This window comes from Coffea arabica, chromosome 11e, assembly GCF_036785885.1.
Source record: "Coffea arabica cultivar ET-39 chromosome 11e, Coffea Arabica ET-39 HiFi, whole genome shotgun sequence".
Lineage (NCBI taxonomy): Eukaryota > Viridiplantae > Streptophyta > Magnoliopsida > Gentianales > Rubiaceae > Coffea > Coffea arabica.
In genome coordinates this window covers 30,841,945-30,914,033 of record NC_092331.1, presented here as the reverse complement: position 1 = coordinate 30,914,033, position 72,089 = coordinate 30,841,945, and the positions used below count along the sequence as shown (strand labels likewise).

At 40.0% G+C, this 72,089-nt stretch overlaps 1 protein-coding gene and 2 long non-coding RNA genes across 3 annotated transcripts; all 3 read left to right on the top strand.

Annotated features, from left to right (window-relative positions):
- The first annotated feature begins 13,347 nt into the window (after positions 1-13,347).
- LOC140021264 (uncharacterized) lies at positions 13,348-23,866 on the top strand. The gene is made up of 8 exons (XM_072072028.1): positions 13,348-13,483; positions 20,328-20,599; positions 20,653-21,079; positions 21,176-21,443; positions 21,637-21,765; positions 21,875-21,936; positions 22,062-23,305; positions 23,540-23,866. Exons 1-8 carry the CDS (start codon positions 13,348-13,350, stop codon positions 23,864-23,866), a joined length of 2,865 nt encoding a protein of 954 aa, XP_071928129.1.
- Positions 23,867-35,907: 12,041 nt separating this feature from the next.
- LOC140020941 (uncharacterized) lies at positions 35,908-38,417 on the top strand. The gene is made up of 3 exons (XR_011824901.1): positions 35,908-36,303; positions 37,417-37,479; positions 38,119-38,417. It is a non-coding gene; the product is annotated as an uncharacterized lncRNA (long non-coding RNA).
- A 2,357-nt stretch (positions 38,418-40,774) lies between these two features.
- Positions 40,775-43,507, top strand: LOC140021765 (uncharacterized). Its single transcript, XR_011825741.1, has 2 exons — positions 40,775-41,169; positions 42,985-43,507. It is a non-coding gene; the product is annotated as an uncharacterized lncRNA (long non-coding RNA).
- Positions 43,508-72,089: the final 28,582 nt, after the last annotated feature.

The following is a 72,089-nucleotide window of genomic DNA, read 5'->3' as shown; positions in this document are numbered from 1 at the left end:
AATAAAAGTTGTAGCCCTTCCTTGTAGCTTCGAAACGGTATCTCATCTACCTTGATCCGATATTCCTAGCCTAACTTTTGATCAAAACGGTTTGAGATGGCAGATTTGGCCATTTCCGTTTGCCGTTCCGCGCGCGCGCGCGTGTCCATTTTGCCGTTTCCGCACTTGCATGTGCCGCTTTTGCCGTTTTGCTTGTTTTGGGCATGTTAGTGGCTGTTTGTGATATAATGTGATGCAATCTTCCATTTCAGACCGTGGTGAGCTAGGCGGAGTTGGTGGGACCTACTAGCTAACACGCACGAAGTGATTTCTGCTTTTGTACTACTTTTGTGTTTTGAGTAAATATTCAGGCCATTCGTATGCGTTAGTTGCTTATGTGTTTTGATATGTATGAAAAGGGTACGATAGGCGAGGGTGTACTTTATCGCACTCGACCTAAACCCTAATTTACATGCATATTTGTACATGACTTGTTTACATGAATTATTTTGGGTTTGAGCCCCTCGAACTGGTAGCTTGGGGTGATTTTTGGGTAATTTTGTGAAGTTTGTGAGTTTGAGGTCGATCTCAAGACCTAGATGGACTATTAGAGTCGGTTAGGGCTTGGTCGAAGTCAGTCCAACCTAGTTTGAGGTCACCAAGTTTGTGAATCCGGTTCACCGACTATGTGAACCAAGTTTGTGACCCGAACTTGTGAACCAAGCTCAATTTCGTTCGCTCGAACAAGTTTGTGAGGTGACTAGCCAGTGAGGGTGATAAGGTGTGACAGGCCCACCTTCCCCTAAGGCGAACCAAAGGGGTTAGCGGACTGCCTGCCCAGCTCTCGCCAGGACTAACGGTGCAGTTTAGAGCGATCTATTTCGTTCCGGAACTTATAACGCGCGTAAACAAGGAAAAAGGGCAAAATAACCCAAAATTAAAAAAAAATGAAATTCGGAGTCGGCCATGAATAGTAACCGACCCGTCAGAACGCAACCAAATATCAAACAAACATTCACATCTTGAACTTTAGCAATTACAATCCAAAGTGACATACAAAAGTTTTCAAAAGTTAATATATACACGGTTTGCCAAATTGAAAGTGAAAACGGCCCTAAAGATACATTTAGGGTTTCACTTCATATACAATACAAAAGCGATATACATCTAGTTCATTCGGCAACCATCTATCAAGATTCATTCCAAAAAGAGTCATATTCCTGTAAGGAAAACAAAAGGAGCGGTGTGAGCTAATTGCCCAGTGAGATACTGTCACTTACGCACCCAAGTGCATATAAGCATCAAGCTTTCATTCAATATAGTAAAAATAAGCAAAGGCACACGTCAAATATAGTGATAAAAGGATACAGATGGCTCTCAAGAGCCCTTTCCTCATTTGCATTTCTTGATCGGACGTCATTGACTCTCCGTCAATGTTCAAAAGTACCAACCGTAGACTCCACTTTACTTCCACTCCTTCCACCTAACATACCCCTACGGGGCCCGAAATCCAAACATTTGCACTTTGGTTTTACTCGAGTAAACCGGAATCGAGAGTCTCGCATACTACAAGATTCCATATAACACTTCCCCAAGGCATATCAATTAGCACGACCAAGCCCTCGCCGGCTCGATTCAATCAACTACCAATGGGGTTGAGCTCATTGATAACAATTGTAGTCGTTGGATACTCGTCCAAACGACACCAAGCCATGTACTTTCATTTCAAGTAACACTTCGTGTAACATTTCAATCACATGATAACAATGATATAAAACACATAGTGAGAGTGATAAAGTACACTTTCACTTCAAGCAATTAACATTCAAAGCACCAAGTTCAAGTATCAAAGCCATATATTAACATACAAGTGAGTAGTACACTCACCAAGCTCGCAAATGTGGTTTCATGCACTTCCGTCAAAAGAACGTTGTGCACCACCGTCACGCCCTAAAACATGCAAACAAGTACAATGAGACTCGATAACGAGTCATAAACCAAGGCCAAACATGACCCCAATAGGGTTCCATAAGCATATACAAACATTAGAGGAAACCAGAAAATTCGGAAATGCAATTAGCTTTGGCCCTGAAAAAAACAGTTTTTGACCTCATTTTGCGGTAATGGCACCAATTTCACTACGATTATTGGATGAAGGTGTACGATACACCGATTCGAAGCTAAAAGACAGGGCTACAACATCACAGAAGGTCACTCAACCCAGTTTTGAGTTTAAACAGGTCAAAAATGCAAGATACTACATCAAAACCGTAAAAACAGATTCACAAAACGCATTCTAGCGGAAACATCATAACTCAGGTTCTCCAAGTCCAAATCCAAAAATTCCAAAACCATATGAAAGCTAAGAAACAGGGATACATTTCATCAGAAAGTCTCAACAACCAATTCGGAAGCAATTCCAGCCAAAACAACCAATTACAGGCGCAATTCTTCCATTCGGGTAAAACCAGAACAGCAATAGTAATTTCGACTTTTCTCATTCTACACTACTCCGATTGACCTGAAATTTTGTAGGCACCTCTAAAATGTCATTCCCTACAACTTTCATGTTTTAATCCAAGGACAATTTGGCCTCTAACTAGGAACTAAAAATTCGGGCAGAATGCTCCCACTAGAACCCTAATTTTCTGAAATTTCTTCCAAACGAGAAATTAGTTACAATTAATCACTTTTTCCACCTCCTAAAGTCATTATATACCATTTCTAATCATTAAAGATAGCCACACAATCATGCTTATATTAAAACAGAAAAATCCTGAAAAATAATAAAACTTCATCACTTCAACCACAAATCAAGAAATAATCCATAAACTTGCATCTCATACTACCACTAAGCATGATTTAAGCATCAATTAAGGGAGGAGGGTGGTTCTTCACAACTCACCTTAAAACAAGAGAGAGAGAGTAATTGGTCACCTTAACTTTCCAAATAACTTCACACAACAACTCACAAACACTAATTGAAGAGGTTTTATGGAGAAATTGCAAGTTTCAATGGTTGGTTTTGATGATTTGGAGCAAGCTTGAAGAGTTTTCTTCCTTGTGCTTAGAGTAAGAGAGAGAGAAAGAGAGAAAGAGAGGGCCGGCCACTTATGGAGGATTTTTGATGATATTTGGTCATTTTTGGTTTATTTAAGGCAAATGGTAAGACCATGAATAATGGTCTTAAAGGTAAACCACTCAAATGGTGACACTTGTCACCTTTTATTAAATACTTACCTAACTTGTCTCTCTTATACCAATCCACTTAGCCTCCTCTAATTATCTCTTAACACCCGGTAAATTAATTCCAGTATCCAAAACTTAACCTAGTTGACCGAATTTTTCCGAACTTTTCGCACTAGTGGGTCCCACGTCCGGTATACGTTCTTAATTTCTCAAAACCTATTCGATACTAGAAAAATCATCTAAAAATTATATCTGCTCCTTAAAATTATCTAGAAATTTTCCTAAGCACGAAAATGCAGAAAACAAGCCATGAAAGATTCTAAAACCTAGAAAATGGAAAATTACGGGTTCTCACACTCTCTCCCCCTTAAAAGAATTTCGCCCTCGAAATTTCTCACCTTAACTCACGAAAAGGTTAGGGTATTTTGTTCGCATTTCTTCTTCCACTTCCCAGGTAGCTTCCTCTACCCCATGGTTTCTCCACAGTATCTTCACCAATGGAATCTGCTTGTTTCTTAGCTCTTTGACTTTCCGGTCAAGCACTTGGACAGGTTTTTCTTCGTAAGCAAGCGATTCGTCCACGTCGATCTCCTCTGGTTGTAAGACATGGGAGGGGTCGGGATAGTACTTCTTGAGCATTAAAACGTGGAAAACGTCGTGAATTCGAGAGAGACTGGACGGCAACTCTAATCGATACGCTACCGCTCCTATTCTTTGGAGAATCTTGTAAGGTCCGACGAACCTCGGTTGCAATTTCTTTCCTCTACCCGCCGTGACACTCCGTAATGGTGTAACCTTGAGGAAAACACGGTCTCCAACTTCGAACTCCAAATCTTTTCTTCGATTGTCGGCGTAACTCTTTTGTCGGCTTTGAGCAGTTTGGAGTCGTTGCCGTATCAACTTGACCTTTTCTCGAGCTTCCTCCATCCAAGGAATAGTTGTTGGATCCAGTGCCTTTCTCTCGCCAACTTCATCGCAGTAAATTGGTGATCGGCATTTTCGTCCATATAGTGCTTCATATGGAGCCATTGGAATCGACGAATGGTAGCTGTTGTTGTATGCAAACTCTACTAAGGTCATGTGTTGACCCCAGTTGCCTCCAAAATCCAGAATGCAAGTTCGTAGCATGTCCTCAAGAGTTTGAATGGTTCGTTCAGATTGTCCATCCGTCTGAGGGTGATAGGTTGTGCTCAAGTTGAGTTTCGTCCCTAGAGTCTCCTGAAACTTTTGCCAAAACCGAGATACGAAACGTGGATCTCGATCGGAGACGATGCTCACCGGAACACCGTGCAGCTTTACAATCTCGTCCATGTACAGTTGAGCCAACTTATCCATGGAATACTTCATGTTCATCGGCAAGAAATGGGCCGACTTGGTTAATCGATCGACGATCACCCAAACGGCATCGTGTCCTCGCTGCGTTCGCGGCAAACCTGAAACGAAGTCCATGGTGATGTTTTCCCACTTCCATTCAGGTATCTCAAGGGGTTGTAACAAACCCGATGGTTTTTGATGCTCTGCTTTAACTTGTTGGCAAACGAGACATTTTTGCACATACAGAGCAATTTCCTTCTTCATATTGTCCCACCAATAGGTTCCTTTCAGGTCTTGATACATCTTGCTACTACCTGGATGGATTGTATACTTAGATCGATGGGCTTCCTCTAGAATCTCCATTTTCAATGATTCATCCTTCGGCACCACTATTCGGTTTCGGTATTTTAAAATACCCTCAGGACCAAAATTGAAATCAGTGGTTTCTCCTTTTTCCACTTTCTCTCCCCACTTCCGTACCATCTGATCCTCCTTTTGAGCTTCTTTAATTCTCTCCAAGAGAGTGGAAGTCACTTTAATATTGCCAAAAATCACCTTATGGCTCCCAGAGCAGGGTTTCCACTCGCAAACCGACTCGAGTAAATTCCACTCTTAAATCATTAAGCTTGCTACCTGAGCTTTGCGACTTAGGGCATCGGCCACCACGTTTGCTTTTCCCGGGTGGTAGTTGATGGTACAGTCGTAATCCTCCAGAAATTCCATCCACCGTCGCTGCCTCATGTTTAATTCCTTCTGTGAGAAAAGATACCTCAGGCTTTTATGATCGGAGTAAACCTCGAAAGTTACTCCATATAAGTAGTGCCTCCACTTCTTCAGAGCAAAAACAACTGCAGCTAGCTCCAGATCGTGGGTCGGGTAATTTTGCTCGTGGGGTTTTAACTTCCTCGAGGCAAAAGAGATCACATTTCGGTTTTGCATTAATACACAACCCAGGCCTTCTCGGGATGCATCAGTGTACACAGCATATCCGTCCACCCCGTTTGGTAAGACTAGAACTGGAGCCATGGTCAATCTTTTCTTTAATTCTTGAAAACTTGTCTCACTTCGGGCGTTCCATAAGAACCGACCATGTTTCTTCGTCAAATCGGTTAGAGGACCGGCTAGTTTGGAGAAGTCCTTGATAAAACGCCGGTAATATCCAGCCAGTCCTAGAAAGCTGCGGACCTCTGTGGGAGTTTCTGGCCTCTTCCAATTAGTCACAACCTCTACTTTCGTCGGGTCGACTGAAATACCCTCTTGAGAAATTACGTGCCCCAGAAAAGCAATTTTCTCCAGCCAAAATTCGCACTTGCTGAACTTGGCATACAGTTGATGGTCTCTCAGGGTTTGCAAGACAGTCTTCAAGTGTTGCTCATGCTCTTTACGGGTCTTGGAATAGACCAGGATGTCATCGATGAAGACCACTACAAATCGATCCAGGTAGGGCTTAAAAACCCTATGCATGAGGTCCATGAAGGCGGCAGGAGCATTGGTTAGTCCAAAGGGCATAACTGCGAACTCGTAATGCCCGTATCTCGAGTTGAAGGCGGTCTTTGGAATATCCTCCTTTCTGATTAATAGCTGGTAATACCCTTGGCGGAGGTCTAGTTTCGAGAAGACCACCGCTCCTTGCAACTGGTCAAACAACTTATCTATGTGGGGTAGTGGATACTTATTTTTAATTGTAATATTATTCAGGCCCCGATAATCAATACACATCCACAAACCACCATCTTTTTTCTTCACAAACAGTATAGGAGCTCCCCAAGGAGACCCACTCTCTTGAATGAATCCCCGCTCCAGAAGGTCCTGTAATTGCAACTTTAGCTCCTTGAGCTCGGCAGGAGCCATTCGGTATGGTGTTTTTGAGATGGGTGAGGATCCCAGTAGCAGGTCTATTTTGAATTGAATTTCTCTTTCCGGAGGTAAGGCTACTAATTCATCAGGAAACACGTCCGGAAATTCCTTCACTATGGCCACATCATCCACTTTCAACTTATCCGTGGGGGTGTTAATCAAAAAGGCCAAAAATCCTTGCGCCCATCGACTTAGCAATTTCCTAGCCCGAATGCCCGAAATCAAAGCAGATGAGGCTAAACTACCCCTTATATCCAACCTTATGGTTGCCTCACCAGGGATGCGGAACTCTACCACTTTCGTTTTACAGTCCAGTTGGGCATTGTACTTGGCTAGCCAATCCATACCCAAAATCACGTCATACCCCTTAATGACCAAGCTGATCAAGTCCCCTAACAATCTCTTCTCTCCTACCCACACTTCACAATCCCTATAAACCATACTAGTAACCAAACGTTGATTTCCCGTAGGTGTACTAACTTCTAGGTCATATGCTAAACTAGCAGGTTTTATATCGATGCCACACATGAAATCAGGGTTAACAAAGGAATGGGTGGCACCAGGATCAATTAAAACTTTGGCAAAACGGTGGAAAATAGGGATCGTACCTTCTACGACCTCTGAGGAATCTGGGACCTGTCGAGGTTCTAAGGAATAGACTCGAGCTGGCACTTTAGGTTTCGCCTCATTCCCCTTATTCGGTCCCGTATTGGTCTTTGACGTGGCTTGAGTTCCCCTTCCTTCTTGCGTTAGGAGTGGGCAGGTAGCAAGCTGGTGGTCTGCGCTTCCGGAACGCAGACATTTACCTCTCTTCTTCCAGCAATTGTCTTCAGAGTGATTCGGCTTTCCGCAGTACCCGCAAGGTCCACGACACGCCGAACCTGAGCCCTTCTGGAAGTTTCCACCTTGGCCTCTCCCGGCTGGGCCGCCCCTAGACTGAGCCCCTCTGCCGGAACCTGACTGTCGCCCACCTCCAGCTCCGCGTCCAAACTTGGAGGGAGTACCTTTGTCCCCTTGTCCGGAGCTGCTTCCGGGAAAGCCCCGCTTTTTCGCCTGGAAGTTCCGGACCTGCAATCGAGCACTCTCTACCCTTTGGGCCTTTTCTACGACCTCGCTAAAAGCATTGATTTGAGCTACTGCGAGGTCCTTTTGGATTTCGACGTTCAAGCCCTGGATGAAACGCCTGATTCGCCGTTGCTCTGTCATGATCAGCTCAGGCGCAAATTTAGACAGGCGGGTGAACTGACTCTCGTATTCCGCCACCGATTGAGTTCCTTGGCGGAGTCGGATGAACTCGTCTTCCTTCCTCTCCTGAACTAGAGGAGGGAAGAATTTTGCATTAAATTCCCTGATAAAATTCACCCAAGTCCTGGGCGTTTGTTCCCGTTCCCATTTTTGGCGTATCTCGTTCCACCAGGAACGGGCCGCCCCTTCTAACTGGAATACGGCAAAAGTCACCTGCCGTTCATCGGTGTAATGCAAGGTCGCAAAAATATCAACCATTTTCTCGAGCCATCTCTCGGCAACATCCGGATCTGGCCCCCCAATGAACTTGGGTGGAGTAAACTTTTGAAAGCGTTCGAGAGCTCTGTCTTCGCTCTCGACATGATTGCCAGGGTTTCCAGGGTTTCTAGGATTAGGGTTTGGATTCTGGCCTTGTTGCTGCACCACTTGTGCCAGCAAGTTGGTCATTTGCTGCATAGCGGCAGTGATTTGCACATTGGGGTCAGGGTTAGGTCCAGTAGAGGTTTCCCCAGTACCCCTATCCGGTGTGGGTTGTCTATTACCGCCTACGTCCCCGTCCACTACGTGTTCCTTCCATAAACTTTACTTGGTCTAGGCAAGGGTACTAAACCAATATAAAACAATGCATGTAAGTAAACTCAAAACTTTCCAAACAAATATATACATTCCAAACAAGGCAAACAACACACATATATACAATCAGTCAAGTCAAGTTCAGTCAAGTCAAGTACAAGCATGGACAATCCCCAAGGGAATGGCCTCATCAAAAGAAATATACACGTAGCTAATCTAGCCGCACAAAAATGATTAGCTAAGGCCCTTCTCCCTATCCACCTTATATACAAAACCAAAACTATCCAAAACAACTCTAGGAGTCATAACCTAGACCGACGACGAGCTATGAGACCCACCCGACGGAGTGGATCCAAACCCAGCCTCAGGCCCCGCGCAAGAGTCCTCGTCACTCACGCCCTCGACCACATCCGCGCAAAGGTTCAGGATCGAGGCAGCTTGAGCCTTAACCTTGCGAGCTCGCTTACTCTCGCGCTCTTGGACCTCCTTCAGCTGAGCGCAGAGGTCATCAACCCTATCCTCGGCCTCAAGTACATCGTCCTTCAAACCCTCAATGCGCTCGGCCTGTCTCTCATTGGCCGCCCTAAGTTGGGTCACCTCGGCCTCCAGTCGAGCATTCTCTTCGGCCAACTCCTTACGCTCCTTGTCCACTGCAAACACGAGAGCGTTCGGATAGGCATACTTATGTTTACACTTACACCGTCGGAGACGGTTAGACGGGCTCCAGCGCACGACGGCCCCTCCTGGCCGTATCTGGTACGGGATCACTGGGAGCGCTACACGAGGTCGCTCGCCTGCAGGGTCACCACTCGGTCCACTAGATCCGTCCATCCTACACCAAAAGCAATTAACCATAAATAATCTAAAAGGCCATAAACAATAAACCCTCAAATCAAGCATTCCTATAACACCCAGGCTAATTCAAACCTAGGCTCTGATACCACCTGTGACAGCCCCACCTTCCCCTAAGGTGAACCAAAGGGGTTAGCGGACTGCCTGCCCAACTCTCGCCAGGACTAACGGTGCAGTTTAGAGCGATCTATTTCGTTCCGAAACTTATAACGCGCGTAAACAAGGAAAAAGGGCAAAATAACCAAAATTAAAAAAAATGAAATTCGGAGTCGGCCATAAATAGTAACCGACCCATCAGAACGCAACCAAATATCAAACAAACATTCACATCTTGAACTTTAGCAATTACAATCCAAAGTGACATACAAAAGTTTTCAAAAGTTCATTCGGCAACCATCTATCAAGATTCATTCCAAAAAGAGTCATATTCCTGTAAGGAAAACAAAAGGAACGGTGTGAGCTAATTGCCCAGTGAGATACTATCACTTACGCACCCAAGTGCATATAAGCATCAAGCTTTCATTCAATATAGTAAAAATAAGCAAAGGCACACGTCAAATATAGTGATAAAAGGATACAGATGACTCTCAAGAGCCCTTTCCTCGTTTGCATTTCTTGATCGGACGTCATTGACTCTCCGTCAATGTTCAAAAGTACCAACCGTAGACTCCACTTTACTTCCACTCCTTCCACCTAACATACCCCTACCGGGCCCGAAATCCAAACACTTGCACTTTGGTTTTACTCGAGTAAACCGGAATCGAGAGTCTCGCATACTACAAGATTCCATATAACACTTCCCCAAGGCATATCAATTGGCACGACCAAGCCCTCGCCGGCTCGATTCAATCAACTACCAATGGGGTTGAGCTCATTGATAACAATTGTAGTCGTTGGATACTCGTCCAAACGACACCAAGCCATGTACTTTCATTTCAAGTAACACTTCGTGTAACATTTCAATCACATGATAACAATGATATAAAACACATAGTGAGAGTGATAAAGTACACTTTCACTTCAAGCAATTAACATTCAAAGCACCAAGTTCAAGTATCAAAGCCATATATTAACATACAAGTGAGTAGTACACTCACCAAGCTCGCAAATGTGGTTTCATGCACTTCCGTCAAAAGAACGTTGTGCACCACCGTCACGCCCTAAAACATGCAAACAAGTACAATGAGACTCGATAACGAGTCATAAACCAAGGCCAAACATGACCCCAATAGGGTTCCATAAGCATATACAAACATTAGAGGAAACCAGAAAATTCGGAAATGCAATTAGCTTTGGCCCTGAAAAAAACAGTTTTTGACCTCATTTTGCGGTAATGGCACCAATTTCACTACGATTATCGGATGAAGGTGTACGATATACCGATTCGAAGCTAAAAGACAGGGCTACAACATCACAGAAGGTCACTCAACCCAGTTTTGAGTGCAAACAGGTCAAAAATGCAAGATACTACATCAAAACCGTAAAAACAGATTCACAAAACGCATTCTAGCGGAAACATCATAACTCATGTTCTCCAAGTCCAAATCCAAAAATTCCAAAACCATATGAAAGCTAAGAAACAGGGATACATTTCATCAGAAAGCATCAACAACCAATTCGGAAGCAATTCCGGCCAAAACAACCAATTACAGGAGCAATTCTTCCATTCGGGTAAAACCAGAACAACAATAGTAATTTTGACTTTTCTCATTCTACACTACTCCGATTGACCTGAAATTTTGTAGAAACCTCTAAAATGTCATTCCCTACAACTTTCATGTTTTAATCCAATGACAATTCGGCCTCTAACTAGGAACTAAAAATTCGGGCAGAATGCTCCCACTAGAACCCTAATTTTCTGAAATTTCTTCCAAACGAGAAATTGGTTGCAATTAATCAGTTTTTCCACCTCCTAAAGTCATTATATACCATTTCTAATCATCATAGATAGCCACACAATCATGCTTATATTAAAACAGAAAAATCCCCAAAAATAATAAAACTTCATCACTTCAACCACAAATCAAGAAATAATCCATAAACTTGCATCTCATACTACCACTAAGCATGATTTAAGCATCAATTAAGGGAGGAGGGTGGTTCTTCACAACTCACCTTAAAACAAGAGAGAGAGAGCAATTGGTCACCTTAACTTTTCAAATAACTTCACACAACAACTCACAAACACTAATTGAAGAGGTTTTATGGAGAAATTGCAAGTTTCAATGGTTGGTTTTGATGATTTGGAGCAAGCTTGAAGAGTTTTCTTCCTTGTGCTTAGAGTAAGAGAGAGAGAAAGAGAGAAAGAGAGGGCCGGCCACTTATGGAGGATTTTTGATGATTTTTGGTCATTTTTGGTTTATTTAAGTTAAATGGTAAGACCATGAAAAATGGTCTTAAAGGTAAACCACTCAAATGGTGACACTTGTCACCTTTTATTAAATACTTACCTAACTTGTCTCTCTTATACCAATCCACTTAGCCTCCTCTAATTATCTCTTAACACCCGGTAAATTAATTCCAGTATCCAAAACTTAACCTAGTTGGCCGAATTTTTCCGAACTTTTCGCACTAGTGGGTCCCACGTCCGGTATACGCTCTTAATTTCTCAAAACCTATTCGATACTAGAAAAATCATCTAAAAATTATATCTGCTCCTTAAAATTATCTAGAAATTTTCCTAAGCACGAAAATGCAGAAAACAAGCCATGAAAGATTCTAAAACCTAGAAAATGGAAAATTACGGGTTCTCACATAAGGTGTTAGGTGGGAGTACAAGTGGAGTTCTACGGACCTTATTTATGGTCGACGGAGTGTCGACAGGTGGTCACGCATGGCAAACGACTTGGCTTTGGAGCCAACCCGTATCCTGCCATTGTGATGTTACATTCCTGTATTGATGTGAAATATTTGAATTTTATATGCTTAGTTGAATGTGAACTTTACCGTTTTACCCCTGTTTACTTACTAAGCATATAGCTTACCTCGTTTCCTTTGTTTTCCTTAGCGGGGGACGACACGGGGAACGCCTGGGCACCTTCACTAGTATAGTTAGATCTGTTTGTAATACTTGGACAATTAAGATGTATGTTTGTGTTTTGGTGGTTTGTATAAGGACCCTCCTTATGGTCTACTTCCTGCTGGTTGTTATCACACTGTAGTATAGTTGTTTGACCAGATACTTTTGAAAATGTAAATAGAACTTTTGGCGGTTGTATATATTATAAATAGTACTCTCTGGTTTATTATAGTTTTATTAGATTTGTGTTTCGAGTCCTGGCGCGAGCTAGGCAGGCGTCCCGCCGATACCCTAGGGTTCGCCCTTGGGAGAAACGGAGGCGTCACAGGTGGTATCAGAGCGCCTAGGTTAGAGGACTTGGGCAATTGTGGGACATACATGATAGGCACTAGGCATATTTGATTCTTTTAAGATGAATGATATATTTAAGCTGAAATGCCGGTTAACTAACGAATTAATGTTTGTAGGTATGGATCCGGACAGTTCTAGTGGTGTTGGACCTAGCGGCGTGGGACCGGGACCGAGACCTCTGAGTGCGAGGGGCCCGGAGGACCGGGTATTGCGTAAGCGGGTGATCCGCTATCGGAGGAGGCTTGGGGAGCCCTACATTTTATATTCCCCCTTTGGTCAGGTGTCGGCCGACCCTGTGGGTGTTGGTATACATATGGCTATCCCGACGAGGTCGTCTTAGCGGTAGATAACGAGCGTCATCACCTATGCCGGACGGTCGAAACTTTGAGGGCACAGCTGGAGGAGGCTAGAGAGTTTAGCCATGGGCAGGCGTTGCGCATTAGGGACTTGGAGCGGGACCTCCGAGACACACACCAGCACCTCTTCGCCTTGAAGAGGCAGCTTAGGAAGAGGGCCCGGAGTATTCCGTTTGACTGTGAGGTCTTACTAGATATGGCCGTGGAGGCACCACCACGAGCTGCTGGCCTAGAGCAGATAGGCGAGGTAGATACCCTAGGTTACGTCGGGGATTGGGGCCCTAGGGGAGGCGCGTAGGGCCGTTCTTTGAATTCTCTTTTGCCCTCTGACATGTTTATGTTTATGTTGTTATAACCAGTATGCCTGGTTTCTTTTGTTACCTGGTGGTTGACTGACTAGGGTTTTGGAGCCGGAGTGCTCGTGTGTATACAGGATTTTGTACCGACCGGATGTCGGCTAAATTGTATAGCTTTTGGTGTGGGTTGTAAATAAATGTGTATATTTGAGTATTATCATTTTGCACTTATCTTTTGCGTGCCTTTCGTGCATTTGTTTTGTGTTTTTATTTAGTTTCATACGTTATGTTTGGATTTATAGACTCTTGCACCTAAATGGCATCTGGTACTCGAGGTAGAGGTGGAGGGCTAGGACGAAGCCTTGAAAGGGAGCAGGAACATGAGCCAGACCAAGTAGCTACAGCCATCCAGCGAATGGCTGATTTGTTAGAACGTATGGCGGACCAACAGGGTCAGGGCCATGGGAATACTACCGGAAACCCTGGAAATAATCCAGGCAATCACGAAGGAGAGGACCGTGCTTTAGAACGGTTCCACAAATTTGCACCTCCAAAGTTTATAGGTGGGGCTGACCCTGACTTAACGGAAGGTTGGCTGGACCGTATGTTAGATATATTTGCCGCACTTAGGTACTCGAAGGAGCGGCAGATATCTTTTGCCATTTTCCAGTTTGAGGGGGCCGCCCGAGCTTGGTGGAATGTGATTAGAGCCAAGTGGGAGCGGGAACAGACCCCCTGGACATGGGTTAATTTTACGCGAGAATTTAATGAAAAATATTTACCTCCCATCGTACAAGAGAAACGGGAAGATGATTTTATCCGCCTGCGTCGAGGGACATCTAATGTAGCAGAGTACGAGACCCAGTTTACAAAGCTCTCCCGTTTTGCTCCGGAACTGGTGCTAACGGAGCGAAAACGGACCCGCCGCTTCGTTCAAGGTTTAAATGTGAAAATCCAAGAAGCACTAGCGGCCGTACAACTGGACACATTTAGTCAGGCACTAGAAAAGGCACAAAGGATTGAGACAGCTAGGGGACAGGTAAAAGCCTTTCATGATCGGAAAAAAAGACAACCCGACTCGAGTAATTTGGTGACCGGACAGAATTGGCAAAATAAGCCACCATCGAAGAGGGGTCGAGGAACAGATGGTCCCCGACCCGCAGGAACCCTAAACCAGGGTAATTTTGGAAGAGGTCGAGAAGGGCAAGGGCCCGAGAGGGGTGCTCAGCGTGGAGTGACTGCAGGAACGAGGCCAACCTGTGGTTTTGGCGAGGCAAATCACACTGACGAAAACTGTTGGAAGAACAGTTCGATCCGAAAGTGCTATAAATGTGGTAGTACAGAGCATCTGATTGCTCAATGCCCTAAGATACAAAAGGAAAGACCTAAGCCACCGACTGAAGGGACCACCGCTAAGCCGTCAAATGCAGGGGAAAATCGACCCAAGGGAATAGCTAGAGTATATGCAATGGGTCAACAAGAGGTGTTAGACCCTTCGGCGAGCATCGAAGGTATTTTTTTTTTATCGGCGCACCGAAAGTGTTTAATAGACCCTAACGATACGTATTTTGTAAACCCTGCATTCATGGTTCCCGAACAAAGGTATCAATTTCGAGAACGAAATTATTCTAAGTGGGGGAGGTTGTGAGGCCCTAGTCAGTTCTTAAGTTTGATATTAGGTTAGATTCCTTATTTGTGCGGTAACATTAGGTTTTGGGACTAATTCGAAAACCCTAAGTTGGGGCTAGTATTGAAACCTTAGTTTTTGTATTAATTATAAGTTCGAGTGGTGATTAAAGTGAGTTTAAAAGTTAGGAAAACCCTTAATACTACCCAATCATTCCACAATAAGTGCAAATGAACCTAGCAAGTCGGAGTGACGCCCCGAAAGAATGAGTGTGAGAACCCGAAAATTTTTATATATTTTCTAGACATTATTTTGTTTCCTCGTCTATAATTTTGTACCTTTCTTCAATATTTTGATTTTCTATACATTTTTATAAGTAAATATAGTTTTCAAATCATTTTCTTGATACAAGTTAGTCCACGTTAATTTTGAAGAATATTATGAACGTGGGACCCGCTGGTGCGGTAAATGCAATATATTTTTGACAACTTGATGGAGTTTTGTATTAAGTGATATTATTTTACAAGGTGCTAAGAGATAATTAGATGTTACCTATATGGATTAGTGTTGGAGAGACAAAAGATAAGTTTTAAACCAAAAGGTGACATGTGTCACCTTCTTATTCAAAGTTGGACTTTTGACCATCTTACCTTAACTTTACTAAAACCAAAATTTGACTAAAAATCAAGCCATTTCTTTCTTCTCATGGCTGAAACTTGGAGAGCAAGAGAGAGAGAAAAACCTTCATCTTTCACTCCAATTTCTTACTTCAATCTTGAGTTTTAACCGATGGAATTGCAAATCACTCCATAAAACTTGGTTACTAAGGAGATTCCAAGGTCTTGGTGGAGTTATTTTGGAGAAGGAACCACTAAGCTACTACCTTTTGTGAGTTATCAAGGTACGGTGTGTAAAGATTCATTGTTTGTTTCCAATAATGGTGAATTCATGACTTGTGGTGGCTAGATATGTGATTTTATGGAAGATTTTATGGATTAGAGTGAAGTTAGCTAAATTTCTGATTTTATGGAGATTTTTCTGATTTTATATGATGATCATGGTTTAATCATGGTATGATGGTTGGTAATGGTGTAAAATGAAGCTTGTATATGTTAGTTGAAGTTGTTTACGGAAAATTTCGATTTTATGCAGAAATTCCAGGTTAGGGTTTTGAATCTGCCCTTTTCTGACCAGATTTATTTGAGCATGTTATAGGCCGAATCAAGCTTAGATTAAAACATAAAAGTTGTAGAAAATGGCGTTAACTAGCTGTCTACAAAATTTCACCTCGATACGAGCACTGTAGCATGTGAAATGACCGAAATACCCTTGACTGCCCATGAACCCTGTTCCGCGCCCAGATTTATGTTTTCGTGGAGTTTTCCATTTTTGACCATGAAATTGCATGATTTGGCTTTGGAGGTCTTCACAAGAAATGTAGGTATTTGTCTTGGCTTCGAAACTCCATAAGATTTGTTTCAATCCGATAAGGGTAGCTTTAGTTATGGATGTTGTGCCGAAAGGTGTATTTGATGGTTTATAATGTGTATGTGGTTAATTTGAGATGAATTGGTGTTGCTTGTAGGTTGGAAATGAAGCATTTAAGGGGAAATGATGTCCGAACTTATAGAGTGTGTGATTGCTTTGAGGTTGTGAATTAGGGCTTGGATTTGGACAAGGTAATGATATATAATGGATGGTTCCTGAGCCGTGGAGGTGAGTGACCCTAAACCGTTTCCAAAGTTACTTTTGAACCGTTTCTTGCATTATTTACTTGTTTGCATATCTTGTGTGCCGGCATGCGAGTTCATGACATGATTTGGCTTAACTGAGTTCTTGGGAAGTCTGTGCTGAACACCAACGTCTCCACTATCTGTTTACTAGATATTTGGAGCATGATGGCTCCTCATTCCCTGTTTATCTGTTATCTGAGCTATTTGAGCGTTGGGTGTTTAAGTGCAATGATTTCACTAGCTCACGACAGTAAAAATACGTACATATGATCTTGGAATCATGACATCATCGAAATGCATTATTGTGAAATAGATTTGATTACTGATTTTATTGGTTACTCATTGAGCTTCTAGCTCACCCCAAAAATATTTTATTTCCCTCCACAGGGTTCGTGGCGAAGGAAGGCTTGTAGTACTTATTCACGTGACTGGATGGCATATATCTTGTACAGTTTGGATTTGGAATCATTTTATGTATAGTTTGGGGAATTGTTTCCGCTTCGTGTAACAGCCCCACTTTCCCCTAAGGTGAACCAAAGGGGTTAGCGGGCTGCCTACCCAACTCTCGCCAGGACTACGGATCAGTTCACGTCGATCTAATACGTTCCGGAACATATCCACGCGCGTAAACAAGTCAAAATCACAAAATGAAAAAACAAAAAAACAAAAACGAAGCCGATGATGAACAGTACCGGCCACGTCAGAATCCAGTTACTAGGCCGAGAGTAGCCAAAATTTTCTTTTGCCGCTTGAAATACGAGTTGATCCGAAATTCAACCAAATATCAACCAAACATACATACATTGAACTGTAACATTTACAAGCCAAAGCGGCATATCAAAAACCATTCATTACGAATATTCATGTTCGGTTTGTCAATCAAAAGAAAGTGAACCTAATACACATTAGGGTTTCATTCAAAGAGCTATTCAAAAGACATTTACATGAGCTCAACTTGACAACCAACTAACACAACCTTTTCCAAAAGTGGTCATTTCCTGTAAGGAAAACAAATGGAACAGAAAGGGGTGAGCTTGCGCTCAATGAGGTACCAAACAGATAGCATTAAAATCATGGCATTTCACATTTAACGAATCAGATACACATGTCAGATGTAAAATAAAGTAACCAATGATTCAAATCAGAAGGATACAGGTGGCTCTCAGGAGCCAAATTTCCAGCGCAATACTTGATCCAAACCGGTTGACTCTCCGTCAACGTATATAGAACCAACGCGTCCGTAGACCTCACTTCGCACCGAATTCCGTCCACCAAACACCCCTTTACCAGGCCCGCTCACCGTATTCGAACATAAATGGTAATACTCGAGTATACCCGGAATCAAGGGTCTCAATACCCAAAATCCCCGAACAGACTACCGTGGTTCGTTATCTAATCGTCCAGGCCCTTGCCGGCCCGACTCGAATAACTTAGCCACAGGATTGAGCTCATAGGTCATAGAAATCCGAACAGATGCAGACACAGATAATAGATTCAAATTTTTTTGCATAGAAATTGGCACATGAACAGACTAGAGAACGAGTGTGATAAAGTACACCCTCGTCTCGAACAAATAAACAGATTGCAGAGCAGAAATCAAGTTAAACAGCAATGGAGGGGAGTGGTACACTCACCGGCTCAACTTCAAAAGTTTTCACTTCAGATTGGCCTTAATCGCCAAGAAAGCCTAAAATAATCAAAATAAACCAATTGAAGGTTTCATATCCAAAATCGAGTGAACAAAATACACATGAGGCTCGACTAGTAGTCGTATGCCCCGCCAAATAAATACTAATGCAAGGGTGGAAAACATGATTTTCTTGGAAACGAAAAGGTAACATGAAAACCTAGGCACAACCAACCCAAAAGTCCTTTGCTCAAATCACAAGTAAATCCAACTAGCCTTCAAGAAAAATTTCGGCAGCATATCCCTTGTTTACCTAGTTTCCAGCCATCATGGCTTCATTATTTCCTCAAATCAGTCTCAACATCTCACACAAAATTCATCTCATTTCCCCAAAAGCCGTTCACTAGGCTCAAAGTAGTACAAGTACAAAAGTTAGCTAGGAAATGACCGGAATGAAAACAATCCCTAAAACTATTCAAATAAACACAATAATATTTGTTTACAAGTCAAAAACCAAGGCCAAGTATTACCAAAATAAGGTTCCATAGGAATATATAAGCATTAAAGGAAACCAGAAAAATCAGGAAATGTAACTATATTAGCCCTAACAACAAAAACAGTTTTGGCCTCCTTATGCGGTAATGGCACAAAATGCGCTACGCTTATCGGATGAGGGTGTAAGACCCACCATCTCGAAGCTAAAAGACAGGGCTACAACAATGTAGAAGGCCACTCAGTCCAAATCCTAGCACAACTAAGTCAAATATGCAGAATACCAAACCAGAACCGTAATTGCAGGTTTACAAATCACACTATGCTGTAATCAGTACAACTCAGTCTATACAGGTCCAAATGCAGAAATTCCAAAGGCATATGGTAGCTAGGACATCAAGATACATTTCATCAGAAGACCTCAACAATCAAATCCAAAGCAATTCCAGTCAAAACAGCCAATGACAAGCGCAGTTCGGCCATCCTGAAGAACCCAGAACAGCAATAGTAAATTCGGCTTATCTCATTCTACACTACTCCAATTGACCTGAAATTTTACAGGAACCCTTAAAATATCAATACCTACAACTTTCATGTTTTGAGCCAAGGCCAATTCGGCCTATATATATGACCTAAAAATTCGGACAGAATGTTCATCACAAAACCCTCACTTTTCAATTTTTGGTCCAAAACAGAAATTGATTGCAATTACCTATCATTCACACCTACTAGAGTCATTATAGGCCATTGCCAATCATCATATAAGGCCACAACATCATGATCACATTAAACCAGAAAAATCACCATTAAATTGAAAACTTCATCAAATCATCCAAAAACAAGAAATAAACCACAAATTTCAACACTTTAGCCACTACTAAGCATAACTTAAGCTTCATTAAGTGTAAGAGGGAATTCACACACCACTCACCTAGTAAACAAGAGAGGGAGAGTTATAGGGCACCTTAACTTCTCCAAACACTTCACCAAATCACTTACTAGCACCAACTAGAGGGATTTTATGGAGTAGAAACAAAATCAAGCAAGTGTTTTGGAGGATTTGAGCTAGATAGTTGCCAAACTTTGAAGAGTTCTTCTTCCTTCCTTGCTCAAGGTGGCCGGCCACTATAGAGGTAAGAAATGGTGATTTTTGTGGTAATTTTAAGATATTTAACCAATTGGTCAAAAGGTCAAAAAAAATGAATAGTAAGTCATAAGTTACCACCAACCTCATAGTGACACATGTCACCTCTTTAAATGCAATCCTATCCTTCTTTTTCACTCTCACATCAATCACTTCACATCCTCTACTTATCTCTTAACACCCGATAAATTTCCACCAGTATCCGGAATTTACCCTAATAGGCCGAATTTTTCCGAACTTTTCGCACTAGTGGGTCCCATATCCGATATACGCTCATAATTTCTCAAAAACTAACCGATACTAGAAAAAATCATTTTAAAACTATTTTTGCTCATAAACTTTATTTGCACAATTTTTCGAATAAAGAAAAGGTGGAAAAACGTATAATTAAAAGAAATTAAAACCTAGAAATTAAGAAAATTACGGGTCCTCACACTTCGCTTATGACATGTAATTATTGGAGAATTTGATGTAATATTTGAGATTTATATTATAATTTATTGGAGGACTATAGTGACTGACTGAGTCCCGGCGAGAGTTGGGCAGGCGGTCCGCCGAACCCTTTGGTTCGCCTTAGGGAGAGGTTGGGCTGTCACACATAGAGGTGAGCCAGCCGTATCCTTTGCACGAGATGTCATCGAAACAGTCGCACAGCCTTTCTGTTTTACTCTAGTCGAAAAATTCACTCGCAACAGACCTCGCATAGAGGACATCAGGAAGTTCTTCCTTTCGCTTGATTTGAAGGATTCTTTTTCTGTTGGATTGCTGGACAGCAGACATGTGTTGATTAGGCTCCACACTGAAGAGGATTTCTTGCGGGTTTGGACCAGAGCTGTATGGTATGTTGCCGGCAACACCATGCGTGTCGTCAAGTGGACGCCTGCCTTTCTTGTTGATAAGGAGTCTGCATTAGCTCCTGTGTGGTTCAGCCTTCCAAAGTTGCCGGTGCATCTCTTTGACAAGCAATGCTTGTTCCAGATTGTGTCCTGTGTGGGAAGACGTTGTTCATTGACGCTGCGATGGCCGCGCTTTGTTGTCCGAGTGTGGCTCGGGTTTGTGAGGAGGTTGACCTCCTGAAGGAACTTCTGTCTCGTGTGTGGCTTCAGCTGGACGAAGATCACGGTTTTTGGCAGCTGCTACAGCCGGAGTTCATGCCAAAATATTGCGCCCACTGCTATCACCAGGGGCATACGCAATCAGAATGTCATGTTAAACATCCTGAGCTGCGTTCGAATGGGATGCGTGGGGAGAAGACGACATTGTCGAGTGCCAATAACAGTCCCCCAAGAGACGGCAACTTGGTGGAGCTTCGCGGGAGTGCGGCTGCCCAAGTATCGCACGGTGATGAATTGCGGAAGACAGATGGGTATCATGTTGACGAGGAGCAGGATGTGAGCATGCAAGATGAGGTTACTAGGGACGCAGGTTAGGTGCTGGAGGAAGGGGAGGTGGACAGACATGGGCAGGATGTCTTGGAGGCAGCTGCCGAATTGGTGGAGCATGTGGTTGGTGAGGTCGCAGGCAGGATTATTATGGACCTTGCGGAGCAAGTGGTGAGCGAAGCGGTTGACAGGGAGGGGGAAGATAGGGACGTGCCACCGGGGTTTGGCGATCACGTTGCTCTGGATGAGGAGGAGGTTGGTGGGGTGTTGGCGAGAGCCGCGTCGGAGCCCATCGTGTGTGCCAGCGGCCTATCACCGCAGGTTGTCGAAGAGCAGCTTGGTGAGGGGGAGGAAGGGCGTAGTGTGGCTTTGACTTTGAATCTAGACCAGATTGCCGTCCTTGAACAGTGCGCGAGAAAGGTGAAAGGGAGGGGGATACGGGCCATGGTCCCGTCGGACAGAGAGCTAAGGTCGGTGTCAAAGAAAACTTAAAATTCTTTCCATATTTTATCCCATGATTAATGCGTGTTTCTGGAATATTCGGGAGATTTCAAAGCCCCCAAATCTTGGATGACTTAAGACTCTTGTTCGTATGCATAGGCTAGCAGTTGTAGGAGTTTGTGAGCCCAAATTATGTAGGCATGATGCTGACTCGATTCGCCTTCTTTTGAACTTTGATTCCGTTATTTGTAATTCGACTGGGGAGTTGTGGGTGTTTTTCAATTCTCCGTTTGTTGGCTAGGTAGTTGGGGATTCAGACCAGTATTTATCTATTTGTTGGTGGCATCCCCAGTTTCCTGTTCCTATACTAGTTTCTTTTGTTCATGCCAAGTGTCAGATGGATGAGCGATAGTGCCTCTGGGATGGACTGTTACAGGATAAGCCCGGGCAGGGCCCATGGTATGTGGTGGAGGATTTTAACCTTGTTCTCTCGAGTAGTGAAAAGAAAGGGGGGAGGCAGTATCAGCCAGTGGAGGGTCTAGAACTTTTCTGGTTTATGAGTAATGGAGGGTTGTTCGATGCAGGATTTTCGGGCAGTAGTTTCACTTGGTGTAATAATCGATTAGGACGGGCGCGTATCTGGAAGCAGTTGGATAGAGTGCTGCTTAATATGGAGTGCCTGAATTTCTCCTTCTCAGTCTCTGTGTCTCACTTAGTGCGAGCTCCGTCTGACCATGCTCCGGTTCTCCTTTCGTTCGTGTCTAAAGTTGATTGTAGGAGTCGATCGTTCCGGTTTTTAAACGTATGGCCGTCCAAAGAGGGGTTTTTGGATGTGGTACGGACAACTTGGCAGGTAGAGGTGTCTAGGTCCTCGTTCTCTGTGGTGTGGGGAAAGTTGAGGAGTGTTTCCCGAGCTCTTCACCTTTGGAACAAACAGGTATTTGGGGATGTGTTTGAGAATGTTAAGAAGAGGAAAGCGGTGGTGGCGGCGGCTAAGGTGCGTGCACAGAGTGATCTATCTGATGAGGCTCACTTGGAGCTCCAGCGTGCTCAGGCTAACTTGAAGAGGTTGTTAGCAGTGGAGGAGCAGTTTTGGAGTCAAAAGGCCAGGGTCAAGTGGCTCCAACACGGTGATCGTAATTCAAGATATTTTCATTCGGTGGTAAAGCAATGCCGGTTTCAGTCCAAAATTCACAAGATTCAGGATTCGGCGAGAGATTGGGTGATGGACGATGAAGGGATCGGAAGGGAGGAGGTCCGGTATTTTAGTAACTTATTCACGGCTGACCCTATGTCCGAGTTTCAGCTTCTGCATGTTATCCCTAACCTCGGTGACGATATCGAGAACATGAGACTGGAAGAGGTCCCCTCTTTGGAGGAGGTGAAGGCGGTGATCTTCGATATGGATGGGGACAGTGCAGCTGGGCCAGACGGGTTTACAGGAAAATTCTTTATGACGGCTTGGGAGATGGTGGCTCACGATGTTTACAAGGCGATTGTGAGTTTCTTCTGTGGTGCTGAGTTACCAAGATTCATTACGGCTACGTCTATTGTTCTCCTCCCCAAGGTCATGAATCCTAAGGATTTTACTCAATTTCGTCCTATTAGTATGAGTAATTTTTTGAACAAAGTTATTTCTCGACTCTTGGTGGGAAGGTTGTCTGGTGTGTTACCTCGAATCATTTATTCTCAGCAGAGTGGCTTTGTTAAAGGGCGATCGATTGCAGATAATTATTTGTTGGCTCAAGAGCTGATATCGGAGATGGGAAGGAAGTGCAAAAGGGGGAATCTGGCTCTGAAGTTAGACATGGCTAAGGCGTATGATAGGGTTTCCTAGCCATTCCTTATTGCTGTTCTGCGTCAGTTTGGCTTTGGCGAGAGATTTATTGACATGGTGTAAAGGTTGATCTCAAATGTTTGGTTCTTGGTGCTTGTGAATGGGGTGCCTTATGGATTTTTCAAATCGTCTCGAGGGTTGCGTCAAGGGGATCCGCTATCACCTGCTTTATTTATCCTTAGCTCAGAGGTGTTTTCCCGGGCCTTAAATGCCCTTATGTCCTAGACACGGGTCGTGGGGTATAAGGTTCCACGACACTGCCCATCTGTGTCTCATTTGGCGTTTGCTGACGACGTTATTATATTTGCCAATGGGGGTGCAGATTCGTTAAGGAGGGTCATGCGGATTTTGGACTGGTATCAGAGTGACTTTGGTCAGTTGGTAAATGTGCAAAAGAGTAGATACTTAGTACACCCGCAGATCATGGTAGCCCGTAAAATGCTAATTGAGCTGGTTACTCAGTTCTACAAAAGGGAGTTTCCGGTTCGGTACTTGGGTGCTCCGTTGTTTATTGGCAGAGCGAAGGAGGAGTATTACTCGGAGTTGTGCTAGAAGGTTCTTGATAAGGTACTATCTTGGAAATCCCGACTGCTTTCCTTTGGGGTGAAGCTTGTGTTGATTAGGCATGTATTGTTGTGACAACCCCACCTTCCCCTAAGGCGAACCAAAGGGGTTAGCGGACTGCCTGCCCAGCTCTCGCCAGGAGTAACGAGCAGATACACGCGATCTAAAACGTTTCAGGAAAGTAAAAACGCACTCGGACAAACCACAAGTACCAAAATAAAAAAAAACGAAACGATGAATAGTGGCCTGGCACAGCAGAATCCGGCCGGAATCTGGCCGGATTACCGGCCGGATTCTTGGCCGGATACTGTCCAGTAGATAACAGCCCGGATTCAAATTTTCCCGAGGCAATCCGGCCGACAATCCGGCCAGTTTCTGGCCGGATTCCTGGCCGGATTCAGGCCAGGCAGTCCTCGCCAAAATTTTTTTTCTTTTCCGTTTGGAAGCCGAACCTGTTCGTAATCCAACCAAACATCAAAAATACATTTACAACTTGTCATTTAGCATATACAAGTCAAAATGGCATCACAAAAGTGATCCTACAAGATTATCCATATAAGGTTTGCAAATTACAATTCAAACAAAAGGTTGGATCACAATGCACTTAGGGGACCACTCGGCAACCCCTTATCAAAAGCCATTCCAAAAGAGTTTATATTCCTGTAAGGAAAACAAAAGGAACGGTGTGAGCTAATTGCCCAGTGAGATACTATCACTTACGCAACCAAGTGCATATAAGCATCAAGCTTTCAACCAATATAATAACATAAGCAAAGGCACACGTCAAATATGGTGATAAAAGGATACAGATGGCTCTCAAGAGCCCTTTTCCTCGTTTGCATTTCTTGATCGAACGTCATTGACTCTCCGTCAATGTTCAACAATAACCAACCGTAGACTCCACTTTACTTCCATTCCTTCCACCTAACATTCCCCAACCGGGCCCGAAATCCAAACACGTGTATTGTGGTATTACTCGAGTAAACCGGAATCGAGAGTCTATCATACTACAAGATTCCATATAACATTGCCCCAAGGTACATTAATTGGCACGACCAAGCCCTCGCCGGCTCGATTCAATCAATTACCAATGGGGTTGAGCTCATTGATAACATTTGTAGTCGTTGGGGACTCGTCCAAACGACACCAAGTCATGTATTTCATTTCATATAACATTTCATATAACATTCCAATAACCTTTCACTAACATGCGAAACAATAAGTGAGAATGATAAAGTACACTCTCACTTCAATCAATTAACATTCAACATCTCAAGTTCAAATATCAAAACCATATAATAGCACACAGGTGAGTAGTACACTCACCAAGCTAGCAAATGTGGTTTCATGCACTTCCGTCAAAAGAACGTTGTGCACCACCGTCACGCCCTAAAAACATGCAAACAAATACAATGAGACTCGATAACGAGTCATAAACCAAGGCCAAACATGACCCCAATAGGGTTCCATAAGCATATACAAACATTAAAGGAAACCAGAAATTTCGGAAATGTAACTAGCTTTGGCCCTGAAAAAAACAGTTTTTGTCCTCATTTTGCGGTAATGGCACAAATTTCACTACGCTTATCGGATGAGGGTGAAAGACCCACCATCTCGAAGCTAAAATACAGGGCTACAACATCACAGAAGGTCACTCAACCCAGTTTTGAGTGAAAACAGGTCAAAAATGCAAGATACTTCATCAGCAACGTAAAACAGATTCACCAAAATGCATTCTAGCGGAAACATCATAACTCAGGCTCTGCAAGTCCAAATCCAGAAATTCCAAAACCAGATGAAAGCTAAGAAATAGGGATAAATTTAATCAGAAGGCCTCAACAACCAATTCGGAAGCAATTACAGCCAAAACAACCAATTACAGGCGCAGTTCTCAATTTCGGGTAAAACCAGAACAGCAATAGTAATTTCGACCTATCTCATTCTACACTACTCCGATTGATCTGAAATTTTGTAGGCACCTCTAAAATGTCATTCCCTACAACTTTCATGTTTTAATCTAAGGCCAATTAGGCCTCTAACTAGGACCTAAAAATTCGGGCAGAATGCTCCCTCAAGAACCCTAATTTTCTGAAATTTCTTCCAAACCAGAAATTGGTTGCAATTAATCACCTTTCCCACCTCCAAGAGTCAATATAGACCATTTCTAATCATTATAGATAGCCACACAATCATGCTTATATTAAAACAGAAAAATCCCCAAAAAATATAAAACTTCATCATTTCAACCACAAATCAAGAAATAACCCATAAATTTGCATCTCAGACAACCACTAAGCATGATTTAATCATCAATTAAAGGAGGAGGGTGGTTCTTCACAAATTACCTTTAAAACAAGAGAGAGAGAGCTATTGGTCACCTTAACCTTCCAAAAAACTTCACACAACAACTCACCAACACTTCCTTAAGTGGTTTTATGGAGCAAAATCAAGGTTGGATGGTTGGTTTTGGTGATTTGGAACAAGATTGAAGTGTTTTCTTCCTTGTGCTTGGAGTAAGAGAGAGAGAAAAAGAGCAAGAGAGGGCCGGCTTCAAGGAGGATTTTTTTGAGGATTTTTGGGTCATTTTTTTTGGTTATTTAAGTCAATGGTAAGAAAGGTCTTAAGGTAAGCCCAATCAAATGGTGACACTTGTCACCTTTTTATTAACTCTCTACCTAACTTGTCTCTCTCATATCAATCCAAATTGCACCCTCCACTTATCTCTTAGCACCCGGTAAATTAATTCCAGTATTCAAAACTTAATCTAGTTGGCCGAATTTTTCCGAACTTTTCGCACTAGTGGGTCCCACGTCCGGTATACGCTCTTAATTCCTCAAAATCCATTCGATACTAGAAAAATCATCTAAAAATTATATCTGCCCCTTAAAATCATTTCTAATCACGAAAATGCAGAAAACAAGCCATGAAAAATACGAGAAACCTAGAAAATGAAAATTACGGGTTCTCACAATTGTCCAGTATCTCGATTCATTTAATGGTGGTGGGGTTCATTCCAAAAAGCACTTTTCGGATGATTGAGAGGGTGTGTGCTGATTTTCTTTGGGAGGAGGGGGATGAGAAGAAGAAATGCCACTGGATCCGTTGGCAGGACTTATGTTATCCCCCGGATGAAGGTGGGGCTGGGTTTCGATCGCTCATTGACATGTATAAGGCCTTTTCATGTAAATTATGGTGGAATTTTCTGTGTGGGCTCTCCTTGTGGGCGAGATTCTTGAGCGCTAAGTATTGCAAGGGGCTTCACCCGTGCCAAATTTCCATGTCTACCTTAGGCTCGGCAACCTGGAAGAGAATGTTAGATGTTCGGAGATTGGTAGAGTTGTTTATTGGGTGGAGCATGCATGAGGGCCGATGTAGTTTCTGGTATGCTAATTGAACTGGCCACGGGGCTTTATAACTGAGGATGGGGGTACGGGAGGACGTCTCATGTCTAGCCTTTATGGAGGATAGGGCATGGGTCGCATGGAGGATTGCGGAGGTCCTGCCTGGCGACATGGTGTAGCAGGTATTGGCGGTGGCTGGGCCGGATGGGGCCTCTTCTGATAGAATGATATGGTTAGTGTCAAACTCGGGTTAGTTTTCGTTATCGTCTGCCTATAGAGAGGTTCGTGAGATGAGGCCATCGTCCTTCCTCTTTCGCCAGATATGGCATGCGAGTGTGCCCCTGAAGGTGTCTTTCTTTATACTTTGGTTGCTGTCCAATCGACTTCCCATGGATGACGTGTTGGCGGCACGTGGGATTCATCTTCCATCTAAGTGCTCATGTTGTCTGGTATCGAATAATGAATCCCTTTGTCACTTGTTCGTGGAGGGGGAGCTGGCAACGGCGGTGTAGCAGTTTTTTGGTTCGGTAGCTGGGTTGGATCTGAATATCAGTCATATCCGGGTGTGGTTGTTTGGTTGGTGGCTCAAGCCGGTGAGTTCGGAGAAGCTTCGGTTTGTCTTCCGAATCTAACCTAATCTCATTTGTTAGCATATTTGGAAGGCTAGGAACACAGGGCTCAAGTTCGGTGAGATACATAGGGCGGTAGATTGGCCTACGTTCTTGGAGTTGGTCGAGGGCAGGCCAGATGCATTTCTCGTGCGTACGATTCGGTGGTTTCCTCCAGGGCTGGGCGGCGTCAAGCTCAATATGATGGGTGTTCAATGGGTAACCCAGGGGTGAGGTGAGGTGGGGCAATCCTTAGGAGTTCTACGGGATCTTTGGTTTTTGCATTTTTCGGTTATTTTGGAAGCTGTACCAGTTTGCGAGCAGAGGGCAAGGCATTATTACTCGGGCTGCAGCTGTGTGCGCAACGGGGCCTCGGTGGTAATTTGGTAGTAGAGACAGATTCGTTGATGTTGTAACACATTCTTCTAAAGAGGTACCAGTGTCCATGGTCCATCAGTGCAGAGGTGGGGCAGATTGAGCTAGTGGCCAGGAGGGGCTGTCAAATCTTACACTGTTACAGGGAAGCAAATAAGGTCGCGGATGTATTGGCGAATGTTGGGTCGACACATCCTCAACATGGGTTTTATGTGTATGAATGGATTGCGGATTTGCCTAGAATGGCTAGGGGTGAATACTGATTGGATAAGCTTGGTTTTTCGTCCTTTCGCAGGTTTAGGGTCACAGGTGCTACTGCCAAAATGTAATGCTCCACACGGTTGTCTTTCCTATTTGATCTAATAAAATAAAAAAAAATTTAACTTAAAAAAAAAGTGCTAATAGTGAATTAGTGAAGCATAAGTTAAAAATGCAAGAGAGACAAAGAAATAGGTTTGAACCAACTCGCGCCACTTGTCATCGGTTCAAGACACCCCTTGACTAAGACTTTTCTTTCCTTAATCTTCTTATTTTTTTTTTATTTTCCCTTCCCTATTTTTTAGGGTGTTGGCCGAAATTTTGGAGGAAAAAAAGAGAGGAAAAGAAGAAAAAAAAAGAGAAAAAATAGTTGGGTGCCAAGTGTTGGCAATCAAGGTCATCTTTGACCAAGACCTTTCTTCCATCTTTATCTTTCATTTCACCAAAATTTCCTTCACTTTCTTACCTTCTTGGCTGACCAAAAGAGAAAAAAAGAGAGGGAGAAACTTCAAATTTCACATTGCTTTTGGCTTCATTAAGTGAGGAAACCAACAAGAAAGCTAAATCTAAATCGAAGGAAGTTGTGATAAGGGAACAAGAAGACTTGTAGTGGAGTGATTTGGAACTACTTTTTTTCTTTAACCTTGCAATTGAATGAGATTATGGCTTGTTTGTAGTAGGTTTTATGGAAGATTTTGTAGTTTTCTGTGGTAGTTTGTTATTTTCTAGCTTTGCTAGACAATTTGCAGCTTTGGGATGTTATTTTTAGCTTTGATATACCTTTTTAGTTTTAACATGGGAATTTCTAACTTTAGTATGAATTTTTAGCTTCAAAATAGAATTTTTCAGATTTAGTTTGTAAATTTCCAACCTAGGGTTTAATATTCCAACTTGAGTATATGATAGATATATGCTATGCTATGTATATGCTTAATTTAGTTAGTTTGGTGGCCTAGTTTAAGACTTTTACCTTATAACTTGTGGATTTGATTTGGGTTGTTCTGCCATGAAACTTAGCTTTGGAAGTTGGAGCAAAATTGAAGGAAAAATAGGGGAGAAACCCCCCGTTTCTTTTCTTGTAGTATAACTGAGTGAAAGTGAGAGTAGAAGGATGATTTTTGGTTGATTCGGACTTGGTTTGCTTAGGGTTGCTTGAGTTTCCCTTGGTAGTGATACATAAGCTGAAAGTTTGCTAAAAACTATATATTTTACAAGGAGAATGTAATGGCCATTTTAAGCATGATTTCTAGTTGCATAAGTCAAGTTTTAAACTTAAAGATTTTAATCGTTTTCTTTCTAAAAACAAAGAGGAGCATGCATGTATCTTGCATATGGTTTGGTAAACATTATAAGGTTCATTTACATGATCTTCCTTTGATATTAACAAGCGAGGGTTGTATATTTTGAAATCCTATTTGATTACATTTTGTTATACTACATTTGATCGCAGATTTTGAATCCGGCCAGGGAGTTAGGCCTGAACTTGATTTTGATAAACAATAATCATTGGTGAGTGTTTCACTTGCATGACTTGGACTATGTGACTTGTTACTAGATATCTTGCCTTGTTATTTAAAAGATGAGTATGTACTTTATCGCACTCGACCTAATTTGCTCGAATTCTTGTCGACCTGTTTATTTTTAAATTGACTTGTTTATTTGTGAACTGATATATCTGTGCATGACTTGAAAGCCGGTTGGAGTTGTCATCTCACCATCTATACTTGCTTTAGGATCCCATCCCCATCAGCCAGTTGGTCAAATCGGGCAAGCAAGGGCTTGGTTGAGGTGACTAATGAACCATGGGACTTGTAACTTGTTATTGGCCTTGGAATACTTGAGTATTACCCTACTTGTACTTGATTGGCGTGCGGGCCCGGGTAAGAGGGATGATCGGTGGTTGAAGATGGGTGAAGTGGTGATCTACTAGACTTGATAGTGTATTCCACGGTTGACGGAGTGTCAACGGTTACAAGTTAAGCGGCCAATGTGAGGAAAATTTATCCTTTTACTTGAATGTGCTACTTGTTCTTGATTACATGTTATTGATTTGCTTAGTTACCTCCTTCTTACTTGCTTTGAGATTGATTCTTTGTTTGCATGAATTGTTTTGGAACCTCACTGAGCTATGGCTCATCTCATTAGTGTGAGGACCCGCAAAATTCTCCTTGTTTTATTTTATTTTATTCTATTTTATTTTTTTCGAGTGTATTTTCCTTGCTTTCAATCAATTAATCATTTAATTTTCAAAGATTTTATAAGTGAGTATCGTTTTTAAATCATTTGTTTTAGTATAAGTACGTGCATGTTAAATTTGAGGTGCATTATGGATGTGAGATCCTGGATTCCAAATTGTCTCAAATAAATTAAATATGGATATTTATAGTAGCTATTGTGTGAAAAATGTATTTTACCATGTGTTTTAATTTTCAAAGAGTATTTTACATACCAAAAGTGAAAAATTTAATTGAATCATTAAAATCCTACTTTCAAAACTAAACTGTTAAGTTTAAATTAAATTCAACCAATTAATATTTTCGTGATTGTATGTGCATCCATGCATGTTTAGTACGGGGGTTTGAGTGATTAGTACCTTGGGTTGGTGGGCTTAAGTTAGTTTTAATTAAACTAAGTAAACCAATGGGTTAATTACATTAGATCAAGTAGAGTTTTAGTGTTGGGCCTTTAACCCATTAATTACCCAAGCCCATGACCCATCTCTTGTTTTGCTTTACTATTAATAGACTTAGCTATTAAGTTAGGAGGACATAAGACAAAACAAACAAAGCCAACACCAAGAACAAGCTACCGTGAGCTTGGAGAAGAAGAAAGGCAGCATCGGGTGAGCTAGGAGAAGAGAGAAAAAAAAAAAAAAAGAAAAAAAAAAAAGAAAGGAAACTTTGTTGGAGAGTTAGAGCTCAAGGATACATCTCCTCAAAGAATCGGCCAGCTAGGGGGTATGATTAAGGATTTGAGGTAAACCAATTTCCTAACTCTTGATTCTTGTGGTAAAACATATGATTGATGATTGGAAGTTGAATCTAACTAGCTAGGAACTGATTTGAACGGCTGGAAATTCGTTTGATTGGGTAGAATTTAAATGAACTTCAAGTGTTCCTTTTCTGTCAAGATTTCTGTCCGAAATTAGTCTGAAAATTCGAACATGTTGGGAGCTGATTTGGCCTTAGTACAAAATATGAAAGTTGTAGGGAATGATGTTTTATAGTTGCCTGTAAAATTTCAGCTCAATCGGAGCAACGTAGGATGTGAAAAGTCCAAAATACCCTTACTGTTTTAAGTATTTCCCAAGCAGTCCGTGTGATCAGTTAAGTCCAGTTTATCACATTTTTCGACTAGGATCCATTCTGATTTAGCTTTTTGCCAAAACATGAAAGTTGTAGTATTCTGAATTAGCTTTCAAATGCCTCTAATAACACCTGATTCGGACTTGTGTACTCTGAGATATGTCCATTACAGTGTTCTGCGTTTAAACAGCCGACGAATTGGTTTCTGGTTTAGTAATTTGAGAATTTGACTAAGTTACATTAGGAACTGGACTAAGTGACCTTCATGAATGTTGTAGCTCTGTGTCTTAGCTTCGAAACGGCATAGGTTTCGTCTCAATCCAATAAGCGTAGCTTCAGATATGTTATTTCCGCATTCGTACGTCAAATCTGTCTTGTGCTAAGTTGAATTTCTGCACTTGTGATTGTTGTAATTCTTATTCTTATGATATTGTGAGCCTATGGAACGGCTCTTGACTTGAATTGCTTATGTGTGATGTTGGGTTGTGGTTGAGGAAAAATAATGAAGCCAAAATGGCTGAAAAATTAGGTAAACACAAAGGGCGTGCTGCCCAAATTTTCGCTTGAGGGCTAGATTTCTATTTGAACTTGTATACTTTTGTTTGGCCAATACCATGACCGGTTTTCCATTTTAAAACATGATTTTTCATCCTTGGGGTTCAAACAACCCTCTTCTTACTTGAAAGTCATCTTTACACGTTTTACTTCTAATTAGTCGGGTTTCTTTGTTTCCCTTAAATGTTTTACTCGATAAACTGTAATATGTTCTCTTGTTCAACCTTAGGTTTCATTGGTGACTAAGGGTAATATCCGGAAGGATATTTTGCACGTTATTTTGCATAACTAGGTGAGTGTTCCTTATTTGACTTCATGGCTTGTTGTTATCATTTGCTAATGTGTTAATTGCTTTTAATGATTTCCAAAACGAGCTTTCTAGGCGAGTGTGTACTTTATCGCACTCGACCTAAATAACTGTGCAATTTTCAAGGATTTAATGATTGAAATGTTACTTGCGCATGAATGTAAGTCTTTTGGGCTGAACTGGCCATTGCCCCTTGTTACCGGTCGTCTCGAGCCAGAAGCGGACTCGGTCGGGCGATTAGGGACTTGGGTGAACGTTTGGTATACTCGAGTATTACCCTGTAGGTTGGTGGAGACTGGCCAACGGCCAGGACGGGGGTGAATGAACGAACGAACGAACGAACGAACGAACGAACGAGGGTTTATTGATAAACGAAAAATGCATTTTCAAATGATTGGAGGAATAAGGGGAAATGTCAGGAGAACGAATGAACGAATGAACGAATTGCTCCTTGTGAGCCGTATCCTTTTAATGAATGTTACTATTGCTTTCCATTGTAAATGTTTCTTGAATTATTGATATTCCATGTTTAATGTATTGAATTGATTGTTTGATTGTTTGATTATCTGTTTGGAACCTCACTGAGCTTTTAGCTCACCCCTTTAGTTTTGTTTTCCTTAACAGGGGACGGCGAGCAGGATGAGAGCATAGACTAGCCTAGTCTAGGTCTTTTGTTTCTTTTGTAATGGTTCTCGCCCTAGTGCTTGGCACGGGCTAGTTGTATGGTGAAGTGAGAACCTTTGTACATTTGATGGTTATACTTCCTTTTGAGATAGCAATGTATATAAGTTCCACTCTAAGTTTGGATTGCTGCCCTATTTATTCTTGTGATTTGTTCTGGATTTGATTAAAGAACGACTGAGTCCCGGTGAGAGCTGGGCAGGCGGCCCGCCGAACCCTCTGGTACGCCTTAGGGGGAGGTGGGGTCGTCACAGGTGGTATCAGAGCCTGCTTCGCGTGGTTTCTGCGCAGAGTGAGCCTGGACTGAGTGGTGAATAGGCATGAAGGATTATGAACTGTGAACGTTATAGGCCTTAAATTTCCTGTAGTATCTAAGGATCATAGATAGGTACGTCGGGCAAGAATTTCGATTGTAGATAGTTTACTCTTGGGACTGGCCAGCTCGAGATGTGAACTGTTTTATTTCGGATTCTCGTGCCCGAGTACTCTGGAGTTGAGGTGATGCTAGCTACTAGGTACTTGAGAATTGCATTTTGGGAACATGAACAGGCTTTGTCTGGCTAGAATGAGCACAAGAGGTCAATGGATATTTAGTTTGGATAGTAAGTGACGTAAGAGACCGGACGGGGTTATTCAACTGAAACTAGGACGATATCGCCTTTTCTTTTGATTTGTCCTTATATTATTATTACATGACGTTAGTTGGTGTATTTGTGCATATGATTATCTGTCTAATTTAATGTGTCTTTGTGTATTTGATCATCTGTCTTCTTGATCTATGGTGTGTTATGTGCGTATATGTTTATTTGTGTATTTGGTATGCTGGAATTTGTTCCTTTAGTCAATTTACTGTGTTTATTCACTTAATTACCTTTTTGGGGGGAAAAGAAAAGGAAAGAGAGAGAGAAAAGATATATATGGACGGGAGACGTAATCGTGGACGTGGACGTGGCCGTGGGAATAAACGAGCTCAAGAGCCAAGAGAGGAAAGGGAAACAACAGCTGCACAAGAGCAAGGACCGAGGGTTGAAGCCGGGGACCAAATGGCGACGGCAATTCAACAAATGACAAACATCTTAACAAGGTTGGTGGACCAACAAGGTCAAATACTTGTGAATCAACCTCCGAACCCTGAAATAGGTGAAGATCGGGCTCTTGAGAGGTTTCAGAAGTTTGCTCCTCCGAAATTCCTTGGAGGGTCTGATCCGGATGTAGCCGAACAGTGGCTGGAGGCCATGATCAATATCTTCGCAGCTTTGAACTATACCGAACAAAGGCAAGTGAACTTTGCGGTATTTCAATTTGAAGGACCGGCTCGAGCATGGTGGAACGTAATTAGAGCAAAATGGGAAAGGGAACAGACTGTATGGACCTGGGCGAACTTTATAAGAGAATTTAACGAGAAGTACCTCCCACCTTTAGTCCAAGAAAGGAGGGAGGACGAATTTATTGGACTACGCCAGGGGACCTTAAGTGTGGCTGAATACGAAACGAAATTCACCAAACTATCCAAGTTTGCTTCCGAATTAGTAGCCACGGAACCGAGAAGAGTGAGACAGTTTATACAGGGACTAAATTTGGACATCCAAGAGGCGTTAGCAGCAGCGCAAGTGAATACGTTTACGGAGGCCCTTGAGAAGGCTCAACGAATTGAGAATGCAAAGGCACAAGTAAAAGCCTCCCAAACTCGGAAAAGAGGTGCAGCTGGTAGTATGAGTGAGGAACCAAGTGAATCGATAGCCCCTTCCAAAGTGCAGAAAGTGAATTTTTTGTCCCACCCACCATGGACAAGAGGGGCGTCAGATGAACGATCTACAAAAGGAAGTCAAGTAGGCCATGGGGAGATTTTTCAAAAAAGCCAACAAGTGGCTTCTTCCTTGACTTGTGGCTACTGTGGTAAGGCCAATCACACTGAGAGTGATTGTTGGAGGAGAGGGCGGAAGTGTTTGATTTGCGGAAGTGGTGACCACCAGGTTAGCAACTGTCCGAGGAAACAGTCACGTGAAAATAGTACCCAGCAACTGGAGGGCACTAAATCAAAACAAGCGAATGAAAGAGGGAACCGAACAAAAGTACCGGCAAGGGTATATGCTTTAGACAACCAACAAACTCCTGAGCCATCTGAAGGTAAAAATTTCGAGGACGAAATTTCTTAAGGGGGAGAGATTGTGAGGACCCGCAAAATTCTCCTTGTTTTATTTTATTTTATTCTATTTTATTTTTTTCGAGTGTATTTTCCTTGCTTTCAATCAATTAATCATTTAATTTTCAAAGATTTTATAAGTGAGTATCGTTTTTAAATCATTTGTTTTAGTATAAGTACGTGCATGTTAAATTTGAGGTGCATTATGGATGTGAGATCCTGGATTCCAAATTGTCTCAAATAAATTAAATATGGATATTTATAGTAGCTATTGTGTGAAAAATGTATTTTACCATGTGTTTTAATTTTCAAAGAGTATTTTACATACCAAAAGTGAAAAATTTAATTGAATCATTAAAATCCTACTTTCAAAACTAAACTGTTAAGTTTAAATTAAATTCAACCAATTAATATTTTCGTGATTGTATGTGCATCCATGCATGTTTAGTACGGGGGTTTGAGTGATTAGTACCTTGGGTTGGTGGGCTTAAGTTAGTTTTAATTAAACTAAGTAAACCAATGGGTTAATTACATTGGATCAAGTAGAGTTTTAGTGTTGGGCCTTTAACCCATTAATTACCCAAGCCCATGACCCATCTCTTGTTTTGCTTTACTATTAATAGACTTAGCTATTAAGTTAGGAGGACATAAGACAAAACAAACAAAGCCAACACCAAGAACAAGCTACCGTGAGCTTGGAGAAGAAGAAAGGCAGCATCGGGTGAGCTAGGAGAAGAGAGAAAAAAAAAAAAGAAAAAAAAAAAAGAAAGGAAACTTTGTTGGAGAGTTAGAGCTCAAGGATACATCTCCTCAAAGAATCGGCCAGCTAGGGGGTATGATTAAGGATTTGAGGTAAACCAATTTCCTAACTCTTGATTCTTGTGGTAAAACATATGATTGATGATTGGAAGTTGAATCTAACTAGCTAGGAACTGATTTGAACGGCTGGAAATTCGTTTGATTGGGTAGAATTTAAATGAACTTCAAGTGTTCCTTTTCTGTCAAGATTTCTGTCCGAAATTAGTCTGAAAATTCGAACATGTTGGGAGCTGATTTGGCCTTAGTACAAAATATGAAAGTTGTAGGGAATGATGTTTTATAGTTGCCTGTAAAATTTCAGCTCAATCGGAGCAACGTAGGATGTGAAAAGTCCAAAATACCCTTACTGTTTTAAGTATTTCCCAAGCAGTCCGTGTGATCAGTTAAGTCCAGTTTATCACATTTTTCGACTAGGATCCATTCTGATTTAGCTTTTTGCCAAAACATGAAAGTTGTAGTATTCTGAATTAGCTTTCAAATTCCTCTAATAACACCTGATTCGGACTTGTGTACTCTGAGATATGTCCATTACAGTGTTCTGCGTTTAAACAGCCGACGAATTGGTTTCTGGTTTAGTAATTTGAGAATTTGACTAAGTTACATTAGGAACTGGACTAAGTGACCTTCATGAATGTTGTAGCTCTGTGTCTTAGCTTCGAAACGGCATAGGTTTCGTCTCAATCCAATAAGCGTAGCTTCAGATATGTTATTTCCGCATTCGTACGTCAAATCTGTCTTGTGCTAAGTTGAATTTCTGCACTTGTGATTGTTGTAATTCTTATTCTTATGATATTGTGAGCCTATGGAACGGCTCTTGACTTGAATTGCTTATGTGTGATGTTGGGTTGTGGTTGAGGAAAAATAATGAAGCCAAAATGGCTGAAAAATTAGGTAAACACAAAGGGCGTGCTGCCCAAATTTTCGCTTGAGGGCTAGATTTCTATTTGAACTTGTATACTTTTGTTTGGCCAATACCATGACCGGTTTTCCATTTTAAAACATGATTTTTCATCCTTGGGGTTCAAACAACCCTCTTCTTACTTGAAAGTCATCTTTACACGTTTTACTTCTAATTAGTCGGGTTTCTTTGTTTCCCTTAAATGTTTTACTCGATAAACTGTAATATGTTCTCTTGTTCAACCTTAGGTTTCATTGGTGACTAAGGGTAATATCCGGAAGGATATTTTGCACGTTATTTTGCATAACTAGGTGAGTGTTCCTTATTTGACTTCATGGCTTGTTGTTATCATTTGCTAATGTGTTAATTGCTTTTAATGATTTCCAAAACGAGCTTTCTAGGCGAGTGTGTACTTTATCGCACTCGACCTAAATAACTGTGCAATTTTCAAGGATTTAATGATTGAAATGTTACTTGCGCATGAATGTAAGTCTTTTGGGCTGAACTGGCCATTGCCCCTTGTTACCGGTCGTCTCGAGCCAGAAGCGGACTCGGTCGGGCGATTAGGGACTTGGGTGAACGTTTGGTATACTCGAGTATTACCCTGTAGGTTGGTGGAGACTGGCCAACGGCCAGGACGGGGGTGAATGAACGAACGAACGAACGAACGAACGAACGAACGAGGGTTTATTGATAAACGAAAAATGCATTTTCAAATGATTGGAGGAATAAGGGGAAATGTCAGGAGAACGAATGAACGAATGAACGAATTGCTCCTTGTGAGCCGTATCCTTTTAATGAATGTTACTATTGCTTTCCATTGTAAATGTTTCTTGAATTATTGATATTCCATGTTTAATGTATTGAATTGATTGTTTGATTGTTTGATTATCTGTTTGGAACCTCACTGAGCTTTTAGCTCACCCCTTTAGTTTTGTTTTCCTTAACAGGGGACGGCGAGCAGGATGAGAGCATAGACTAGCCTAGTCTAGGTCTTTTGTTTCTTTTGTAATGGTTCTCGCCCTAGTGCTTGGCACGGGCTAGTTGTATGGTGAAGTGAGAACCTTTGTACATTTGATGGTTATACTTCCTTTTGAGATAGCAATGTATATAAGTTCCACTCTAAGTTTGGATTGCTGCCCTATTTATTCTTGTGATTTGTTCTGGATTTGATTAAAGAACGACTGAGTCCCGGTGAGAGCTGGGCAGGCGGCCCGCCGAACCCTCTGGTACGCCTTAGGGGGAGGTGGGGTCGTCACAGGTGGTATCAGAGCCTGCTTCGCGTGGTTTCTGCGCAGAGTGAGCCTGGACTGAGTGGTGAATAGGCATGAAGGATTATGAACTGTGAACGTTATAGGCCTTAAATTTCCTGTAGTATCTAAGGATCATAGATAGGTACGTCGGGCAAGAATTTCGATTGTAGATAGTTTACTCTTGGGACTGGCCAGCTCGAGATGTGAACTGTTTTATTTCGGATTCTCGTGCCCGAGTACTCTGGAGTTGAGGTGATGCTAGCTACTAGGTACTTGAGAATTGCATTTTGGGAACATGAACAGGCTTTGTCTGGCTAGAATGAGCACAAGAGGTCAATGGATATTTAGTTTGGATAGTAAGTGACGTAAGAGACCGGACGGGGTTATTCAACTGAAACTAGGACGATATCGCCTTTTCTTTTGATTTGTCCTTATATTATTATTACATGACGTTAGTTGGTGTATTTGTGCATATGATTATCTGTCTAATTTAATGTGTCTTTGTGTATTTGATCATCTGTCTTCTTGATCTATGGTGTGTTATGTGCGTATATGTTTATTTGTGTATTTGGTATGCTGGAATTTGTTCCTTTAGTCAATTTACTGTGTTTATTCACTTAATTACCTTTTTGGGGGGAAAAGAAAAGGAAAGAGAGAGAGAAAAGATATATATGGACGGGAGACGTAATCGTGGACGTGGACGTGGCCGTGGGAATAAACGAGCTCAAGAGCCAAGAGAGGAAAGGGAAACAACAGCTGCACAAGAGCAAGGACCGAGGGTTGAAGCCGGGGACCAAATGGCGACGGCAATTCAACAAATGACAAACATCTTAACAAGGTTGGTGGACCAACAAGGTCAAATACTTGTGAATCAACCTCCGAACCCTGAAATAGGTGAAGATCGGGCTCTTGAGAGGTTTCAGAAGTTTGCTCCTCCGAAATTCCTTGGAGGGTCTGATCCGGATGTAGCCGAACAGTGGCTGGAGGCCATGATCAATATCTTCGCAGCTTTGAACTATACCGAACAAAGGCAAGTGAACTTTGCGGTATTTCAATTTGAAGGACCGGCTCGAGCATGGTGGAACGTAATTAGAGCAAAATGGGAAAGGGAACAGACTGTATGGACCTGGGCGAACTTTATAAGAGAATTTAACGAGAAGTACCTCCCACCTTTAGTCCAAGAAAGGAGGGAGGACGAATTTATTGGACTACGCCAGGGGACCTTAAGTGTGGCTGAATACGAAACGAAATTCACCAAACTATCCAAGTTTGCTTCCGAATTAGTAGCCACGGAACCGAGAAGAGTGAGACAGTTTATACAGGGACTAAATTTGGACATCCAAGAGGCGTTAGCAGCAGCGCAAGTGAATACGTTTACGGAGGCCCTTGAGAAGGCTCAACGAATTGAGAATGCAAAGGCACAAGTAAAAGCCTCCCAAACTCGGAAAAGAGGTGCAGCTGGTAGTATGAGTGAGGAACCAAGTGAATCGATAGCCCCTTCCAAAGTGCAGAAAGTGAATTTTTTGTCCCACCCACCATGGACAAGAGGGGCGTCAGATGAACGATCTACAAAAGGAAGTCAAGTAGGCCATGGGGAGATTTTTCAAAAAAGCCAACAAGTGGCTTCTTCCTTGACTTGTGGCTACTGTGGTAAGGCCAATCACACTGAGAGTGATTGTTGGAGGAGAGGGCGGAAGTGTTTGATTTGCGGAAGTGGTGACCACCAGGTTAGCAACTGTCCGAGGAAACAGTCACGTGAAAATAGTACCCAGCAACTGGAGGGCACTAAATCAAAACAAGCGAATGAAAGAGGGAACCGAACAAAAGTACCGGCAAGGGTATATGCTTTAGACAACCAACAAACTCCTGAGCCATCTGAAGGTAAAAATTTCGAGGACGAAATTTCTTAAGGGGGAGAGATTGTGAGGACCCGCAAAATTCTCCTTGTTTTATTTTATTTTATTCTATTTTATTTTTTTCGAGTGTATTTTCCTTGCTTTCAATCAATTAATCATTTAATTTTCAAAGATTTTATAAGTGAGTATCGTTTTTAAATCATTTGTTTTAGTATAAGTACGTGCATGTTAAATTTGAGGTGCATTATGGATGTGAGATCCTGGATTCCAAATTGTCTCAAATAAATTAAATATGGATATTTATAGTAGCTATTGTGTGAAAAATGTATTTTACCATGTGTTTTAATTTTCAAAGAGTATTTTACATACCAAAAGTGAAAAATTTAATTGAATCATTAAAATCCTACTTTCAAAACTAAACTGTTAAGTTTAAATTAAATTCAACCAATTAATATTTTCGTGATTGTATGTGCATCCATGCATGTTTAGTACGGGGGTTTGAGTGATTAGTACCTTGGGTTGGTGGGCTTAAGTTAGTTTTAATTAAACTAAGTAAACCAATGGGTTAATTACATTGGATCAAGTAGAGTTTTAGTGTTGGGCCTTTAACCCATTAATTACCCAAGCCCATGACCCATCTCTTGTTTTGCTTTACTATTAATAGACTTAGCTATTAAGTTAGGAGGACATAAGACAAAACAAACAAAGCCAACACCAAGAACAAGCTACCGTGAGCTTGGAGAAGAAGAAAGGCAGCATCGGGTGAGCTAGGAGAAGAGAGAAAAAAAAAAAAGAAAAAAAAAAAGAAAGGAAACTTTGTTGGAGAGTTAGAGCTCAAGGATACATCTCCTCAAAGAATCGGCCAGCTAGGGGGTATGATTAAGGATTTGAGGTAAACCAATTTCCTAACTCTTGATTCTTGTGGTAAAACATATGATTGATGATTGGAAGTTGAATCTAACTAGCTAGGAACTGATTTGAACGGCTGGAAATTCGTTTGATTGGGTAGAATTTAAATGAACTTCAAGTGTTCCTTTTCTGTCAAGATTTCTGTCCGAAATTAGTCTGAAAATTCGAACATGTTGGGAGCTGATTTGGCCTTAGTACAAAATATGAAAGTTGTAGGGAATGATGTTTTATAGTTGCCTGTAAAATTTCAGCTCAATCGGAGCAACGTAGGATGTGAAAAGTCCAAAATACCCTTACTGTTTTAAGTATTTCCCAAGCAGTCCGTGTGATCAGTTAAGTCCAGTTTATCACATTTTTCGACTAGGATCCATTCTGATTTAGCTTTTTGCCAAAACATGAAAGTTGTAGTATTCTGAATTAGCTTTCAAATGCCTCTAATAACACCTGATTCGGACTTGTGTACTCTGAGATATGTCCATTACAGTGTTCTGCATTTAAACAGCCGACGAATTGGTTTCTGGTTTAGTAATTTGAGAATTTGACTAAGTTACATTATGAACTGGACTAAGTGACCTTCATGAATGTTGTAGCTCTGTGTCTTAGCTTCGAAACGGCATAGGTTTCGTCTCAATCCAATAAGCGTAGCTTCAGATATGTTATTTCCGCATTCGTACGTCAAATCTGTCTTGTGCTAAGTTGAATTTCTGCACTTGTGATTGTTGTAATTCTTATTCTTATGATATTGTGAGCCTATGGAACGGCTCTTGACTTGAATTGCTTATGTGTGATGTTGGGTTGTGGTTGAGGAAAAATAATGAAGCCAAAATGGCTGAAAAATTAGGTAAACACAAAGGGCGTGCTGCCCAAATTTTCGCTTGAGGGCTAGATTTCTATTTGAACTTGTATACTTTTGTTTGGCCAATACCATGACCGGTTTTCCATTTTAAAACATGATTTTTCATCCTTGGGGTTCAAACAACCCTCTTCTTACTTGAAAGTCATCTTTACACGTTTTACTTCTAATTAGTCGGGTTTCTTTGTTTCCCTTAAATGTTTTACTCGATAAACTGTAATATGTTCTCTTGTTCAACCTTAGGTTTCATTGGTGACTAAGGGTAATATCCGGAAGGATATTTTGCACGTTATTTTGCATAACTAGGTGAGTGTTCCTTATTTGACTTCATGGCTTGTTGTTATCATTTGCTAATGTGTTAATTGCTTTTAATGATTTCCAAAACGAGCTTTCTAGGCGAGTGTGTACTTTATCGCACTCGACCTAAATAACTGTGCAATTTTCAAGGATTTAATGATTGAAATGTTACTTGCGCATGAATGTAAGTCTTTTGGGCTGAACTGGCCATTGCCCCTTGTTACCGGTCGTCTCGAGCCAGAAGCGGACTCGGTCGGGCGATTAGGGACTTGGGTGAACGTTTGGTATACTCGAGTATTACCCTGTAGGTTGGTGGAGACTGGCCAACGGCCAGGACGGGGGTGAATGAACGAACGAACGAACGAACGAACGAACGAACGAGGGTTTATTGATAAACGAAAAATGCATTTTCAAATGATTGGAGGAATAAGGGGAAATGTCAGGAGAACGAATGAACGAATGAACGAATTGCTCCTTGTGAGCCGTATCCTTTTAATGAATGTTACTATTGCTTTCCATTGTAAATGTTTCTTGAATTATTGATATTCCATGTTTAATGTATTGAATTGATTGTTTGATTGTTTGATTATCTGTTTGGAACCTCACTGAGCTTTTAGCTCACCCCTTTAGTTTTGTTTTCCTTAACAGGGGACGGCGAGCAGGATGAGAGCATAGACTAGCCTAGTCTAGGTCTTTTGTTTCTTTTGTAATGGTTCTCGCCCTAGTGCTTGGCACGGGCTAGTTGTATGGTGAAGTGAGAACCTTTGTACATTTGATGGTTATACTTCCTTTTGAGATAGCAATGTATATAAGTTCCACTCTAAGTTTGGATTGCTGCCCTATTTATTCTTGTGATTTGTTCTGGATTTGATTAAAGAACGACTGAGTCCCGGCGAGAGCTGGGCAGGCGGCCCGCCGAACCCTCTGGTACGCCTTAGGGGGAGGTGGGGTCGTCACAATTAGTTTTGTTTTCCCCATAGGGGATGCGAGCATGGGCGTGTAACTGGGACATGCTAGCTTTTGGCTAGACTTTTTGGCTTTTGTAATTGTAATAGCGCTAGTGCTTGTCTAGGGTTAAGTTTTCAACTAGAACTTGAATCTTTTGCTACATGTTGGGTATGTATGGTTTTGAGAGAACCAAGTGTGTATATATATTTTTTAAGTTTGAAAACTATTGCAACTCTTACTTTTGAAGTTATAATTCGTCTTTTAACTTATGTGAACGAGTCCTGACGAGAGTTAGGCAAGCAGTCCGCTAAACCCTAGGGTACGCCTAGGGAGAGGTGGGGTCGTCACACACACACAGACTCTCTCTCTCTTTCTCTGTGCCTTCCCTGTGCTGCTGTTACTTAACCATTGGCTAGAGCCAATGTAGCTGGATAGGAAACTACCTTTGAAACGTATTATCCTGGGAAACATTTAGCACGTAATCTTTATCGTTCACCTAGTAGCATTGTCTGGAGGATGTAAAACTCAACCTTTTTTGTCTCAGAAAAAGGTTCCCGATGTTAGGAGTCCTAGGAAATTGATCAATCAGAAAAATAGGGCCCGTAGCAACCCAATAAAGACAATAAATAAGCAAATAAATAAAAAAGATGGATACCAAAATTTACGTGATTCATTTGAATTGACCTACATCTATGAGTGAAGGAGGAACATAATATCACTATGAACAGGAGACTACAAAACCCTAGGAAATAATTTCAAAACCCAAAAGTATCTAAAATTAAGAGTACAAAAGAGTTTAAATAGCACAAAATAATTAACGATCCAAAACCCCACTAACTTGCTCTTTTGCCTTGATACCCAACTAAAGCATCTCTTAGACCGAGATATGGATGCCCCAAAACTCTTTTTGAGCTGATGCCTATGGCACATAGGCTGCTATCCTTGGTACACTAAAATTCACTATATTTATAATTACCAAATGGAGAGATTTTTTTTTTGGTAAAATTTTTGATATGGGATATAAAAATAAAATCAGCAAATGTCTACCTTAGAGTGTATTCAATATTGACAAATGGAAGACAAATAGTAAACATGTTCTATCTTCTTCATAAAAATCCTAACAGATTCTAACAAGCCACAAAGGTCGCTACAGACCCCAACGAACCAAGTTATAGAAGGTTCAACGGGTCCCAATAGGCCAAAATTCGCAAAAGTTTCAACATATCCCAATGGGTTACAATTACAAACATAATAATCTTGATCCACCTTCTCTACAAAACACTCAATGAGTTTCAATGGACCAAATAGTTCTTCTTCACAAAAACCCAACTAAGCTCCGATGGGCTTTTTATCTACTCTCTATAGCATTAATTCAACATCTCAGAATTAATACTGATAATCTATTTTTATCATCATTATCGCAGAACCCAAAGTCTAAAACTCTAATACCAATTTGTTCAGTTTGGTCCCAAGAAATTGATCAACGAGAACAATATAACTCTTGACAACTCAATAAAGGTTATAATTAAGCAAATAAATCAAACATAGAGACATCAAACTTACATGGTTCAGTTGAATTGGCCTATGTCCATGCGTGGATGAGAAACATAATATTACTATAAGCAAGAGAATACAAAACACGAAAACACGAAAGAGTCTAAATAGGAAAAAATGCTTAATGGCCAAAAGCCCATTAATTTGCTCTTCTGGTTTGATACCTAACAAAAATCTCTTGGATTGGAATGTGGACACCTCACAACTTTCTTGGACTGGTGCCTACAGCACATGAGTTAGTACACTTGATATGTTGAAACTCACTTAAACCTACTGTATTTGTAATTATCAAGAGGAGAGATTTCTTCATAAATTCCTAATATGGAATATAAAGACAAACTCAACACCCTATTTTATTAATGTTTGCACCAATAAGAATAATCTTGACAAGGAAATTGAACAATAAAATTGGGATCTGTTTCATGCTTGTGAGAACATATTCTTTAGTCCATTGTACTGAAGCAATTGTTTTAAAACCAGAAATTAATGTGATCTCTATTAGTTTTCTGTTTATTATGTTTTTGCATATACAAAAGATGGTTTTAGTCAATAGCACCAAAAGATCAGTTTTTGAGTTCTTCTCTTTTATTGTCCTTTCCTTTCCTCTCCTCTTTGCCTCTCATTTAGGAGGAGGGTAGGAAACTAGTTTGGATAAAATTTGGTGAATAATTATTATCAATTTGAATTGAAATAGATACTTTGGTGGACATGTGAGAACCTCACTTAAAAATATAATTTCTCCTAAGCTACTTGCATTACTCTAAGACTAAATTGCTTATAACATGTCCTTGCATTGCAATCTACATGCATTATAACATATCCCTTACATTGCATTTCATTATCTTTTACTTGAATTAAAACATTTCCTTGACTTGGTATTATTTTATTTCACCACACATACAATGATCAAATATCCTTTTTACTGTGGTTGGGACTTTATATGATAGTTTGGGGGTGTTAGTTAGACATTGGAATCATTTGGAGGATAGAAACATGATTTGGCAAAGATTAGAGAGAGAATGACCAAGATTGAGACAAGTGGCAAAACCCTAGGCATTCAACCTTTTTGACCAAAGAAGTTAGAGGATTTTAAACCAATTTTGGCTCCATTATTTCCCTAGCTTGGCCGAACTCCTTAAAGCTTCCAAGGGAAGAGAGAAAACTCCATTCTTCTTGCTTTCTAACCCTAGCTTGATCTTGAGCAAAAATCAAAAGTGAAGGACTTGAGCTAGTGGAGCGAACAACCTTCAACTCTAGTGTGTGATTTCAAGCTTGGAGCTTTTGGTTTGGTGGTTGTTTTGGGTGATTCGAGCTTCATATAAGAGAGGTATATGATCCTTAACTCTTGGTTTTATGGTGTTATATCAAGTATTTAAAGTTTTGATGGCAAACTAGGAGTTGTATGGATGATGCTTGTGGTTAAATTTCTTGAACTAAACAAGTGGTAGTAGGGTTGGTTGGTTAGCATGCCATGTGTTTGATTGATTGTTTAAGCTTTGTTTATGGTTTTCTTGATGTATTAGCATGATTTGGATCCTTTTAAAGTTAAGGATATGTCTTGGAATGATTGTTTAAGTTAGCTAATTAAAGGATGGAAGTTGGTGATGCATGTGAACTTGTGGACTGTTTTCCTTTCTCTTGGTTGACCGGCTTTGAAGTGGGAGGTTTCTCCTTGATTTTATGACTCAATTGCACCTTAATTAAGCCTAGAAATCTTGGCTAAACATTGGTTAAGTTTATGTGTGAGTTGAGATGGAAATGAAGCAAGTAAAGTGGTGGTTTTTGGGCAAGTAGTGGACTGTTTTGGTTTTTTTTGTTGGTTAGACTGTTTTGGTTCACTTGATTATTATGTGTGTTGCATTTTGAGCTCCAATGGTGCTAGATAACTTGATCCCCTGTATATGAACACTAGGAGATTGAATTGGGTGAATTTCAGCCAAAACAAGTGAAGTTGGCAAGAGGAAATAGAGTAATTTTTGTTAGGGTTTTGAGCTGATCAAAATAAAAAAATCAGCCAACTTGCCCAAACTACTGGTATTGATAGGAGAGGAACTAGAAGTCATATTTGGTACCGTTAGAAAGCCCTTTGAGTTTAGTTTCTAGAGCCACTAACAGCACATGATTCTGACTTTCCTACAGTGAAATATGGCCATTTTCTCGAGACTGCGAGGGCGCGACTGTTTTACCCGCGAAGACCACTTTGAACTTGAATGAAAATTTTCTTTTGCTCAACTTTCTTGCACTTGTCAAACTTGTTTTCTTATGACCTTTTACTGCATTTTGGGCCTAACTTGCATGGTGAATTGAGTAAATTTAACTACTCACTTGGTCACCTAATGAGCTCACATTTGGGTTGGAAATGAACCTAGATTGTTAACGATTTCACTCGTTGCCCTAGGATTGGGAAACGGAGGTGAACGTAACCAAGGAACTTGACGTTTGAACTCTGCTTTGCTTGACAGGTGAGTGTTCCATTGCCTGTTAATTGTCTATGTGAAATATCTGAATACTTGATATGTGACTGGTTGAACTAAACAATTATTTTGACAAAGTTGAGGCAAGCGTGTACTTTATCACACTCGTCCTCCCTTTCTTGAATGATCTTGTACTTGATTGACCTGTACTTGTGTTTGTGTTTGTACTTGACTTGTAAGTGTTGAGCGGCAGCATGTACCACACTCAATTCAAGTAGGAGGTACCTCTCATTCCCGTCTCAATACTTTTATCTTGATTATGTCAATTTGAGAGTTATCTCATCGACGCTAGTGCTGAGTGGCAGCATGTACCACACTCAATTCAAGTGGGAGGTACCTCTCATTCCCGTCTCAATACTTTTATCTTGATTATGTCAATTGGAGAGTTATCTCATCGACGCTAGTGCTGAGCGGCAGCATGTACCACACTCAATTCGAGTGAGAGGTACTTCTCATTCCCGTCTCAGTACCTCTATCTTGATTCAGTCGATTGGAGAGTTATCTCATCGACCATACTTGTTCTTGTTTGGGTGTACTCGAGTATTACCTAATTACTAGTTGTGGTGTTCGGGCCTAGTAAGGGGGTTGACTGGTGGACGAAAATTTGAGTAAGTGGTGTTCTACAGACATTATATTCTTTAAACACAAACGTTGATGGAGAGTCAATGGATTCTTGTTATGATCAAACTCAAGTGGATTTGGCTTTTGAAAGCCACTCGTATCCTTGATTTGAACTATGATTAAATTGTTATAGTAGAATACGATGTTTACTTGTCTATATTACATCTTTATTTGGCTGTGTGCTTACATGTTTATTTGGAACCTCACTGAGTTTTAGCTCACCCACTCCTTTTGTTTTCCTTAACAGATCGGGGATGGAACTGTGGTCGAGAACTTTTATAGCTTTACTTTTGTCTTGAACTTGTACTTTGGATTGTAACCTTTTGTTTAGAAGACATTACTTTTGACTCTTGTAAGCGTGAATTGTATGTTCGACGCATATTATGTAAATTAAGTGTGGAGTTGGGAGTTTGATACTTAGCTCTATATTCTAAGTTTTGGAAAGTGGTGTTGTGACGACCCCATCTCCCCTTGGGGCGTACCCTAGGGTTTAACGGACCGCCTACCCAGCTCTCGCCAGGACTCACTCACTCACATCAAATAAAATAGGATGCAACCTCAATAATAAACGAAATAACAGTTCCTAAGCTTAGAACGTATACTTACATACATTTGTATCTCAAATAGTAATACAATCCCAAATAAGACAAAGGTTCTAATTTCCCAATACATTCAACCCTATCCAAGCATTAGCGTGAGTACAATCGTAAAATTCAAAACAACTAGACTATGCTAGTCTGTACACGTCTCACGCCTCGCTCGTACCCCCTGTAAGGAAAACAAAACTAACGGAGTGAACTAAAGTTTAGTGATGTTCCAAATAGCAAATTGACCATTAATTAATAGTGAATGTATCATAATAGTGAAATAGCGAGCATAACAAGTCAAGAAAGTGAGCAATAACACTTCATATGGCCAAACAATAAATATTCAGCATTTCACGTAAAAGGATATAGTTGCTCTTGTAAATTAGCTCCACCGTAGCTTGATCGAGAGGTAGTTGACGCTCCGTCAACTTTCAAGTAAGGTAACTAGTCCAGTAGTACACTACTTAACTCCAATCTCCGTCCACCAACCAAACCCCTTACCGGGCCCGAACTCCACGACAAACACTGGTGGTAATACTCGAGCATACCGATTAGTCGAGGAGATAACACTCCACTCGACAACACTAGATACCAATGGCTCGTTATCTAATTAACCAAGCCCTTGCCGGTTCGACTCGATTAATTAGCAGTGGGGTTTGGGTTCCCAAGAAGTCGATGAGATAACATCTCAAATCGACTGAAACAAGATAAAAGTATGGAGACGGGAATGAGAGGCACCTCCCACTCTAATAGAATGTGATACATACTGCCGCTCAGCACTTACAAATCAAGCACAAGTATATCAAGCCAATTGCAACAATAAAAGAGTTCATATCACATTAGGGCAAGTGCGATAAAGTACACCTTTGCCCGACCATACCAATCAAATATCATTCGATCACATTGGTCAAGTATTGAAAACAAGTGTCCAGTTCAATCAGGTATTTGGAAGTACTCACCAAAATGTAGTGCTTTTACAGAACATGCTCAGGTTGTACTCCTGGTTTGGAGTCCAAATTTGCGATAAAACATCATTCAAGAGCTTTGAAAATTGATCAAAGTTCGAAACTTAAACGTTTCGTTTAACGAGAATCACGTAATTGAAACTTATTTGGAGAATATTTGTAAACTCATGCTCGCTCTTAAGACATTGAAACTTTGAAGTGATTAACCTTTGAAATCTCCGTTTGAGTCGAAGTGAGGAGAAAAATGTCTTTCTATTAGTCGTTACTTTCATTTTCCAAGAGTACAAGTTTTGGCCGAATTCTAACTTATATACCTCTATGAAAGAAAACTTGAATACCCTAGACGATTCAAGTGAGATTTGTTCCCGAATTCGTACTCAAGTCGCGAGTACCTCTACCTAACCCTCGAGTGTAAATTTGGGCAGTACGCCCTTTGTGTTTACCTATTTTCTAGCCATTTATGGCTTCATTATTTTTCTCAATTCAGCCCCAAAACACACACAAACAATGTTACCAACATAGCCCTTCAATTAGGCTCCAAAATCATCCAGTTACAACATAAGTCTAATAAAACAACCAAAAATCAGTTTTTGAGGACCAAAGCTAAACAACAGATTTGATATCTTATAGCATTTTAGTCACAACTAGAGCTACATTTATCGGATTGGTGTACACTTTATACCATTTCAAAGCTAAGACAGAGAATGACAAATCATATGAAGATATAAACAGCCAATTCATCAATTTTCAAGGTCAAAATGTGACATCTCAGAGGAAAACAGAAACTGTCCGCAAAACTATACATTTGGCAGTCAAGGGTATTTTTGTCATTTCATATGCTACAGTGCTCAGATTGAACTGAAATTTTGTAGACGGCTATATAACATCATTTCCTACAACTTTCATGTTTTGATCTAAGCCTAATTAGGCCTCTAGCATGGAATAATTAAACAGGTCAAAAGCTAAACATGTTAGTTTCAATTTCTGAAATTTGAACTTTTCCTCTAGAATTTCATATCTAATAAGCATTCAATCATCAAAACCAACAATTACTATATCTATAACATCCATTACTAGATAAATAACCATAATCAAGGCTGAAAATATAAACCCTAGCTAAACATCCACCATATCAATCTAAACTACTTAAATAACCATCATTAGCCAAGAATAGGAGTTTCTATCCAAACTTAAACATGATTAAGGAAGAGAAATAAGAAAGACAGCCATGGTACCTTCTAGAAACTCCTTGTAGGTGTGAAACCAAACACTTTCTTCCCAAACTTTTACCACACACAACTATCTAAGCACTAAAATGAAAGTTTAATCGGTTTGGATTTTGGATTTTCACTCAAACTAAGATGGATTCAAGGTAAAGTTGCTAGCTTGCCTTCCTCTCTTTTCTCTGCTCAACTCATGGCTGAAAGGTGCAGAAATGAAGGCTGAAATGAGCTCCAAGAAAGATAAGAAGATAGGAATTGATTTGGGTCAAAGTTGGACAAGTGTCACACTTTGATTGGAAGTCAAAATTTTCTTTTCTTGCTTGGTTTTTTGTCCACAATTTCGGCTGCATTGAGAAGATATTTGGAGCTGATTTTGTTCAATTAATAACAAGGTTAAGGTAATAAAGTAGTGGTCAAGTGGTGCACTCAATCGTTAACGAACGGTACACATCGGTTCAACCCAATTTTCCTTATTTCGCACGTACTAGGGTTTTAACTTATGATTCACTAACTTATTATTATCACTTCTAATCGCACACTTTTTCTTATCTAAAACTCACTATTAATCACCAAAGTGAGTACACATTCCACACCGATTAATCACACTACCAAAAGACGTAAAAACCCTAGTTTACCTTAACAATGAAAGTAAAGGGAAAACCCTTGGTTCTATGATTAATTGTAACTATTGAGGAAGTGAATGAGTAGTAAAGGTATTATAAAATAATGGATTCCAAATAAAAGGGAATTTTTAAGAAAATATGAGGGATTTTACAAGTCCTCACAATCACACTACCAAAATGCACACAAAAACACACACCAAAACCCTAGTATGCACAAAAACCCTAATTTATGCCCTTCCTTTAGAAAAAATTATAACTTGAGTTATAAATATAAAAAATTTATATAACTTGGCTTGTTAAAAACTAGACTTCAAATACTAAGAATCTTTAGAAGACGCCTCAAAGAGATTTAATTCATAAGTTGGTCCAAATTGAGCCATAAGCTACTACAATATTCCTATGTTTACTTGTGCAGGGCAGAATTTTCAGTCAATTTTGCCAATTTTCTAGAATTTATAGATATTGAATCAAACTCTGAATTTTACACTGTAGGAAGCCCTATGAGTCTAGTTTCAAACGCAACAAACGGAACTCAATTCCGACTTTCCTATACGAAGTTATATCCAATTTTCCAAAGTTGCGCAGAGCCTCTTGAGAAAATTTCTAGATTTTCTAACAACTTGAGATTATGAAACTTTTCTTAACAAAATTCACTCCCTTGGCTCAAAGTCAACCATTAAAACAACCAAGAATCTAAGGTAAGTGAGTTCATATAAGGGTTATAAAGACAAGTAAAATTTCAGGGTCTTACAGGTGTGGTGACTTATATTTCTATAAAGGGTTGTAAAGACAAGTACCCTTTGGTTTTGAAGATATTTCATTAGTTTTCTTGGTTTTCTAGTTCATTAGTCGACTGAGTCCCGGCGAGAGCTGGGCAGGTAGTCCGCTAATCCTTAGGATTCGCCCTGAGGAGAGGTGGGGATATCACAGAACATATAGTTATTAGCCTGAAGCAACACTAGATGGTCATGTAATTTTCAAAATAGTGAAAATATAAATTGCTAAGTTTTGATGGTAGATTCCAGTATAGGATTTACTAGATCCCAATATCATATATTTGAATACAATTGTAAGATAAACGAATATCATTCTCCGAAGATAGATTGAGGGATTGAGAGATGCTTGATAATCTTGATCGACATGTTGTGGTTTATGTGTCTAGCATAGGTGATTCCCCGTTCCTCTCCGAATTCTGTGTGGTGGCTATCCATGGGGCAAGCCACCAACCAATAGGAGCCTTTTATAATTGTAGTGAGACCTCCTATTAAGGTAACTCTAATTTGAATCAAACTCTACATTTTGCATGTCACACCAAATAAATGACTTAGACATATCTAGACTCAAACTGTAGCAGATCATACTGTAGTGAATTTTACTAGACTTCACTTAACCCATAATTGACAAAACAAATATAATTAGTAGAAGCCCAAATTTAGAAAATAATTCTAACATTCTCCCACTTGGGCAATACTGATTATTTTAAACTTTAATTTGAAAGCATTTGAAATGTTAATATCAAAATATTTTTTGAGAAAATGGCTGTCAAGTTAAACATAACTTCAGTAGTCACTATTAAAAAAAAGTCTCAATCTAGAATTCTATCCAATGAAAGTACTTGTATCGAACTATGGGCATCTTTACATCATTTTGTTAAGTATTCCATCTTAAAATTCCTATTTTTGATGATAACAGACAAATGATGATGATTTAATGGTAGGATTGAGTGTTTATGAAAGAAACGGTTTATGAAAAAAAAGTCTCCCCTTAGGGCGTACCCAAGGGTTTGGCGGACCGTCTGCCCAACTCTCACCAGGACCCACTCACTAACATTCTTGAAATAGTCTTTCACGCCTTTAGATTAACATAAAAAGTTTCATTCATCCAACAATTCCAACTCAATTTACAATCCAAAAGTGAAACATAGTGGTACATTTCCAAAGATCCCAAATACATTTCATCTACAAAAGTATAAGCACATGAAGATTATACACACTATTTCACGCTTACTTGCTCCAGCCTCCATTCCTGTAAGGAAAACAAATCTAAAGGAATGAGCTAAAAACCCAGTGAGGTTCCCAAACAAGCAGTCAGATAGATAAATCATGGAAGTATTATATTTAACAATTTGCACACTTTGCACAGTAATAAACAATCATTCAAGAAACAAACATTTAATTATTGGAAGGATACGTGCTCACTTGGAGCCATTCAGTCACCGACCATTTCCCTTATTCCTCCGACATTTGAAAATATTTAAAACATGAAAACTCCTTCAGTGTTCATTTCATTCATTCATTCAGTCATTCATTTCAATCATTGCATTGCATTCACTGGCCAGTACTCCACCCGACTTCGTGTTTATACTTGAGTATACCAAAACACTGTCCCAGGGTCACCAGCCGCCCGACCGAGTCTGCTTCTGACTCGAGTTGACTGGCAACGAAAGGCAAGGGCCTAGTTCAGCCAAAGGCTTACATTCAAGCACAAGTAACATTCAATCATTTGATCATTGAAAATTCACATTCACTTAGGTCGAGTGCAATAAAGTACACATTCGCCCATTGAAAATCCATTTAACAATCATTGAAAAGCGTTTAACATTCACAACATTCCACATAGTCATTGGAAGCACAACATGCAAGGAACACTCACCGATATCAGTATATTAAACGTCAACTCTTTGGATGATAACCTTGATCGCTACCAAACCCTGAAGCAAGATTCACAATCACAATAGATTTAAACTTAGTAGATTCAACTAGCCAAAACATACACATCTAGTATTCCGAGGTATTCCATATGCTTCTCAGTTTGAGCTTGAGACTATAGGATAAAATCCAACACAAGTATTTTAAAAGTGAGGAGAGCAATTTAAGCATCAAAAATCATACCAAATTAAGGTTTAAGACCTAGAAAAGTTTTTCCAAAGTTTTCCAAGTCCCACTCAATTCATTTGACAAAATTCCCAACTTTGGTGACATTCTTTGAAAAAGTATAACTTGAATTTCGTAGGTAAAAAAATCACAAAACTTACACCATTAGAAATGATTCGAAGCACTAACAGGCTTTAGAAGACATCTTCATGAAATTCAGCTCATAGTTTAGTCAAATTTCAGTTCAAAACTCACTGCTGTCTCATGTGCAAAAACAAAATAGTCATGATTTTCAAGAAATTTTACAAATTTTCTGGTATTTATAGAAGTTTAACCAAACCTTGAATTTTATACCATTTAAATTCCTATGAGTTTAGTTTCAAACACGATAAACAGAACTCAATTCTGACTTTCCTATACGAAATTACAGCCAATTTCCCAAAGCTGCGCAGGGCTTCCTACGAAAATTTTCCAGCAAGCAATTAGTTTGGAAAACTAGGTTTTTCCCTTCTCAAACCTCTTTGTTTTGGCTCAAAACTAACACACATGCAAAGAAATAGATTGTAAAAATTGTTTTGAGTAAAATCATATGCAAGCGGAAAACAAAATACCCTAAATTCACACCTTAACCCTCACTTGGCCAACAAGGAGAAAAGCCAGCAATATGTCTCCATATCAGTTCAAGTTAATCATCCAATTCAAATCTTAGTTTCATAGTAAATAAACCTCAATCAAGGCCACAAAACTATCAACTTTGAACATATATAACAAGCTCCAAATCACTTACACCAAAGCTGAAACTTTTTCATCTCAAAGTTGGAATTTCAAACCAAAGCTGGAAGTATTCATATCAAAACTAAAATTGCATACCAAAACTTGAACATCTACTAGTAAAGCTGAAATTGGCATTCCAAGGGTGCAAATTAGTATAGCAAAGCTGGAAATTAACTACTAGAGCTAGAAAATCAGACAACCAAGCTAAATATGCATATCCAACAAGAAATCTTAATATCACAGCTACACAAGTTCATATCAAAGCTGGAAACTCTCAACTCAAGGCTGGAAAATATCAATCAAAGCTGGAAATTAACACTAAAGCTGGAAATTAGAATATAGGAGCTAGATAACCTCATTCCAAAGCTAAAATTTCATATCCAACCTCATATCAAAGCTAAACCATTCATATCAAAACTGTCCAATACATTTCAAAGCTGAAAATTGCTAGCTAGTAAGCAAAACAATGAAATCTTCCATATTCAAGTAATATATCCACTAAAATACAAGATTAAAGTGAAAAAGTAGTTCCTTGCCAAGAGTACCTTCAATCCCTAAGAAGAGTAGCAAATCACAGCTTTCTTGTCCCCAAAATAACTCCACACCAACCTCCTTCCTTCCTCGTTGCAGCCTTCTATGGATGGATTTAGGGTTTGAGGTTGATTTTTACACAAAATCTTGCTAAGAATCAAGATGAAACTTGAAGAAATTTTCTCTCTTTTCTTCCCTTAGAAATTCGGCCAACAAGGAGGAAAAATGAGGGGTTTGTTGGGTGAAAATGGAAGATAAGTGTTAAGGTAGTCTTGGTCAAAGTTGGCCTTGATTGCCAACACTTGTCCCTTTCTCTCTCTCTCTTTTTTTTTTGTCTTTTCCTCTCCTTTTCTTTCCAATTTCGTCCAGCCCTTTGAGGCAAGTAAGAAATAATGATAAAGGAAAAAAAAATGGAAAAAGTAAGAAAGAAAAGTCTTGGTCAAGTAATAGCTTTGACCGGTGACAAGTGGCGCGAGTTGATTCAAGCCTATCTTTTTTTTTTCTTTCTTGTTTGTCTCTAATCTCCAAGATATCTAGGGTTTCTGCACTTACTCTTAACACCTCATATCATTTAATTCTTTTTGCGCAAAACTCCTTCTAATTCACCAAATTTATCACTCACCTCACTAGTTGGTCACACTACCTTAATATACCATAGAAATTAACATGCACTAAAATATAAAAGGGGAATGATAAAAATCTTGGCTCAACCAATAAAATCACCATGAAATTAAGGCAAGCAAAGTAAAATAAAAGAAAATATAAATTAAATTTTTTCAAAAATAAGAGAAATTATAAAATAATTTTTCGAGTTCTCACAATGTGAATGTCCGCATGTTTGGAAAGTGAAATACTAACCCTTTTGACCTTGATACAACTCAATAAGAATGCCATGCGGACACAATGCAGGCAAGGGATGCTGGAAAATGTATTTTGGAAGGCAACTAGAGACTATGCGGACAAGATATGGATGAAGTGCAAACAAGATGTAGATGCTATATGGATGACATGCGAACGTCTGTCGGACAGATTTATTGAGTAATGGCTAGTTTTTCCTGATGCAATTTTTTGACCATTAGAGAGCTTATTGTACTCACTTTTCACTCCTTATATATATATATATATATATTATATTATATTATAAAGTCTAAAATAGTTAAAAACTTTTGCCTACAAGAAATACAAGCTTTCAAGAGTGATTTTTGTGTAGAAAAATACTTTGAATATGTATAGGTATAGAAAAAGTTCTTGGATTTATGAGATTTCTCATTGAAGAGGAGTAAAACCTATGGCTGCATCTTCTCATTCCTACATTCACACTAGGAAGTTTGATATGGCTGCCATAAGAGAAGCTGCAGCTAAATAGGTGCTTATGCATAAGCATCCATTTTCAATTGTGGAGAAAGAGGGTTTCAATTTGATGCAAAAAAGAGAGATGCTCAAATGGCAAAGAATCAGTCCGACTATGAATAGAAAAGATTGCATGTCAGTATATGAAAGAGAGAAGACCAAATTGAAGAACCAATTCAAGAAAGTTAAGAAAATCGCCTTGACTACAAATCTTTGAATATCAAAGAACCAAAAAAATTGAGTACATGGTTATAACTAAGCATTGGATTGATAGTCACTGGAAACGGGTCCTCAACTTTGTACATGTCCCTCCTCCACGTCAGGACATCCAAATTGTAGATGCCATCTTCAAATGTTTAAAGGACTGGGGAATTGAAAAGAAAGGTTTATATAGTCTCATTGGATAATGCCTCAAATAATGATATTACATTGAGATCTTTGAAGAATAACTTCTCTAAAAACAAGTGCCTATTAGCAAAAAGATAGTTATTTCATGTGAGATGTTGTGCTCAATACTCAATTTGATGGTTCAAGATGACTTTAGTGAAATCAAAGAAATAGTTGACATGATCAGAGTCAATGTGGAGTTTGTAAACAAAATAGATGAAAGGCACTTGCTTTTTGCTGAAATTGTACAGCAACTACAATTGACTAGGAAAATGCTAATTTATAACTATAAGAAAATGTGGAATTCTACCTATGAGATGTTGGCTTGTGTATTAAGTTTCAAGAAGTTTTTCCAAGAACCAAACTATTATTAAGATCCAACAACAAATTTATATCTAAATGAAGTTTGTCAGATAAAAATACTACTAGATATAAGGCTGATGATGAAGGTTACTTGGTTCGGCCAATGATGCAAAGGATAAAGGTGAAATTTGACAAGTATTGGGGTGAATGTAACTTGTTGATGTCTATAACAATTATCTTGGATCTCAGGTGCAAAATGAGAGTCGTAAACGATTGCTTTACATTGATAGATTCTCCACATGAAGTGTGTGAGAACCCGTAATTTTCTTATTTTCTAGGTTTTATTCTTTCTAATTGCGTGCTTTTCTGCATTTTCTTTATGAGGAAAATTTTCTAAATAATTGTTATGAGTAAATATGGTTTTTAAATGATTTTCCTAGTATCGGTTAGTTTTTGAGAAATTAAGAGCGTATACCAGATGTGGGACCCACTAGTGCGGTAAGTTCGGTAAAATTCGGCCAGTTAGGTTAAGTTGTGTATACCGGGTTTAATTTATCAGGTGTTAAGAGATAATTAGAGGTTACCTAGATGGATTATCATTGGAGAGACCAAAGGATAAGTTTAAACCTTAAAGATGCTAGGTGTCGCGCTACGGTTGGTTCTTGACTTTGACCATCTTACTTACCTTTACCAATTAACCAAAAATTGATAAAAAATTCATCACATTTTGCATCCTCTTGGACGAACTCCTTGGAGAGAAAAGAAAGAAAACCCTTCAACTTTCTTCATTCCAATCTTGCTCAATCTTACAAGTTAACCGATAAAACTCCAAATTTCTCCATAAAAATCAATTGCAAGGTAGAATTAAGGTTGTTGGTGAAGTGGGTTGGAAGAAAGTAGTGCTTGGTTGGCTCTTCTCTTGAGTTGCAAGGTGAGTAGCTAAGGAGTTCATTCTTTGGTCGTCTTAATGTTAAATTAGTAGCTTGTGTTAGTCAAAGAGGTGAATTTGTGGACAATATCATGACTATTGGTGAAGAATGATGAATTTTATATTTATTCTTGAATTTTCTGTTTTTATATGTTTAATATTGTGTGGCCATGGATGATGGCTTGGGATAGCCTAGAATGAAGACATAGTGCGTAAATTGGAGCTAATTGCGGAAAAATTCCACTTTGTGCGGAAAATTCCAGGTTTAGGGTTTCAATTAACCCCATTCTGCCCGGTACTGTTTATCCTAGTTAGAGGCCGAATTAGCCTTGGATTAAAACATGAAAGTTGTAAATAATGATGTTTTATAGTTGCCTACAAAATTTCAGCCCAATCGGAGCAACGTAGCCTGTGAAAAGACCGAGATACCCCTGCTGCCCTGTTTCTATCCGAAACTGATAATCAGCTTCTGTAATTGGTTAGTTTGACCAGGAATACTATTGATTTGGTTGTCAATGTCTTCTTAATAATTATATCCTTGTATCTTATCTTTCAAATGGATTTGGAATTACCTGAATCGGAGTTGTGTGTGCTGAGATATGATTGAATGAATCAGGACTGCTAGTTGAATTTCACAGTGAGCTCCGAACTGGAAAACCTGGGGTTGTTTTGGTAAATTTGACCTAGTTAGGATGAGAACTAGACTAAGTAGTCTTCATCAAAGATATAACCCTATGTCTTAGCTTCGAAACGGTATAACTTGTACTTCAATCCAATAAGCGTAGTTTCGGTTATGTCCGATACGCTATGTAGCGGTGAATCTGTTTTTTGGTTCCTTAGCTTAAAGCTCATTTCCGGTCATTTTCCTAGCTAAATCTTGTACTTGAATGACTTTGAGCCTATTGAACGGCTGTTGTGATGAATTTATATTTCATATGACTTTGGGATTGATTGAGGAAAATAATGAAACCATAAGTGGTTGGAAAAATAGGTAAATACAGAGGGCATGCTGCCCAAAATTTTAGGGCTACGCGATTCCTTCAATTGAGTTGATCTTAGTACAAATGAAGGGTTTTGGGGGTTGTTTGTAACCCTAGGACCAATTGTTATCTTTTTGCTCAAAAGTCATATTTTATTCATTTGTACTAGTACTTAACCTGGAAAGACGTACGACATGTAGTCGAGTCTCACTTGTGCATTCCGTTTACTCGATTTTGGATGTGAAACTTTCAATTGGTTTACTTTGATGATTTTAGGGTTTCTTGGCGATTAAAGCCAGTTTGAAGTGAAAACTTTTGAAGCATCTGTACTTGAACCGGTGAGTGTACCACTCCCCTCATTTGCTGTTTAACTTGGTTTCTGCCCCTACAATTTGCGATTTAAATAACTGCACTATCTGTTTATTCTGTTTGAAACGAGGGTGTACTTTATCACACTCGTTCTCTTGTCTGTCCATATGCCTATTTACTGTGTATAATCTGTTAACTGTATCTGAGTCTGTTCGGACGTCGTTTGGAGGCTGGTATCCAACGACCTTTCTGTGTCCTCTGAGCTCAACACCTGTGGCTAGTTACTCAAGTCGGGCCGGCAAGGGCCTGGTCGATTAGATAACGAACCACGGTAGTCTGTTTTGGGAATCTTTGGGTATTGAGACTCTTGATTCCGGTATACTCAAGTATTACCATTACTATTCCTGAATGGTGTTCGGGCCCGGTAGGGGTATGTTTGGTAGACAGAAATTGGTGTAAAGTGGGGTCTACGGATATGTTGGTTCTATTTACATTGACGGAGAGTCAACGGGTTCGGATCAAGTACTGCAAATGGAAATCTGGCTCCTGAGAGCCACTTGTATCCTTTCCCTTTGAATCACTGTGTCTAAATGCTTTCCTTTATATCTGGTATATGTATCTGATCGATTAAACATGAAAGGCCATAATTTTACCCCTATATGTTTGGTACCTCATTGAGCGTAAGCTCACCCCTTTCTGTTGCCTTTGTTTTCCTTACAGGGATGTGAACACCTTTTTGGAACTGTGATTTTGAAGCCGAGTTGAGCTAGTTTAATACACTTTTGTATAGCTCCTTGATGGTTGGAAAACCTAAATGTATTTTGTTTTAACACTATCTTTTGGGTTGTAAGTTGGGAACCTTACATGTATAAATGTGATTGGCACTGTTCGTGTGCGGCTCCCACTGGTCGAGGAAAGACAAGCGGCGCCATTCTCATGCAGCAAACTGCCCAACACATCTTCTATTTCCATGATCAACTAACTTCAGCATCCAGTAATGTTTGATTGATTTCATACTGGATTTATTTGAAGCATTTCATCTAGTCAACCTGCTCCCCTATCAAGTCCAATCCAACTAGGAGAAATGACACCCACAAAATGAACTAGATAGTGATTTTTATACCGTTTTAAAGCTAAGAATGTCTAGTTTCAAATGTCACAAACGGCACTCGATTTGAATTTTTGTACAAATGACCGCCTGCCCAGCTCTCGCCGGGACTACGGATCCGGAACGAGCGTAAACCCTACCAACCGCTCAAAAGAACTTCGAGAAGATAACATTCACCGTCCGAAACCCGAACAAGTACAACAACTTTAGATAACCCTAGAAAAGAACATTTCCAAACCAAATCAACTTAGGAACATGGTTAAACACTTTTATATACACGTGGTTGCAAATTTACAATTCAAAAGGGAATTGTTTGGTTAAAATACATTTAAGGTTTTCCAACCATCGAGCAGCTATACAAAAAAATACTAAAACTAGCTCAACTCATGCTTCAAACATCATAATCTTCAAAAGGTGATTTCCTGTAAGGGAAACAAGGATAACGAAACGGGGTGAGCTAGAAGCTCAATGAGGTACCAAAAATATAACAGTAGAAATCATAAGAAAACATTTATAGGACACATATCCTTATCAAGTAAAAGAAATGAACGAACATCACAATTTCAAGGATACAGGTGGCTCTCAGGAGCCAAATCCCCGTTGCAATACTTGATCCAGCCTTGTTGACCCTCCGTCCACGTTCAAATAAAGGAACTAGTCCAGTAGATCACCACTTTAACGCCAAAATTCCGTTCACCAAACATACCCCTTACCGGGTCCGAACGCCAAATAGGAACAGGAATGGTAATATTCGAGTATACCGGAATCAAGAGTCTCAATACCCAAAGATTTCCCTAGGAACAGGCACCCATAGATTGTCAATTATCTCGACCAAGCCCTCGCTGGCTCGATTTAATTAACTCCCCATGAGGTTGAGCTCAGGTTTAACAGGAAGGTCGTTGGATACTCTTCCAAACGACATCATAATAAGTGCAAGTAACAAGTTCAAGTACATAATAAGTACAAGTAATAGATTCCAGTTTGTTCAGTACAGGCAAGAGAACGAGTGTGATAAAGTACACCCTCGTCTCCTACAAGATAAACAGTCAGGAAAGACATTCAACTAGCAATTTGCAAGTACAGGAAACCTGTTTAGCAATAATTCAGGGACGCGGTACACTCACCAGTTCAAATAAGGATAATTTCAAAAGTTTCCTTCCCAAGTGTGGCTTTAATCGACGGCACCTCCTAGAACAATCAAGGCAAACATTTAAAACTCGACTCCAAGACCTAGTATGGAATTTGCAAGTGAGACTCGGTTACGAGCCATATGCCTAGTCAAAAGAGCCATTAATGCAAAGCGAAGAGGTGACCTCGGAATGAAAAGGTAACAATTAGTTTTAATGGCATGAACAACCTCAAAGCCCTACCTACAATGACTGACCAACTCCAAATTTGAAATAGAAAATGAAAGTAAAGTCGATACTTGGAAAACAGGATTTTTCAGTTTCGCGCAACCCTATATGAAAAATCATATCTCAAGTTTTGTAAGTCCAAAATTAGTAAAAGTTATACCTTTGGAAAATACATTCAAAGGGCTATAACTTTCCAGAAAAGACCATTGTAAGATTCAAAACACAAGGCAGTCCAATTCGAGCTTTAAGTTGCTGCTTCAACCAGTGAAAGACAGAACAGGTACAATATTTCAGTCAACTTTGAAGAATCCCCATAAATTACACAGACAGAAACAGGGTCTGAAATTTACACGGTTTATAGCCCTATGAATCTAGTTTAAAGCGCAATAAACGGAACTCAATTCCGACATTCCTACATCAAGATATAGCATGTTTCCCGAGGCTGTGCAGAAGCTCCGCGAAAATTTTGACAGCATTTCCCTTGTCTTTCTCTACTTTCCAACCAAACCTCAACACCCACAAATCACAAGCTATCAAACACCTTTAATTAGAGCCACCATAAGGCTCGAATACGAGTCAGGAACCAAATCCACATATCACTAGAGTAAAATCATATGGAACGTATAAGTGAAAATCAAACTAGGACATATGCGGAAACGAAGTTTGGGTTGGAAAACAAAAGGCAGATTTGCCGTTGCTTAGCGGAATTAACGCAACTGAAGCTATCCTCGTCGGATTGAGGTGTAATTTACACCATTTCGAAGCTAAGAGAAAGGGCTACAATGTTGAAGAAGGCCACTCAGTCCAGTGTGCAATGTATATAACCATTCAAAGTTTACTGTGGCAGTCTTGATTCATTCAGTCATATCTCAGCATATAATTCAAGTGATTCCAAAGCCATTTGAAAGCTAAGATAAAAGGCTTTAAGTCTTAAGAAGACATCAACAACCAAATCAGTAGTATTCCTGGTCACAACAACCAATTACAGAAGCTGATTAGCATGTTCGGATAGAAACAGGGCAGCAGGGGTATTTCGGTCTTTTCATAGGATACGTTACTCCGATTAAGCTGAAATTTTGCAGGTAACTACAAAACATCATTCGATACAACTTTTATGTTTTAACCTAAGACTAATTCGTCCTCTAACTATGGGTAATAGGACCGGGCAGAAGGGGAAAAAAATGGAAACCCTAATCTGGAAATTTTTTCTTCAAACCAGAAATTTTCCACTAATCATTACAATTATCATACCAAAGCTTCATTCTTACCCATGCTAGACCATCATCCATGGCCACACAATATTAATCATATGAAAACAGAAAATCATGAATAAATATGGAAATTCACCAATTTCCATCACAAGACATGAAACAACACCTAAACCCATCTATTTAATTCTCATAAGCCATCAATTGAACATTAACAAGATTAAAGGAAAGGTTCCTTGGTCACTTACCTTGCAAACCCAAGAAAAGAAACAACTTGGTACCTTAGCCTTCCAAACCACTTCACAACCAACCTTAATACCACTAAACTAAGAGGTTTTATGGAGTAATTTGAAGATTAACCGGTTGGAATGAAAGATTGAGCAAGATTGAGTAGAAGAAATTGATAGCTTTTCTTTCTTTTGCTCTCCAAGAAATTCGGCCAAGAGAGGGAAAAATAAGAGGATTTTTGGTCAATTTTTGGTATTTATTTGGTAAAGGTGATAAGATGGTCGTATGGTCAAAATGTAAGAAGTAATCAACAAGTGACACTTGTCACTTCAATTAATACATGGTTATCCTTTTGTCTCTCCACTCTCATCCATATAACAACCTCTAATTATCTGTTAGCACCTGGTAAAATAAACCCGGTATCCAAAACTTAACCTAACTGGCCAAATTTTTTCGAACTTTCCGCACTAGCGGGTCCCACGTCCGGTATATGCTCTTAATTTCTCAAAAACCAACCGATACTAGAAAAATCATCAAAAAACTATATTTACTCATAAAAATTATTTAGAAAATTTTTCTAATAAAGAAAATGCATAAAAGGCGTACAATGAAATAAAATAAAGCCTAGAAAATCAGAAAATTTACGGGTTCTCACACTCTCTCACCCTTAAAAGAATTCCGTCCTCGAAATTCCTTATCATTGCCTTCTTCGGAAAACCAAAAAGTTTCCTGCTTCCTTCTCACACTCAAATTGAGCATCGCACCTAGCTAACCAATCAGTGTCCCTTCACCAGCCAAGCTCATTGAATTCTTTCGTATACTACTTTTTTTTTTCTTTGCAAATTGAACGTCTCATACACCATTCTAGGGGTCAGACAGTGGAATACTAGAATCTTACCTTCCCTATCTTCAAATGAGTCAGGGGCTTGATGTTGCTCTTAGTGCATATGCCCGAGCCGACACCTTTGGTCCATTCTTTTCCCCCTTCGATTGTCGGGGTTGGTCGTGGTTGGCTGTTAGTTCCTACTCCCTTCTCGCGATCGGCTTGGGCAATTTGCGATTTGATGATCTGCGCTCCCACAACGCTGACATTTTCTTCCTTTCTTCCAGCAGACATCCTCCGTGTGGTTTGGCTTCCCACAGTACCCGCAGGGACCACGGGAAGTGGAGACTGAGCCTCTCTGTGAGGCACCACTTGACATTCTCGGTAATTGTACTCCCCCGTTTCCCCTTCCAATTTTAGGAGGCGTACCCTTATCCTCTTGTTCTGAGCTACTTCTAAGAAATCCCCTTTTCTTTTCTTGAAAGTTTCTAACTTGAAATCTTGTGCTTTCCACTCGTTGCGCTTTCTCCACCGCATCACTAAAGGTATTGAGTTGGGCTACAGCTAGGTCCTTCTGAATCTCAACGTTTAATCCTTGGACAAAACGCCTTATCCTCCTTTGCTCAGTCACGATTAACTTGGGAGCGAACTTGGATAATCTGGTGAACTGGCTCTCATATTCAGCGACGGTTTGAGTTCCCTGGCGGAGCCTAATGAACTCATCTTCCTTCTTTTCCTGGATCAAAGGTGGGAAATACTTCATATTGAACTCTCTCATGAAATTCACCCACGTCCTTGGGGTTTGTTCTCTTTCCCATTTCATCCTTATGATGTTCCACCAAGATCGGGCCGCTCCCTCCAGTTGGAAGACGGCAAATGTCACCTGTCGCTCCACAGTGTAGTGTAGCGCGGCAAAGATATCAATCATCTTCTCTAACCACCTCTCGGCCACATCGGGGTCTGGTCCTCCCAGGAATTTCGGTGGCGAAAACTTCTGAAATCGTTCAAGAGCTTTATCCTCACCCTCGGCATGATTACCAGGATTTCCCGGTTGATGATTAGGATTTTGACCTTGATGTTCTACTACATGAGCCAACAGGTCAGTCATTCGTTGAATGGCTGCGGCCACTTGTACGTTCGGATCAACCCTAGGTTCAGGGTTTGGTTCAGACGTAGTTCCCCTAATGTCCCCTTCAGTCGTGGGTTGCCTAATTCCGCAACCACGACCACTTCCACTACGGGTGCCTTCCATATGGCTTAACCAGTCTAGGGTTGGACCACGAATACGGTATTAAAACCAAAGTATGCAGGTGCAAGGGATAAAAATAGGAAATATACATATAACACATCTAACACAAGCAGATCACACAGTAGCAGTCAATTAGATACAAGCAAAAGGAAACATCCTTCGTGATACTAACTAAGCCACTGGTACAAGAGCAACCAACTAAAAATTGTCCCTCTCTAGGGTTTCGGGCACAACCTACGAAAATAATACAATTTATATCTTAGGCATGGTTAATCATCCGTAATGAAACCCTAACACATCACTTGACGTTCCATAGAATCGAATTTCTAGTCCGCCCAAGTCAATTCTAACCTAAGCTCTTGTCTACTTAGTAGTCGGGCACAAGAATCCCAAAATAGGATAATTCACAACTCGGGCAGGCACAGTTTTGACGTCATTTTGCGGTAATGGTATCAAAGGCGCTACGCTTGTCGGATGGAGGTCCAAGACCCACCGTTTCGAAGCTAAGAACCAGGGCTACAACAATGTATAAGGTCACTCAGTCCAAATCCCAGCACAACTAAGTCAAATATGCCAAATAACAAACCAGAACCGTAATTGCAGGTTTACAAATTACCCTATGCTGTAATCAGTACAACTCAGTCTAAACAGGTCCAAATGCAGAAATTCCAAAGGCATATGGTAGCTAGGACATCAAGCTACATTTCATCAGAAGATCTCAACACCCAAATCCAAAACAATTCCAGTCAAAACAACCCATTACAGGCGCAGTTCTTACATCCTGATGAACCCAGAATAGCAACAGTAAATTCGGCTTATCTCATTCTACACTACTTCAATTGACTTGAAATTTTACAGGCACCCTTAAAACATCAATACCTACAACTTTCATGTTTTGAGCCAAGACCAATTCGGCCTCTATCTATGACCTAAAAATTCGGACAGAATGTTCATCACAAAACCCTCACTTTTCAATTTTTGGTCCAAAACAGAAATTGGTTGCAATTAATCACTTTTTCCACCTCCTAGAGTCATTAAACATCATTTCCAATCATCATACATGACCCCATAATCATATTCATATGAAAACAGAAAAATCCCCAATAATTATAAAACTTCACCAATTCAATCAAAACCAAGATATAATCCATAAAAGTGCATCTTATACCACCACCAATCATGATTTAAGCATCAATTAAAGGAGGAGAGTGGTTCTTCACAACTCACCTTAGCCATACAAGAGATAGAGCAACAAATCACCTTAGCTTTCCAAACAACTCCACAAAACACCTCAAGACCACTTAGCAAAGAGATTTTATGGAATGATTTGGAGTTTTATTGGTTGGATTTGAAGATTGAGCAAGAAATAGAAGGAAGAAATTGAGAGCTTTTCTTTATTTCTTGAACAAGAACATTCAGCCAAGCTTGCAGAAATTTAGGTGCTTTTTGGGTCAAAATTGAGTATTAGTAAAGGTAAGAAATAATGGTCAAAGTCAAGGTTGAATAGGAAGGTGACACATGTCACCTTTTGGTTTAAAACTTATCTTTTTGTCTCTCCAATACAAATATCTTAACACCTTGTAAAATAATATCACTTTCCAACAAGTTGTCAAAAATATAATGCATTTACCGCTCTTGCGGGTCCCACGTTCAAAATACGCTTTTAATTTCTCAAAAACTAACCGATACTAGAAAAATCATTTTAAAACTATCTTTGCTCATAAACTTTATCTGGGGAATTTTTCTAATAAAGAAAATGTAGAAAAGGCGGGCGATTAAAAAAAAATAAACCGTAGAAAATTAGAAAATTTCCGGGTTCTCACACTCATTCTTTCGGGGCGTCACAAACTCCCCTCCTTAAAAGAATGCCGTCCTCGACATTCCATCTTGTACCAATCAAGTCGAGACATCCCGCAAGAATCACTAATATTGCAAACCAAACCCACAGTCCGGCATCCTAAACTTCAAGCCTAGGATACACTACAGAGATCTGAAGCCTAAGCTCTGATACCAACTGTGACAGCCCCACCTCCCCCTAAGGCGAACCAGAGGGTTCGGCGGGCCGCCTGCCCAGCTCTCGCCGGGACTCAGTCGTTCACTACAATCCTCAAATGAATTACAATATAAATCTCAAATATACATCAAATTCTCCAAAAAAAAATTACATGTCATAAGCGAAGCGGAAACAATTCCAAATAAGCCATCCAGACATGTGAATAAGCACAACAAGACCTTCCTTCGCTTTGAGCCCTGTGGAGGGGAATAAAATAGTTTTTGGGGTGAGCTAGAAGCTCAGCGAGTAACCAGTAAAATCAGAAATCAAATATATTTCACAATGTTGCATTTCGATCATTTCGATGATGTCATGATTCAGAGATCAAATGTTCGTTTAGTGCTCTCGTGAGCCAGTGAAATCATAGTACTTGAACACCCAACGCTCAAATAGATCATTTAACATTAACATTAACATGAAGAGGGAGCCCCTTTTTGAGCTCCAGATAAGCATGAACATAAACAAACGGAGGAGACGTTGGTGTTCAGCACAAGACTCCCCAAGTACTCATTTCAAGCCAAAACATGTCATGAACTCACATGCAAGCACGCATGATATGCAGTCGAGTAAATAATGCAAGAAACATTTCATAAGAAGCTTTAACAATAGTTTGGGGTCACTCACCTCCACGGCTCTGAAACCATCCATCATATAGCATTGCCTTGCTCAAATCCAAGTCTTAGATCACAAACCCAATGCAACAAGTCCCTTCAAAGTTCGGACAGCACTTCCCCTAAATTTGCTAACTTTTCCAGCCATCACGGCTTCATTATATCCTCAGCCAGTCCCAAAGGTACACACACAACAACAAGTTCATCCAATAGCCATTCAGCAAGCTCCAAGTAGCTAGTACAAGTCAAGCTAGGGAAAAGTCCGGAAATGAAAGTTAAGCTCAAAACCAGAAAAACAGTTTTGACGTCATTTTGCGGTAATGGTATCAAAGGCGCTACGCTTGTCGGATGGAGGTCCAAGACCCACCGTTTCGAAGCTAAGAACCAGGGCTACAACAATGTAGAAGGTCACTCAGTCCAAATCCCAGCACAACTAAGTCAAATATGCCAAATAACAAACCAGAACCGTAATTGCAGGTTTACAAATTACCCTATGCTGTAATCAGTACAACTCAGTCTAAACAGGTCTAAATGCAGAAATTCCAAAGGCATATGGTAGCTAGGACATCAAGCTACATTTCATCAGAAGACCTCAACACCCAAATCCAAAACAATTCCAGTCAAAACAACCCATTACAGGCGCAGTTCTTACATCCTGATGAACCCAGAACAACAACAGTAAATTCGGCTTATCTCATTCTACACTTCTCAAATTGACCTGAAGGTTTTCAGGCACCCTTAAAACATCAATACCTACAACTTTCATGTTTTGAGCCAAGGCCAATTCGGCCTCTATCTATGACCTAAAAATTCGGACAGAATGTTCATCACAAAACCCTCACTTTTCAATTTTTGGTCCAAAACAGAAATTGGTTGCAATTAATCACTTTTTCCACCTCCTAGAGTCATTAAACATCATTTCCAATCATCATACATGACCCCATAATCATATTCATATGAAAACAGAAAAATCCCCAATAATTATAAAACTTCACCAATTCAATCAAAACCAAGATATAATCCATAAAAGTGCATCTTATACCACCACCAATCATGATTTAAGCATCAATTAAAGGAGGAGAGTGGTTCTTCACAACTCACCTTAGCCATACAAGAGATAGAGCAACAAATCACCTTAGCTTTCCAAACAACTCCACAAAACACCTCAAGACCACTTAGCAAAGAGATTTTATGGAATGATTTGGAGTTTTATTGGTTGGATTTGAAGATTGAGCAAGAAATAGAAGGAAGAAATTGAGAGCTTTTCTTTATTTCTTGAACAAGAACATTCAGCCAAGCTTGCAGAAATTTAGGTGCTTTTTGGGTCAAAATTGAGTATTAGTAAAGGTAAGAAATAATGGTCAAAGTCAAGGTTGAATAGGAAGGTGACACATGTCACCTTTTGGTTTAAAACTTATCTTTTTGTCTCTCCAATACAAATATCTTAACACCTTGTAAAATAATATCACTTTCCAACAAGTTGTCAAAAATATAATGCATTTACCGCTCTTGCGGGTCCCACGTTCAAAATACGCTTTTAATTTCTCAAAAACTAACCGATACTAGAAAAATCATTTTAAAACTATCTTTGCTCATAAACTTTATCTGGGGAATTTTTCTAATAAAGAAAATGTAGAAAAGGCGGGCGATTAAAAAAAAATAAACCGTAGAAAATTAGAAAATTTTCGGGTTCTCACACTCATTCTTTCGGGGCGTCACACTATAGAGGTATGATTGGAAGCCTACTCTATTTAATCGCAAGTAGACCCGCTATTATGTTTGCTGTTTGCTTGTGTGCTAGATTTCAATCTTGTCCAAAAGAATCACATTTGAACGCTGTTAAAAGGATTTTTAGGTATTTGAAAGGTACATTAGACTATGGTCTTTGGTATGCTAGATCTTGTTAATTTGCTCTATATGGATATTCGGATGCAGATTTTGGTGGTTGTCGTGTGGACAGAAAAAGTACTAGTGGAACTTGTCACTTTCTTGGTAATTGCTTAGTTTCTTGGTTTAGCAAAAAATAAAATGCAATCTCTTTGTCTACAACCGAAGCGGAATATATTGCCGCTTGTGCATGTTGTGTGACGCCCCGAAAGAATGAGTGTGAGAACCCGGAAATTTTCTAATTTTCTAGGGTTTATTTTATTTAATCGCCCGCCTTTTCTACATTTTCTTTATTAGAAAAATTCCCCAGATAAAGTTTATGAGCAAATATAGTTTTAAGATTATTTTTCTAGTATCGGGTAGTTTTTGAGAAATAAGGAGTGTATACTGGAGGTGGGTGTGAGAACCCGTAATTTGCATTTTCTCGGTTTCCGCATTTTCATGGCTTGTTTTCTGCACTTTCTGTATCCGGAAAATTTTCTAGATAAATTTTATGAGTAAATATAGTTTTTAGATGATTTTTCTAGTATCGAATAGTTTTTGAAAAATTAAGAGTGTATACCGGACGTGGGACCCACTAGTGCGAAAAGTTCGGAAAAATTCGGCCAATTAGGTTAAATTCCGGATACTGTGTGAAATTTATCGGGTGTTAAGAGATAAGTAGAGGATGTGAAGTGATTGATGTGAGAGGAAAAAGAAAAGATAGGATTGCATTAATGGAGGGGACAAGTGTCACCATTGTATTGGAAATAGCTTATGACTTACTATTCATTTTCTTGACTTTTGACCAATTGCTTAATATCTCAAAAAAAAATCACACAAAATTCATTCTTGTCTTCAACCTCTTGGCCGATTCTCTCTCTAGCAAAGAAGGAAGAAAAACCTCTTCAAATTTTGGCAATTATCTAGCTCAAATCCTCCAAAACACTTGCTTGATCTAGTTTCTACTCCATAAAATCCCTCCATTTGGTGCTAGTGAGTGATTTGGTGAAGTTTTTTGGAAAAGCTAAGGTGTCCTACAACTCTCCCTCTCTTGTTTACTAGGTGAGTGGTTTATGAACTTTTCCCTACACTTAATGAAGCTAGAGTTGTGCTTAGTGGAAGCTAAAGTGTTGAATTTTGTGATTTAATTCTTGTTTTTGGATGAAATGGTGAAGTTTACAATTTATTGGTGTTTTTTCTGGTTTCATATGATCATGATGTTGTGGCCTTGTATGATGATTGGCAATGGCCTATAATGACTCTAGTAGGTGTGAATGATAGGTAATTGCAATCAATTTCTGTTTTGGACCAAAAGTTGAAAAGTGAGGGTTTTGTGATGAACATTCTGTCCGAATTTTTAGGTCATAGATAGAGGCCGAATTGGCCTTGGCTCAAAACATGAAAGTTGTAGGTATTGATGTTTTAAGGGTGCCTGTAAAATTTCAGGTCAATTGGAGTAGTGTAGAATGAGATAAGCCGAATTTACTGTTGCTGTTCTGGGTTCATCAGGATGTTAGAACTGCGTCTGAAATGGGTTGGTTTGGCTGGGATTGTTTTGGATTTTGTTGTTGGTGTCTTCTGATGAAATGTATCTTGATCTCCTAGCTATCATATGCCTTTGGAATTTCTGCATTTGGACCTGTATAGACTGAGTTGTACTGATTACAGCATAGTGTGATTTGTAAACCTGCAATTTCGGTTCTGGTTTGGTATTCTGCATATTTGACTTAGTTGTGCTAGGATTTGGACTGAGTGGCCTTCTACATTGTTGTAGCCCTGTCTTTTAGCTTCGAGATGGTGGGTCTTACACCCTCATCCG

What these genes read in the sequence shown, in the direction of transcription:
- LOC140021264 (XM_072072028.1), top strand. Translation starts at nt 13,348, where the DNA reads ATGGCATCTGGTACTCGAGGTAGAGGTGGAGGGCTAGGACGAAGCCTT. An exon ending in ACGTATGGCGGACCAACAGG is followed by an intron (nt 13,484 to 20,327) that starts GTCAGGGCCATG and finishes GTTTTACTCTAG; the next exon opens with TCGAAAAATTCACTCGCAAC. An exon ending in TGGCTAAGGCGTATGATAGG is followed by an intron (nt 23,306 to 23,539) that starts GTTTCCTAGCCA and finishes CTTATGTCCTAG; the next exon opens with ACACGGGTCGTGGGGTATAA.